At 44.3% G+C, this 71,828-nt stretch overlaps 1 protein-coding gene across 1 annotated transcript; it reads right to left on the bottom strand.

Moving 5' to 3' along the window:
* Nucleotides 1-15,796: 15,796 nt before the first annotated feature.
* On the bottom strand, nt 15,797-51,517 carry AKR1D1 (aldo-keto reductase family 1 member D1). Its single transcript, XM_074825336.1, has 9 exons — nt 51,285-51,517; nt 34,743-34,910; nt 30,220-30,336; nt 25,757-25,834; nt 23,388-23,510; nt 21,533-21,642; nt 20,891-21,056; nt 20,032-20,114; nt 15,797-15,963 (listed from the first exon to the last, which is right to left on the bottom strand). Exons 1-9 carry the CDS (start codon nt 51,375-51,377, stop codon nt 15,921-15,923), a joined length of 981 nt encoding a protein of 326 aa, XP_074681437.1. The 5' UTR covers nt 51,378-51,517; the 3' UTR covers nt 15,797-15,920.
* Nucleotides 51,518-71,828: the final 20,311 nt, after the last annotated feature.

Here is a 71,828-nt window from a genome sequence, read left to right as displayed (position 1 = left end):
CTACAGGTCTTTTAAATACCTCCAGGGATGGTGACTCAACCACTCCCCTGGGCAGCCTGTTCCAGTGCTTGACAACCCTTTTGGTGAAGAAATTTTTCCTAATATCCAACCTAAACCTTCCCTGGCGCAACTTGAGGACATTTCCTCTTGTCCTATCACTTGTTACTTGGGAGAAGAGACTGACACCCACCTTGCTACAATCTGTCAGGTAGTTGTAGAGAGCGATAAGGTCTCCCCTGAATCTCCTCCAGTGGAAAAACTATCAGTATTACCAGTCAGCTATGGTAGCACCTCCACAATCCCCTGGGAAGGTGAGGTCTAAGAAGTGTGTGCAGGAGTATCCCTATATAAATCTACAGCAGAATCGTGTCACTGCTGCAGTGCAGCATGTTGGATGGTATTTGGCCAAATCATCCAGTTTCTCTGCATTCCCACTTTTGTGCATGGTATGAATGTGAAGTTGGGCTTTGGGACTTCCTTTGCCAATGTGTGTGAGCTGAGGCACCGGGGACCGCGCTGGAGGGCGGGAAGGATGAGGAGCATTGGCCCAGTGTCAGCACTCTCTGGGGTTTGGACACTGTGGAAGAACCCCAAGCCTCAAAGTCTAAGGAGGTGAGTCTCCACAGGCTGCAAAGGTGGCAGGTGAATGAGGCAGAAGGTGTAACATGGCAGGCATAGTGTTTTCCAGCAGTATTTTCTGTGAACTTGATAATGGACAGAGTCAAGGCTCAGTTTGCACTAATGCTCACTGCAGATGTGTGCTCACCTTGGAGAAGTCGAGTATGTGGACACAAACAGAAGCCACAGGAGTTACACTGACTTGGTGGATGACTGCTGTGCGAAGAGGACTCCTTCTTGTCAACATGTCTAGGCTTGCAGGGTCTGATGGGTGCCTGTGATCTCAGACAGGTAGCTGTCCCTGAAAATGAACATTAATTTCATGGCCAACTAAAAGGTCAATTTCCAGCCAACAATTAAAAATAAAAAGGCAAATACTTCTATAGAAAACAACTGGTAATATATTTCTATGGTTCATAGAAGTGCTGACAAATTTTACCACAGACAATGAGTTTATTGATTTTGGCAACACTCCTTGACCATCAAGAATGTAGTTATTACAGAAATTTTTGGTGTTGATTTATTAAGGAGTGGTTATTTAATATTTTGACATTCAGTAGTTAAAATAATGAGAAAATCATGGGACTGCACTTCCTGTAAGTGAAGGAATTGTATGGGATTGCAGTGTATTTCTCATACCTGCCTACAGGGTTGTTAATGCATGCATCTTAGCATACAGCTCCAGCAGTTTCTTGCAACTGCACCAGAATGTGCAAATGATAATCATTACAATAATTACAATTATACAATACAGTTATTATACAATGATTATAAGCAATAATTACAAATTTCATATAATTCTAGGTAAGATCACAAAAAATAATTTGGAACATACAGAGCTGTGGACTTTATGTTTTCTTATATATGCATATGCATGTATATATATATGTATGTATCATTGAAAGCTACTAAATGAGGTCACACTTCATTAGGCTAAATTCTGTAAGAACACGGAGGAATATATGTCTTCATATTTTGTAAAGATGTATTTGTGAGACTGCTACATGGCAACTTTTAAAATGGCTTTTATTCTGAAACTGCCGAAATCCATTAATTTTAAATGAGACTTTTCAAAACAAGATTCAACCTTTTCAATCCAATTGCAACATATTTTATTTGAATACACACACTAAAACATAAAATTATGACAATAATTATTCCTGGAAGGTATTAAAAAGTTGATCCGTATGCATAAATTGAATTATGGCTCTGGCAAAGGTGCATTAGAAGCAAATAGACACAGTATAAACGCTCCATACTCCTCTAGCATCTACTGCCAAGGTCCTCTAATAATTTTAAATCAGTTCAGACTGTTGCTGTGAGATAGCCTGCCTGTACTTGATTACATATGCACCGAAATCAGAAGATTAAAGAAATTGTCGAGAGAGTACAAAAGTGATTTCTTGAAAAAGTTAGCAAGGGAAGGCCAGAAGTGAAGGTAATGAAGACTGCACAAGCTGCAGTCCCAAGGACTGGCTGTTCAAATGCCTGAGCAACAGGGAGAAACCATAGGGGAACTCAGCTTCCAAGAAGTCTAAAGGCATTTCAACAGCATATTTGTGAAGCGTAATTTTGCAAAGACTTATAAACTGACCAAATTGGGCAGGTTTTCCTGGGATTAGCAAAAGACGTGACCTTGCCATGAAAACTGCTGCTCTGCCAGACTTGATGTTCTGCTACAAAGCATAGTTTTCCTCATGGAATAAATGTTAGAATGTTCCTTGGATATTAATGTTGTTAAATAACAACAATAACCACATGGAAGCATCTCTCCAACATGGAAAATTTCAATATTTACACAGAGCAAAGCTAGCTGCAGTGAAAATCAAGGTGTTAGAATAGGAGGGATGAGGCAACCCAGCAGTAGTCAGTGTTATGTCCTCCACCCACCACGTGGACATACAAGTGTGTATGTTTTGTTGCTATGCCAGCTACAAGTAATCACTGAAAACTCTCTGCCTATCTGCAACTATGTGCTTCAAGTAAATAGTGACAATTTAAAAAAACTAACGGAAAGGTGTATCCGAGCAGGAGTTTCTTGGTTAATACTTCACTGAAAAAGCAGTCAGAGATTGTCACTGAAAAAAAAGAAGTCTTTCTTTTTTCTTATCCTTCCCATCGTCTCTTCCTCTGTAACAAGCAATGAGCATTGCTGCTTGGGTCCCACACTGATCTCAGGCTGCTGAACTACGTGAGCAGGACCTCCGCATGATATGGAGCTCATGTGAATGTTTAGCTGTGGTCATGACAGTGGGAGCTGGGGAAGCCTGGCAGAAATGTGGGGATCCACGTGTTTGCCCAGGTTGCTCCAGTCTTTATTCTCCCTGGGGTTTAGTTCCCAGCCCATAAAGTGGGGTCACTGCTTTGACCCAGATCAATGCTGTGGGGGTAAATGCATTCAAGACTGGGAGATACATCCATCTTGCAGTAATGAGGAACCACCAAAACCAGTGAGAGTCACCTGGATGTTAAAGCCTCCTTGCCTCTGTAAAAGTGACTGTGGTATGTAGATGAATGCTGACCTTGTTGCAGGACTAAAGGACTTGATCAGAAAAGAGGGATACCCACACACACATTGAATTTAAATAATATGATGGTCAGTTCAGGAAGAACAAGTTAAATGACCGAATACAACTTTTTACCTTCTGTCTGTATGAGATTTACCTAAGGTGCATGCAGCTGCTGGCAGCAAGTGTAGGATGAATTGTGAAGCTCTTGAGCTGGGGAAAAGGCTCTATCTACATTTTGGCCAATGTCTTTGGAGTCTTTCTCTCTAGGACATCCTCCACAAACCATGTTCAGAGTGCCAACCACATGAAGAAGAAGCAAGATGCTTGGAAACCATATGCGGATAGACTGAACTGAGGGGGAAAACGGGGAGAGGAAGGATGGACAAGACAGCCTAGGTAGGTGATGGAGCATGTGCTCTATAAATCCAGACTGCTTTAAGCTCAAGCAAACAAAGCAAGCTGGGGAAAATTACAATGGTTTAGATTTTTCTAAATACAACATTTTTTGTTTTATTTTGAAACAGTTTTCCTTTAAGGAATGTCCTTTCATTTTAATTTGCAGAAGGCTGACAACTCATCCTATTAAAATTTTTTCCTCTTGCTGGAAATAATTTTTTTTTTTTTTGGCTAATCCAAACCAATATTTTTCCCTCTCATATTCATCAACCACCTTTCAGTATAACTCCCTCACCATTTCAAGTCATGACCCAACTCAGTATCTGATGGGTGTTTAGAATAAAATTTCTTCAATGGAGAGATTTTCCCATAGTTATTCTCTTATTTTTGGTAGATGAACCTATCTGATCTGATGTGGCAGTTTGTGTGCTTTGAGAACATATCTTTCGCAAGTGCTCGGACAACTGAAATGGAAATTGTGTCTAACTTGAGTCGCTCAGTGCCAAAACACGATGCTGGAAGGAGATGGGCAAGTCATTGAGACCCATCCCCCTTTGCTAGCAAGCTGTAGATGTTTAGTTCAAAAGTCTTGGTAGAACATGTACTCCCAGCAGCTCAAAAAGCTTCTCAAAGCCCTTAAGACAACCTGGAGGCCTGTGGTAAAAGACCCAGCCCTGCAACTGTCATGTGTTATTTGATGGGAACAGGAGAGGACATCCCCACCAGGAGGTCTGAGTCCCTGCTGGGCAGAGCAAAAGGCAGACACTGTGAAAGGCAGTGAGGGAAGATTTGGTATAGACTTAGGTAAAATGCTTTGTACCAATAAGGAAAATTCAGCCCTGCTACAGATTGCTGGGGAAAGTGAGGATCCCATTCAGGAAAATCTTTAAGAATATCTGTCACAATGGTAGGGTTTCTTCATCCTGGGGTTGGATGGCCTTCTCTGGTCCTGTCCAGATGATTTCCCATATTTTTTCTATAGATCACAGAACATTTGTTAGCTGTTTCTTCCTCTCCTACCATGATTTATCTACAGAAATCACTTCTGAAACAATTTTCAAACATTTCCTCTGAAACAGCATTCCCTGACTGTTGTACAAAGCACTCTCAGCCTCCAGCTGGAGGAAAAAAATAGCAGCTGGAACATCACCTATCTAAGATCTCATCCACAGGCACAAAAAACCCCACAGAAATTACAGGGACCCAGGGCATCTCCTGAAACTATGGCTTTCAGAGAGTTTGGCTGGATCATGACTTCACACCTCAGCTTTCTAACCATCCCAGACTACTCTGGGGGCCACCTTACCCATTTCTGGGAACACATCTGTCCCACTCATGCTCAAACCTATCCCACTATCCACACACAGATTCTTCAAAAGCTTGCATTGATTAGCAGTTCTCATAAAGGTGGAAAATCTCTGTCATGTTTGATCCAGGAGTCTCTGCTCGATAACAGGCATAAGGTCAATGCACGGAGACCCATGAGTGCCAACAACACAGAAGCATCTTCAGGAGGACGCAGGCATCCATGCATCGGTGGAGGTTGGTGCTAGCAGGGCACTGGCATCGGCTGCAGACCTAAGAGCCTTGCAGGAGCGTTACAGTGTTTTGCTCTTCTGACACTGGTAAAATGAATCACTCTGGTAAAGACAGAGATGCATTTTCATGTATAGCTGGAAACAGGAAGAGGAGCTAGTAAATAAGGCTGGATGTGTTATGGCTAGCTGTCTTTCGTTCCATTTGATCACTTGAACAGATGAATGACTATTTACTTTAGGCTATTAGACTTGTTTGTTATATGTAAGGATTCATGGACTTTCAGTTATGCTTTTTTTTTTTAACTTGCTAGAATTATACTGAGTATTAATTAAAATTCCAGAACACTGCTTGATGGGGAATGAAGATAGTACCAAGTATCAAGGCACCAGGTAAATGAACTGCTCTCTAGACCATGCTAATATAAAGCTTCCTTATATTAAAAGACAACACAAACTCACAGAAATGTAGGTAAAGTGATAAACAGAATGTAAATTTAAGTATAAGCACATACATAAATAAATAAAATTTTATAACTTTATTAAGCATGTATTACCAAAGCTGAAATATTTCCAGAGGAGCATTTTTCCGTTGGAGGAAAAAATTCTACTGTGGAACTGTAACAACATAACAACCACCTCTACACCTTGTTTGGAAGAGGAAAGTTTTATTAAAATAGTGAAGGCCAAGTCATTTTATTCCATGAAATTACTAGAAATGCAGAAAACAACTAACTGTGGGCAAGTCCTGAGAACTGACTTGTCTCAGAGCTTGTTCAGAGAACTAATTTATTCACAGAAGGTTCACACTAAACATCACACTCAGTACCTAGAAAAACACAATTTTTAATGATGATCACTTAAGGTATAGAAAAAGAAAAATAAATCAGTGAAAGTAAAGAAAAAAAAATCAGGTCATTTTGCACATAAACCTCTTTTGCATAGCACTCCATCAAAAGCTTTCCACAAGGGACAGCTTGGAGCAGGGACCGATCTCAGCAGGAATGCACTCTGGGAAATTAGACCAAAGTATAGTGTTCTCCAGATGGGTGGAAAGTCCCAGCTTAATGCATCGTTGTACAAATAGGCAAGAGAAATTGCTTGTAGGATCCTGGGAGTGCTCTTTGGGTTTCATGCTATAAACAGTAGGCAGTTAAAGACAAGCAAACTTTAACCCTCCCAATGAGCTGAAGTGCTGAACTTGATTGCTCAGAGTTCACTGGCAGAGATTGTTGTGATTTGTCTAAACTCACCACATAACCTGAAAGAGCTGTGGAAACACAGGTTCAGCAGATCTCTTGAAACCTTGCGCTAGGACATTTCCCTCAAAAAAAGTCAAGGGGAGAAAATATTTCAGGGTCAAAAAGGGATGAAAACCAAGGTCTTCTATGGCCTTGTTTAATGCTCTGCTTGTTGACTGGGAAAACAAGTTGATTCGAGGGTGGTGGAAATTCCTTTTGTTCTTCCCATTGGGTTTCTGAAAAGCCAAATACTTATCCTCTGGATTTTCAAAAGGGAAATGTTTTTCTCCAGGAGAGAGGTAAATTGGAAATGAAAGCCTTCCTACAACCAAAATATTAGTGTTTAATTCACCCTGGAAGTAGACTGAGACTTACATATCCTCTCCGAGCTTTCTCCTGACACCTGTGCCCCTTGCAGTCTCTCTGAGGTCCTGCTGCCCACCAGAGCCCCAGATGCAACCTTAGAGTCACAAACGTTGTGGGACCAAAAGTTGGTGCTGTAGTGGTTGGCATTGCACCATCCAAGGTCCTCACTCTGCAAATCAAGGCAGATTGTAACAGATCTCCTTCCACCTACTGCTCTCCCACATTGGGTAGGACAACTCCCAAAATCATATCTGAACAGCACTGTACAGAGCACAGATTCAAGCCTCCTGGACCCACACGTAGGAGGTATTTGGAGTGTTATATGTTTTTTGTCTCAAGCTTCTCATTTTGTCTTTTCTTACCTGCCTGCTTTAATTTTCAAGAGCTAAGGAAATCACAAAGACATTCCAGCCCCAGAAGCAAGGGATATGCGTGAGGTGTGCCTGTACTATGCTACCCTTAGGGGCATGGATTTGCTTGCTGTCTCCTGCTGCAGTGGGAGCATGTCCAGTCCCCCGGCCAGGCAGTGGGGCTGATGCAGCCCACGAGCACAAGCTGCCCCCATATGCAGGCAGCAGCAGAGCTGTGTACAGGTTGCTTTCCTGCAAAGCTGCCCAGTGAGACAGTCGGCGACCAAAGCACCTCACTGAAGCTGCTGTGGGCTTTGGCTTCCTTGACTTGGGAAATACAGGAAAGTCAAGGGGGAGGGAGTTATTTCACAGCGATGCCTGCAAAGAGTGTGATTCATTTATTTATTCTTCTGTGAACACCCTAGCTGGATGACTAAGGCAGATCTGCAGACTAATGACCCAGAAACAGTAGAGATAAATTTCATATGTGGGGGAAAGAAAAAATAAGTTAAAAGTCATACACAGACTGTTATTTTCCTAAGTTCAGTGGTTTACCTCACAGCCTGAGCCCTAGCCAACACCAAGAATATAGCACAGAGACTTGCTCGGGAGCTTTTTTTCTATCTTTTCCCCCTCTCAGGCTGGGGTAACTGAGATTAGCTGCACCAGTGACTTCTTCAATTAGTGTCACATGAGCTCACCATAGCTTCTGGATCTCTCAGATGTGAGGATCAAAGTGGCCTGTTTCTTTTCCTGGTTCTGGTTTAAGCTGCTGAGGTGTGGGCTGCTGGTTTTACTGCACTTTTTCTTCCTTCCCTCAGGTAAGACACTTGCACTTGCAGGGGCAGGGGGTTGGAAAGAAAAAGGAAGAAAGTGTCAGGTGAAGTAAATCTGCTCCAGTAGCTTGGGCTGCTGAGCTCCTACTGGGGAGGCAAGAACCTGCCTCCTCCCTGATCAGAGGATGGGTCTGCAAGGTGGGATGCTGCAGCGATTTCTGAGGAACTGAAAAAAGTCTGGGTGAGTGTAGGGGGAAAAATACTTCTTGGTTTTGCTTCAGGTCTGTTTATTTTTTTTACCTTTCTGTAAACAGAAAGTGTTAAGCTACAAAGCAAAGTGGATGTGCAACAATCTACTGCAGGCTAACCAGTTAAACTGTGGCTAATATCAACCTGGTGCTAAGCTAATGCAAAGGATTTAAGTATTTTGTTTTATTTGTTAGACCCCAGTGATACTCACTGGGAGTCTGTATCTGCGGTGCAAGTGTTGGGTTTAGGCTGTTGTGCTGCTCTCGGCCTGTGACTCCTTAGTGCCAGTGAAGTGCTGCGTGTATAGCTATAGCAGATGAGGTGCTCTGGGTGCCTGTGGCAGCTGATGTGCCTCATCCCAGCACCTCCCCGTGGAAATGTGTGGCAGGACCTTGCATAGGGCAGGATTCCCAGCCTGGGTGTGTCCATGCCCGTGCGAGCCTGCAATCATAAATACACTTAGCCTCCCGGCTAAAAAGTTCCAAATATCTCTGTTTTTTGGCCTTCCTCTTGGAGCACTGGAGTTACTTCTTAAAGAAAGGTGCTTTTATTGAATGCAACTTGAAAGTATTAAGCCCCGAGCAGTGTGTGGCTCTGGCACCAGACAAATCCCTTTTGAGTCCTTGGTCATATAATCCCGTGTGCAGCATGCAGGGAGAGGTGGGAAAGTTCTCCTCTTCCCGTCACGTTCCTGTCCAGCTAGCTAGGCAGTATCTGACACAGAGGTATTATGCACTGGCCATTATACAAGCCATTAGGTTCAAACCCAACACCCTTGTTTGGCCCTTAAATAGCTGTAGCCATGAATTCCAGAGAGTGGCCCTGCATAGTTAAAAACTCATATCTTAACCGATCTTATGGTCTGATTTCTTCAAGTATTTCCTCATTCCTGTACCATGATATAGGCTGTAAATGTAGAGGTTAATGCATCTCCCTTATTATATGGTTCGCAATAGGAGAATAATGTCTCTTTTCTCAGTAGATGGAAAGAAACCAGAAGAATGGGGATAAGTGTCCAAGCAATCTTTGCAGGGAGTGACAGCATGTGAAGGGGGACCCTCACTCAGCAGTTGTGTTTGGTTGAATTAGTTGTTCAGGTATGTGGCAAAACAAAACTTGGGAGAGAGCAGAGAACCTGGATAGATGTGTTTAGCTGCAAAGAGGGTCAAAGGAATAAAGTCTGGAGTCAAAGATAGTCACACAAGGTCAATCACTAATGTCTGTGGAGTGCTGGAGCGACTGGGTGAGTGGAAGGTGTAAGTCAACATCCTAAATCAGTTGGATCTGTAGTATCTCTCTGCAGCCTGATGGGGTAAGTGTTTGGTTAAGTGATAATACAGGGCTTGCTCTCACTGTAGTAATAAATCCTAGAAATGCAATAAAATCCACATTTACATGTGGAAGGGGTATTTACATCATCCTTTCCAACACAGAGAATCCTCTTTGATAATATAACTAGTGGTGTGTCCAAAAGAAACATCAGAGAGAGCAACTCACATAGCATAGGAATGAGCCATAGTACAAGCAGGGAAAGTTTTGATCCTTGTTTTGTGGGAGTGTTTTCCAGCCAGCAGTGACCTGAGTGAGGGCTGGACTGCAAGTGCCCTCCTTCCCAAGAAAGTACATTATGTTTCTCAGCTACCAAGTCCTTCCCCCTTTCACTCTGATTAATTTCTTATGCAAAGTTGAAAAGTTCGGTGGGGTAGATGAAGCCAGATCCCTTCCAGAAGGCTGTACAGCTTGGTAACTGGATAGGGTGAGACGTAGGTTTAAACCATCATAAAGATTTGAACCTGACTTGCTGCATCACTTCTCTGTGCTCTAACTGCTGAGGGAAGGGAGCTGTAACGCCCCCCTCCCTCCAACCATGTTCTCTGACAGCACTTTTAGTGCCTCAAGCTCTTGCACACCCAATAGACCAATTCTGTGAACACAGGGGCATGAGCCAAATAACTTATTGGTCTCAGGCCTGGAGAGGTGTAGATTGCTAAGGGAATCCATGACTGCCGGTGTGCTCTAAATGCCATGCCTAGAAAAAAATTTAGTAGAAATGTTAAATCATGTGGGTATTTCTAATATGTTACCTCTTCCTTTCCTGCTTTGTTGGTTCTTCTGCTCTATGCTGGGAGGACTGTACCTCACAGGGGATCAGAGATGTAGCATTGGCTTGTTGAATGATGGTGTGAATTTCTGATCCAAGACATACAAGAACCTTTCTGAATGTTGGAGATTGCTCTTTGAAGTTCCTCAAGTACAGATCAATGTAGTAAATGAAATGTAAAGGCAAACTCCTCCTCATCCTATAGAAAAGTAATGCAGGACTGCAGTCCAACCACTGTGAAAAAGCTTGGAGGAACTGTGAAAAGTATGCTGCCAAACAGCTATTTTGGGCTATTCTGGACTGTCTGGGAACACATTAAGATGGTGGGGTCACCTTGCAGAGAAACCTCGAGATTTCACAGGAGGCTCTCAGGGTGTTGCCCTGTGTGTGGAAGCTGAGACATGGTGGCATAAGAAGCAAAGCAGTTTTCCTAAGAGATCATGAAGACAAAATACTCTTTGCAAGTTTTTCCCAGGGTCTGCCCTGACCTGGGAGAACAATGTTGGTCAGGCTAATTGGGGGAACAGAAAATTTAGGATGAGGTTCCTTGTACTGATGGTGTGGGACCTCTGTTTTGTGCATCTATACTGTGGTAAACCTTGAGTCAGCAGAGTCACTCCTGATTTGTATGTGCTAAAATGTTAGCAGGATCCTATCCTGTGTCTTCAGCACCCTGCACTTGCATGGCCTTTTTCTTGTTATGCATGAGGTTGATCTGAGACATGTTCTAGGTCATCGTGAGCTCTCATTTAACTCGTAATGGAGCGCACATTTGTCCCGGTGCAGGATTTTGCCTTCACTATGTTCAATGACCATGGACTGATCCAAGGCCTCCATCCAGGTAGATTTGCAGTTTACAGAGCAAAAACTGAGAAGCTTCATCAAGTGGTGCCCCTCTGTGTGCATGTGTGTGTGCTTACACACACATGTGTCATCTTTCTTTCCAGCTTCTTCTCTCCCTCCTCTTTTTCCATTTGGTTCTGCTTTGCATTTTATTTCCAATGTGTTGTCCTGTTGTGAGTATTGCTCATGCATGTTGAGTTAAGGTTCCCCGAGGAGTCTGTCTGGCATTGAAAAATTAAAATTAACTTTTTTGTTTTTCGCACTCTCAAAGTCCTTTATTATAAGCTCGGGTTTTCGCTCCAGGGTAGTAGGATGTTGGGAAGAGCTGAAATATGGCACTGCTGAGAATCAATTAGTATCAAAACTGCACTACTACCCAACTGCATGATGATTACCCCACCCTGCAAATGTGTTTACAGTTTAGGTCACAAGTGAAATAAGCATGTTGTATCTTATTCTAACATGTCACTCTTTTACAGACTTTCTTTTCCACCTTAGTGCTTTTCTCTCTAGATGTGTGAATTCTGTTCTGTTGAAAGCTGGGCAAAATATGTCTGGAAAGCAGACGTATCCTCTCCCCTAGAAAATAAAGGAATTATCTTGCAAATACAAACCCATTTATTTCAAAGTGTTTCAGTTTGGTGGATGGCAACAAGGGGGCTTTAGTGCTACTCACAGTGAGGAAGGTGGTATCTCATCTTGAATCTACAAATCAGATATACTGAACATGGGGGATCTGAGTTTGTCCTCTGTGCTCACTGCAGAGGTCTGAGAGATGTCTTGCATATCCCAGGCACAGGATTTCTTTTCCTCTAAGAGTCCCTACAACACTGGATTTTCTTCCACACTTAAATGATTCACACACTCAACTGAAGAATCAACTCTGATTCTGGTTATGAGGTGATCTTAATTAGTTAAGGAAAATAACAGCCTCTCTGCTGTTGAATTGCTTTGCATGTCCCAAGGATATGGTAATGGTTAAATACCCTGCCAGTCTGAAGGTGAGCAGCTTTCAGGGTTTGTTGGATTCAAGAAAGGAATGAAGTGAGGAAGCCTCATCAGGTGAAGACCCTGCTGTATGTAACAATAGCTTTATCTTTGGCCTCTGATCCTCTCCTACTGTTTGCAAGACTCACTTTCTGTCCTTGGTTATCATTACACTTTGGCCAGGAGAAGAGAGATCTCATTTTTATTGTAGAGCACCCAGTTCTGTAGCACCTAGGCCTTAATGGTGGGCAAAGGATTAAAACTATGGGAGGTACTGCCTTCCCTTCCTCTGTGTCCAGTTCTGTCTACCCAAAACTGTGTCCTAATTCTGGCTGATGGCTGGGTATGGCCACTCGCCCTTTCCTCCACAGAATGCATTATACACCCCTGTAAAACTTCTTGATAGCTTTGTGGTACAAAAACGTGCGATATAAATCCAAAGGGCATTCTTTAATGTAAGGCTGTAAAATTTATGTAGGGCCCATCCCACTTTGCCTCTTACTATTTTCCCTATTCTTCTTGCAGGGACCTGCACAGCATCAGGGAAAATTGGATGCATGTCCCTTCTGAAACAGAGTCCTATTCCAGATATTTGGTCTTGGGGAAGATGAAGCTCTGCCTTGCCATGGGGAAACAAATTCAGCTAACCGTGTAGCGCAGGGTGGGGGTAACATCAGCATGTTGCATGATAACTGCTTGACAGTGCTTCCTTGTTGCTTCACCTATTAAATGTGAGCATGCACGTGCCCAAGGGGAAGGGCCTGGCTGCTGCAGCGCCAGAGCCTTGTGCTCTGCCCTGAGCTTGTGTAACCACAGGGAATGCCTCTTCCTCTGACAGCCAGCCCCTGCTCTAATGTACAGCCGTGTCAACTGCTTTGCTGCTGTGGATATGAGCATATTGCCTGGTTTTCTGCTGGCCAGACCAGAGCAGCTCTTGGGCTGCAAAAAGAATCTAAAGCACTGCATCACTTGTTCTCTTTGCCATAAAGTCACTTGTGCGTAGTTGAAGCAAACTTCTTTGGTCTGGATTTCATTTCACTTTGCAGCTACAGGAAGAGCCACAAACTACTCAGGTTACTTACGGTAAAAGTGAGTAAGTTTTCCCAGTACACATTTGGGTCTATTCTTGTCATGTGTAATTGTTATCAGAGCAGGAGGTGTGGAGCTCCCCACCTCTGTCCGTGCCTGACCCTTCCAGTTGGAGCAGGGCTGTGTGTGGCACTTCCAAGCAATGTGTTTTGCACCAGGCAGTGAGTTCAATAAGCCTCTGAAATTTGCTAGTTGTGAGCAGATTGTATGTGGGGTTTGGGTTCTTTCTGTCTTTTTGTGCAGTTACTGGTGGAATACACTTCCCAAGCCCCCATCTGCAGGCCTGCTTATTTTCTCTCCTCTAAACCTTTCTTTGTAGGGCAAGATGAGCAAAGCAGGGGGAAAAACTAGGCTAGACATCAGTAGGAGTTTCATAACTGATGGAAACACGTATGGGAGCGTTTGCCCCTGGGAACAGGCTGAATCTTTTTTCATCATATTCAAATGAGGCAATGCAAAGGAGGAGGATGATTCTATTAAATGAGGGGGGAGAGGGGTAAAGGGGATTTTCTGGCATGACTTGGGCTGGAGAACCCTCATAGTCTGTCCTGCCTGTTAACTCAGTACAGATTGAAGGCTTGATTAATAGGGTATTTCCTGTTAGAGAGACTTCAGTATATTGTCTTTTGTACTCACACATACAAGGTCACCTAATTTATTAGAACCTCAGGCACTGCCTAACCTCTGGGAGACATGTCTAGAAAGAGCAGATAGCTGTGAAGGGTCTGGTGTGAACATTTAAGCTGAGCATTAGTTGACATTTGCAGTGTAGAAAACAAGAGCTTTGCCAAACCTGTCTTGAATGTTGGCAAAGGCTGGAGACCTGCACCTGGTCAAGTTACAGTGCAAAAATTTGTACGGTGCTACTGTTAAGCAGTTGAGCCCTGATAGCTCTATTTAAGGCTGGTACTTATGAAGCAACTGGAATAACACGTTGAGTATGGTGGTAACTGGTCTCCTCTGGCACTTGAATTTAGATCTGGATTTTGTTCAGGTTTTTGGCCAGGACATCAGCTGTTTGCAAAGGGGCAAAGCAGGGCTGTGATAGTGGTTCTGACCAACCCTGGGAGCAGAGTTCCACCTGACCTTGGGATTGTCCTTAGATCTACACCAGCGGTTTTCTAATGTGTCATCTTCCTCCTCAGCTATATCTCCCTCACCTTTTTATTTCCTACTCTAGTCTAAGTGGGCAATGGAATAAAATGGCAATTGCCCTTGGGTAGCCTCCAGCAAGAAGAATGCTCCTTTGTTGACATACATTTATAAATGGATTTATAAATTCTATGTGAAGGCCACCCCTGGCGAAGGGGCCTGACTTCTCTCATGGTGCCCACTGAGCTCATCCAGGGATGCGTTGGCACTAGACCCATTTGGGAGCCTTGCCTGTTCCTCCTGTGAAATGGTTACCGCTGTACCTCTTTGCCTCAGCTCTGAGGAGCACACCCTGACCCAACAGAAGTCTCTCCATGAACCGTAGACTCTGGCATTTTCCTGTTCCAGTCACTCTAGGGGTAATAAATAGCAATGGTAATAAATAAAAGCAAATGCTATGAACTGAAGATTATGTATGAACCATTTTTCAATGGCAGTATGCACAGTTTAGTACATGAAGTACTCCCTGTGTATGGTTTAGTTTCTTCTCCAGTACCTCTCTAGTGTACCCTCTCTGTGGCGGGAGTGCTTGGGCACAGGAGGGAGGGAAAGTAGCCTTCTGCAGATGTGGGTATAGGCTGATGCACCTATAGGCTGCAAAACTTGTTGAGCAAACAGGTGGTCTGAATAAGAAATTCACACTGAAGGAGGTAGTCTTCCTTACTCTTGTGTCTGTGCTTCTGCCTCCATGTTTCAGAGACCTGAGGACAGGTTGAAGAAAATGCCCAGCTCCTTCTGCCTGATTCCTACTCTTTCTTGAACCTGCCAGTGTTCTCTAGTCTCAAAGTACAGTAGAAAGTGTTATTTAACAAAATATAACTTTCTCTTCCTTTAAAACTTAGCTTCCTAATTCAGTATTGTCTTGGTCAGGAGTTTATACAAAAGACTGTAAGAATTTTGAAATGAACAGAAATCTTCTTGGGTCAGTATCAGTTTGTGGAGCAGGAAAGAAGTTTAAAGGATTTTTAATCTAAGGGATTTTTTAACTCTTAAGTTCTCACTAGTGCTACCTCCAGGATGGCTCCAGACTGCATAAGCAATGCTATGCAATACCATCCTTGTATAGCAGCTAAAATACAGATGCAATCCTGAGCTGGGGGTTGGGCAGGGAGGGATATGAACATGCTTATAATGCTTTAGGGCTTGAACTAGTTGCATGTGAAGCTAGCTGGGGTGTACCTACGGAATGCAGCTAATGTATGCAGCTGAAGAATACTCTGGTCAGAGTGAAACAGGCTTCACTGCATGAAGCAGTGAATCTATATATCAATATACATATGTGCATATATATATATCTCCAATCCAATTAGCTCCCCACTCCTAACTTTCTCTCACTTGAGCTGTGAAACAAGATACCGCTTCACATCTAACAAGCAGAACTTCTTGTTTCAAATTCAGTGAAGAATGTGCCATTGAGTGACAATGATTTGGCTTGAACTAGTGAGCCTGTTTTCAAGAGAAATCTGTCAGTTGTGAAGCTTCATTTCTCAGAGTTAAAGCCTCCTAAGCCAAAACCAGAGATTCATTAGGTTAAATAGATTTGCTCTTCAGTAGCAATAAGAGATTGACAAGACCAGAGGAAGTAAATGTAATGTTTTTAATGCTGATTTGAACAGTCTCCCGTGAAGTCAAAGCACCAAACGTTGGGTCTCTTTCAGCAAAGCCTAACAGCACCAAGTTAGGAACCTGCCCGGACACACCTTGTTTTCAGTATTCATCGTTGAAGGGATACTCTGGATGGTCACGCCACCTGTGGATAGGTCAGATTGAACAAGTGAGCTTCTTGGGTCAAGCAGGATATCACATCACTGATGCAGTTGTCCCGTGCCTAGCAAACCTCTTCCTTGTAATATACAGGTGGCCTTCATGGAAGGGTCTTCTGCTTATTCAGAAGCTGTCTGCTCGGAATAATCTTCCCTGCAGAGTTGGAAACAAGCCTGTACATTTAAGGAGAGGACAGTGAAGGACAATTTTTCAGGCCTACAGACCTTAAGGACAGATGGGAAACAAAAACCAACAAGAGTTTGGATGTCAGATATTCTCGCTATTTAAGTCAGTGGATTTAACTCAGGTTAGTAGAAGTGTTGTAGGGAAGGGGGATGGCTCCACTATATGTGTGTTGTGGAAGGGGAAGACTTCTTTGTTCAGGTGTCTAGAAAGACCCTCAAAAATAAGGGATATATCTGAAGAAGAGGTGGAGACACCAGACTACTACTTTGGCTTATGCATTTAGAGCTGGCATGAACAGGTCTGGGTCTGGTATGGTGCTTTGTCCAAGTGGCTGCCCTATCTAGACTGGGTCTGTCTGTCCTCTAGCTCAGCCTAGACATAGATGCTCTGCCAGGTTAATAGCACAAGTGGCAGAGAATTTACAAAGAAGCTTTGGGGCAACCCAGTTCAGTGGAGAAAGGGATGTTCATGACTGCATACTACCAAAGGTAGAGGTGCCTCAGGCTTCATTTTAAAAAACTGCATGCTCAGGGAAGATGCACAATCCAGGATTCTTACAAAAGGCAAGAAGAAAATTCCCAGGGTCAACTGCAGGTGGAAAAATAACACTGTGTTTGCTCATCATTGGCAGGTTTGAGAGAGAGGTAGTTGAGTTTTGTTGTGGGTTTTCTTGTTTATTTGTTTGAGAAGATGATGCTAAACCACAAGCCCTGGCTTGACAAACACTTTCCATTAGCAAAGACAAAAATTTCTGATGAGCATTCTCAGGTGCACCATGGCAGCTGGATATATTGCCTTACAGCAGAGCACAACAAATACTGGCATTTATCCCAGCTGTGAATCGTTCCAGTTTGGGAAGGATATATTTCACAATATTGAAGTTAACTAACTGGAAGGCATCAAACATTTTGAATTGGTTGTGTCAAAACATTTCACTCCAATATTCAGCCAAGCTGAAGTGTTTAAACATTAACAGATTGAGTTGGTTCAAAAAAAAAAACAAGCCACAACACTTTGGCTTGTTTGGTTTCAGTATAATTTGACTATGTCTGAGTTGCCAGTGTCATAATCTCTACTTTCCATCTATGAAGTTTGCTAATCAGATCTCACATGTTCAAAGGTCTGAGTCTTTTGAGTGAAAATGATTCACTCAGAGGAGTCAATGCAGGTTGGAATAACTGGTAAGGAAGAATATCCATAGCAGAGACTGAGAGCACAAGGTAAATCAAGCAGAAAGATTAATGTAAACTTGCCCAACACAATACTTAGAGATTTCTCCAAGGTGAGAAGAAACCATTTCAGACTGACATTTCCTGAAGTACTTGTATTTTTACAAAACGTCCATTTTCTGCTCAGATGCTTAACTTGCTAACTCATTCCACTAATTGTAATATCCTGTTCCTATGGGCTTACTCACACCATTAAAACAACAGACTTGCACACAGTACTCGTGGTAGCTGATAACTGGAAGAGCCAGAGGAAACCTGGCTTTTTCCATTCCTGCTGGCATTTGCATCACAGCAGTTGAAGGTTTTGCACAAAGTTGACTAACCAAAGTCTTTCTGTATGATGGTTTGACTTTTTCAGATACATATTGCTGGATGAATTAAGAAATCTCTATGCTGGTAGCTTATCTTTGCAGTGTCAATTCCAGACACTTCAGTGTAAGAACACATAGTAGGAAGATACATGTTTAGCTGCTCCTTACATGGCAACATCACTTTTCTGAGAAGGCATTTTTCACAGCTGAGGTCAGACTGTATTTAAGCATTTTCCCCAAACGTGGCACTCCTGTGAAAAACAGACCTGGCAATGTCCATCCTATGCATCATGTTTTCCTTGTTCTCAGTGGCCTCCTGTAACCAAATTTAGTATAATAAAGCAAAGCATTTAGTTTATTAGGTTTTGGATTGGTGGCTTAAAAGTTCTCCTGTGGGCATTTGCATCCTTTAACTTTGCTTCTGGAAAAGGCTCTTGCATTTGCACCAAGGTTACGTTTTGTGTATACGCTCACTAAAAGTTTAAATGATATTATTGCTGAACTTAGCTATGAAAACCCAATTTCAAATACCAAAACACACATAAGAATCTGCTAGGCCACTTGTGAGAAGCCTTCTGAAACTAAGTGCTACTGACTGATGGAAGCCTATTTTAAGTTTTAAGAAACTGAAGCTTCAGAGCACCTGGCTGAGCTTAAATGTGAAAGATGAACTTCATTATGATGCTTTTAACTTAGTTCATATTTCCTAGCATATTTATGCAGCACAGTAAGTGGTTTATTTGTTCCTTTGCAACATTCCTCCCACCTTTTGAGCAATGGTCAAAGTTTTGGAGTGCTATTAATGCTGCTATCCAGCTTCTCATTATTTTTAGTGCTTGAGCACACTACAGTTTGGCAAGACACATATAATCCAAGCTAACAAGAGAAATGCATGGAAATTAACCTCTAGCATTTGGCTACACATTGAGTGCCCTGAAATGGGGAAAGCTAAAGTTTGGCCATAAGCTGTAGATGCTCTTGAGCTGAAAGAAAAACAAATGGCCTCATTCTCTGGAAGAGGAGATACTGGGTCAGTCTGAGCCTTCTGGGGTAGTGCAGCCTTCAGGTGAAGCAAAGCTACATTGGGTGGAAAGCTTTAGATCACAAGCAGCAAGAGACCAAGCCTTGTTAGTTCTCAGAAGAGATAATTATGAAGTGGTCTAGCAGTCAAACAAGCTGCATGGTTTTCTGCTTTCCATATAAGAAGGTACAACTCAAGATGGAAGCAGAAGAGGGAAACTGATGAAGACAGCGTAGGAGGAAAGGCCAAAACAAGGTTTCTGACCACTTGTGGTCACTAAGAGGTGTCATCTTTTATGAGAAAGTTGGGTAGGCAAATTTTGATGTTCTGACCAAAGTATTAAGCAAGAAGGAGCAGAGCTCTCCCTAAATTAGCCCTGTGGTTTCATGTAGCAGTGTTCTTAATTCTTAGGCTTCCAAATGGCAATTTAGGACAAGTTGCCTCTGGAAACACTAGGTTTACAATCCATAAGCCATTGTACTTGAGCAGCAACATGGCTTGCTGAGCACTGGAAGTGAGGGTGAGAAGGAGGGGAAAGACAAGAAAGTGCTACTATTTGAGTTTCACCTCTGATATCCACACTGCTAGGCAGGAGCAATGCTACACCTTGTCAGTGGCTGAGACTGTCACAGAATCACAGAATCATCTAGGTTGGAAAGGACCTTGAAGATCATCTAGTCCAACCATTAACCTAGCACTGACAGTTCACAACTACACCATATCCTTCAGTGCTATGTTGACCCTACTCTTAAACACCTCCAGGGATGGGGACTCCACCACCTCCCTGGGCAGCCCATTCCAACACCTAACAATCTGTTCTGTAAAGAAATGCTTCCTAATATCTAGTCTAAACCTTCCCTGGCGCAACTTGAGGCCATTCCCTCTTGTTCTACCCCTTATTACTTGGTTAAAGAGACTCATCCCCAGCTTTCTGCAACCTCCTTTCAGGTAGCTGTAGAGGGCGATGAGGTCTCCCCTCAGCCTCCTCTTCCCCAGACTAAACAACCCCATTACAACATACAGCAGAAAGCATTTAAGGAGATGGAGCAGAGATGGAATAGCCAGATACAGTCACTTTCTACTAGGTGGGCTTTTGACATCTGAGCTGCAAACAAGTATTGCACACTTATATTTGCAATGGGTCTAGAAGCATATTCAGGCATTAAAGACCTCCCATATTTAAGCCTTACCTTAAAATAAGGTTGTTTTTAAAAAAAAATGATATTAAAAGGAAGTGATTTTTTTTTTTAAATCCTCTGAAAAGACAGGAATGTTTTGTGAGGATCTAGGATTCCTCCTGGACTTACATTAACAGTTCCACATAACGAACGTTTTTGTTCAGGGCTTCAATCTCTTTCATCTCTTTCTCAGTGAGGGAGAAGTCAAAGATCTAATGGAAGGAGATGTTAGGCGTAAGTTAGCATTTCTTGTCATAATCAACATTCGTATGTTCCAGATTCCAGAAGTAAAATCCCCCCTCCTCCCCACTGTCTCCCCCACAAATTCATACTTGCTTACATTTATAGGAAAGTCTTGAGGACATGAATAAGTATGGTCACATTTGTTTACACTCTTTTGAGAGAAGAGAAAGGTAGTCTGGCAAGTACTGGGCCACCAGCTTTGAAAGCAATACATTGGCAGGGAAAGCAGGGAGCAGTGTGGTTACTGAGTGCTGCAAGGGACACAGGAACAAATTCTTCATCTTATTTGGGTGTTGTGGTCAAGCCAGATGCTTTCTGGTGGTGTGGTTATAAGCCTTTCTGGCACACCTGTATGCAGAAACCCTTCCTTAACAAAGCTGCCCTATACCTGAAGAGGCAGTTGTTCCTGAATAACCTACATCCAGCAACCTTGGGCTACTGCCCTACTGAATTACTTCATCTTGCTTGTACTGCTCACTGTAGCAACTGCTGCTCTGGGATACACCACCATCTGGAACTTTAGCTACTCCACAGGGTTAAGCGAGACCAAAATTTCCTTTCTACTTTGCTCTATTATTGTCATATCATGGTACCGTTAAGTGATGGAGACAAAAAGCATTAAATGTGGCAAAGTTGACACTGGTCAAGCCTTATGTCTACAGAAAGAAATGGGAGAATTGCCTTCTATAAAGGGCTAAGCCCATGTAAGTGAATTCATCCATGCACCACTGGAGTACGAATTTACCTGGAAATTCTCTCTGATGCGTTGTGGATTGAAGCTTTTTGGGATGACCACCACCCCTCGCTGGATGCTGAAACGCAAAGCAACCTGTGCAGCTGTCTTGTTGTACTTTTTGCCAATGGCATTCAGCACAGGATCCTTCAGTAAAGGAGGGGAGGACACATTTACCCTGGAAGAAAATTGGCAAAAAAAGAAACAAAAAAATTCCTCCTTATCTTTAATGTCAAAACATAGGGGCATCTACTTGTCTGTGGACAGAATACTGCACCTTTTAAACAATTACTGTGAAAGATGGGGGAAAATCTTTGCCATTTATGTTGGCAGGCTGTCAAAGGCAACTTGCTATGCCATGTCCTAACATTGACTTAGTTTCCACTTCCTCACCTAAGCTTCAACATTCCCAGTTACAGACACTCACTTTCTGTTAGAGGAGACCTAATGTGACCTCCTATACGGACACCTGGCATTTTTGGATGACAGCATGCAGCATGAGTGTTGCAAGTTTACATTCACAACAGTAATATTTAGACACTGAAGTTCAAAACTACTTTGAAAAATGTATTTTGCACAGAGACCCAGCAGTGGAGAACTATTATTCTTTTCCTAGATATTGTCCTTCTATTAGAAAGTAACACAGGGACTTACCAGGTTTCGTCCCTTGAAGTTCCCAGTGGGCTGTACCCAACAATAACAATGTCGTGTTGTCTGCAAAATTCTAAGAGTTTAGGTTGGGTGAAATAGGGATGGCATTCGACCTACAAAAATAATGTAGAAAGAATGATTAATCAACAGGACCAGATACAGAAGCAGATGGTGTCCCAATATTTGTGACGGCTACAGACCAGGTGATGTTTTCAGGAAAGGATACATGTAAGTTAAGGAATAGGGAAATTCAATCTGTGGTTACTGTTCTAATTGTTGGGTGATGATATTTTTTTTTTTGGTGGATAGCAGACCAACATCTGTGATTATAATTTGGTAGCAGGGAATGTTTATTGGCCCCCAGTGGAGAGATGGCAATAAGTGGCAGGAATGAAGGTGAGGGAAGCTCACTAGAGAAGTTGGCTGAGAAGGTAACCCATCTTACGTGGGTCAGACCTTTGTTTCTCTGCCTCTTGCATTCAGGATGACTAATGTGATATTATTTTTAGGGGAAGTGTTGGTATAAGCTGTCCCAGATAGAAAGGTGAGGGGGGGATATGTAAAAGGTGAGACATCTCCATAATGGGAATGACCTTGTTACAAGCTCTGCCCTCCCACATTGCAAATACTGTTCCCTTACAGGCAGGGATTTTCTGGCTGGGTTCTCAGTCTCTGGGAAAGGGATGTCTACAAGGTGACAGAACAACCACTGTTTGCAGGTAGTCTGAAGCTAGCTGGCACATCTATGCTTGCTGGCTAGCTACCCTAAGCTGGGTTTAATCTTTTGTCTGGTTTTCCTCAACCCCAGGAAGCAGCAGCAATGCTCAGTGCAGTCTTAGGGGCATGCCAGAAATGGCAATTGCATTTTGCACCCACTGGGCATGTTAATAGAGTGAAGGGTGCTGGAATTTCCTCCTCTCGCAGGCTGCCTTTCCCTGCAGGCCGAAGACAGAAATGAAGGCTATGGCCAGCCTCCCTGCTCTGCCCCAGGTCAATCCCAGCTCTCCAGGCCATGTGCTGAGGGTGGGAAGTTGGTCCCAGTTGGTCTCTGGCCTCTTCTCTGATACTGCTAATGTGGATATTAGTTTGTGCCAGATGAGTCAGAAGAGCTTCCCAGTGATTTCTAGGAAATGCAGTGATCTGCCAAATGCCAGAGTCAAAGGTATTGGGCATTCAGATGGGTCATTGCCACTTACAAACTTCTCTGAGCCTCAGTACTGTAATTTAACTCAGACATGCCTGTCATCATCATTGGCTTGTTCAGCTCAAGGAGGTCACTTAATGGAGTCTCCTCTTTAATTTAGATTTTTCTCTAACTCTTACTGACATCTTATAGGAAAGGCACAAAAGAGCAAGTACAGGCAATTTAGGAGTTCCTTCTAATGGCTTTCAGTCTTGGGAAGCTTAGAGTGATTCAGGATCCCCAATATGTAGGGTTGTTTTGGTTTGGTGTCAGCTGAGGTAGAAATGACTTAATTGAGGACTAGTTAGGTCTGAATGATTTCTCTTCAGAATTTTTTGGACTTGAAGTAAGGTACATGGCAGAGATTTAAGATCTGCATTGACTCAGCATTCAACCTTGTTACAGAGCTTTGGCACAGAGGCACCAGTTTTATAGTCCTGGAGCAGGAACTAAGAAGAGTGATCGTTCTAGCACCTTCAAATATTTATCTTTAGCCTAGATAGGATGAGTAATATTTTCAAGCTAGATATGGAAGTGTGACAGTATGGAGGGCAGCATCTATGGCAAAGCGTACGTCACCTTCCTGCACGCGGTGGCTTAGGCCACATGTTGCCTCTGCGTTCCCTACAGGGTAGGGACACCATGGCAGGCACTGCCCTCAGCTTGCAGTCATACCTGGTTACTGACGGGTTTGTACTTAAGTCCTGGCTTGTTCAGAATCATCTCCAGCTGCCTGCGGTTGAAATTGGATACTCCAATAGACTTTGCCAAGCCTGCATCTTTACATGCTTCCATAGCCTGCAAAGAAAACAAAGACCAGTGGAGTCCCATGTGTTGGCTTGATTCCTTGGAGCATATGTTTCAGAGATAGGTGGAAGACAGTCCATTATTGAGACTGCAGAAAAACCTTTGCTGCAGCAGAACTAACAGCTGTATTAGCATGAGAGCTGGTGCCATCCCGCTAGTCTAAACTACGTTCCTGTGTAGACCCGCTTTCCAGACCAAACCCTAATGTTTTATACCTCCTGTGAGGGTAAAATTTGTCTGGAGAGCAGAAAGATTAATCTGAGATATAGATACTTAAGTGCCAGACATCTGCTTTCAAAGAGTTTTGCTTACTTTATGCTGCTTTAGCACCGCCTCAAAGCTGGAGAAGGGAGAGGGAACAAAACAGATTGCTTTCCAGATAAGTCAATTAATTCCTTTTGATTGTACAAGTCTCTATCCAGTGAAATCCCCTAAATATCTGGCAAGGCATATCAGCACAGTATGGTACATCACAAAACTTCAGTACGGTATAAAGCAGATAAAAAGGGGGGAGACAGTAATTGTAGATATTCTGCACTTCAGACAAATCCTAATAGCTGAGAAAGCCTTATGAATACTGGATATGAATACATGCCCTGGTCTTCATTAGCTTCATCTGCTGAGTTGTTAAGGGGAAAGAGAGGCCTTTCCTATGGTCTTCCCCTTTGCTCCCAGAAACTCCGCACACAAATGATTCAGTGACTGTCTGAGGCAAAGCAGACCCCACAGTGGAGCTGGATACCCCTCCTGATGGTTTTGTTATTCCCTTCTGTCTCACAGGAGCTGAAAGCAGGGAGGTAAGAGGCACCATGTATTTGATGACCCTCTAGTTGGCCTCATATGCTTTGTATCACTGTGACAAGTCAGCAAATATAGTCATCTGGAGCCATTTTTGCCTGCTAACACCATACTGAGAGAGTGAAATTATCTGGATTGAGTTTAACCAGTTTTATTTAGATTGATGCTATTATTTGCAGGCACTCACCACCACCTATTTTTCTCTTGGCTTATTAGCTGAAGAGAGTGACCTGCTACAATATATCCTTTACAATTAAGCACCAGCTTGATGATAAAAACATAACAGTGTTCGGACAGCTGTTGCTTTCAACATTTGAGCAACTAGCCTGTGAAAGAGAGGAATGAACTGCATCAGCCAAAGACAAGGGTAACATAAACAGCTAATGTGGAAGTCTGTGTTCCCCCTGAAACCCAGCCTGGATGGCTCAGCTGCCAGGGGAAAGCCCAAGCCTGCCCTGGGCTGTCTTCCACTCTGAACTTTCACTCAGAATTTCACCCATTCTCCACGTTTATCTGCTGCATCTTGAGTAAAGCTAAACTGGGACATGACTATCCAGATCTGGATGATGAAAGCTGAAGTGGAGCGTGTAGCAGCCCATGTTCTCTCTCGGTGTGAACTGGGCTGAATTAGTGATGCTTGTGCAGCAGACCTGATGCAGAAGGAGAACTGACCAGCTTTGGCCATGAATTAGAGGGTCCAAGGCTTCAAAAGGCAGGAACGTGAGGAGATTGCTAATCTTACTTTCTGCCTCACCTGACACATCCTGAAGTCAGATGGCTGTAGGCTTAAGGAGACATCTGGCTATAGGACTAGAGAGCATCACAAACAAAATTAGGATGCAATCTTTCAGGCAAATACTGCTTCCCTTCAAGTTTTCTTATCAGATGCATTCTCATCTGATAATTAAATGTAAAAGTGAGTGGACTTGTTCTGATGGCAAGGGTTTTGTTTTGGGTTTTTTTTGTTGTTGCTTTTTTGTGTTTGTGGTTTTTTTGTGGTTTGGGTTTTTTTTTTTTTTTTTTATGGTGAGCTTTAGGGCAAATTCTGTTTTTTCTTGAAGGCGAAAAGCCTCCTTTTTTTGAGGAGGATCCAGTCACTTCTTGGCGCTCCAACTTTCTCCTGCTGTAAAGATCTGATAAAGAGGAGAGATTAGTAAAAACCTACAGATACCTCAACTAGCAAATGTTGAGTGCACTCTCTGAAAGAAGGAACGTAGATGTCAGATATTTCAACAATGTTTTATTTTGTTCTAAAAATAATTAAGGGATGGCAAGATGCTACATCCTTAGGGACAAGTAGAATTTATCCATGGAGCTAGTAGAATTCGATCCATTTGCCCTGTCAATATGCCTCAGCTTTGTTTATGAAGGCCACAAGTAAAACAGAATGAAGATCTGTGTTTTTAAAGCATATATGAATGGATGTTGTGTTTGCTTACCTCCCAAGTGGCACATAAGTCTGTCTCATGGTAGATAATTTTTCCATTTTCATCTTTTGGGTAGATTGCTTCTCCAGGCTGAAAAGTAAAACCACGCTTCTGTGCTTTAAAGAAAAATTTTCACTCCTCAGAGCAAAGATTTCTACAGACTCTGTTTCTACTAGCAAACAAAAATTCAAAAGCTTTCTGAAACACCCTAAGTTCAACAGGTCATTCATTCTGGGCTTACCACACCCTCCACTGCTAGATCATCCTTGGACACACTTCTGAACTGCACGAGTGGACACTCAGGAGTTGACTTTTACGTTATGGCATCCAAAGGACTGGTGTCCTTCCAAAGGGCTGGGTTAGGGTACCAACCTGTATTCTCTTCTATTTCTTCCCTCCTTTCTTCCCAGCCCTTCCCCTGATCCTGCATGTGTCCTAGGCACCTGGGAAGAGTACCAGCTCAGTCCAGGTCCCAGCTTTTGGAGGAACCATTTCCAAGAGATACTTACTAGTAGTAAAGGGCTACGTGCATAGCTATAGTACAGGCCATGAACCTCTTAAGTGCCTTATCCACCTTTCTCTGGGCACTAGGAACTCTTTCTTCCTGCCTCTATACCCCATAAACAAGACTTCAGAGATAAGTTATGAGCTGATATCTCATAAGCACAGCTTTCTCTTATTTGTTGGTCATTTCACTGCTGTTGCAGGCAATGCATTGACACCTGCCTCCCTTTTGTCTGATTGTAATTTCAGTTTTTTTCATAAAAACCCTTCGGTGATGTTTGACATTTGATCTGACTGCAAACTGCTACATTTCAAAGGCCTGGGTACAAGATGTTGACATGGTAACTCCTTGGGAACAAGCAGCTGTGACTAATATGATCAGTAACTGGCGCCTCCCAACTCACTCAAGAAGTTCAAATTCAAGGCATTTCATGGGAAAAGTAAAAACACAGTCTCAGATTTCAGAGGCCAAGGTCTAAGTTAGAGGCATAAGCCTGTCTCCTCCAAATGTGCTGGTTTTCTTCAATGAATTCCACAAAGATGACTTGTTGCCTTTGTTGTTGTGTCTTGCTAAAAAAAATAATCTTGACTAGAAGGAGGTAGATGGCTGTTGGGTACATTTTTCTATTAGAAGGCAAAGTGTTTGCCATCATAATTTGAGGTGGAGAAGCCTTATTTACAAAATCACCCCATGGTATTTTGGAACAAACCATTCATACCCATGATATCCCAGAAAGCTCTCCAAGGACTGCAAGCTCAATGCATAGCAGCTGGAATTCTTTGAATTCAGGGGATGAGTCTGAATTCAAGACCTTTTTACTCTGTTCCATTTCTAATTCATTAACTTCTGTTCAACATTGCTTTTTTTTATAGTAGTCAATAGTCAGCAATTACATTAGCTAATTTATCATCGCCCCCCCATTTTCCTCCATTTCTATCACTTGTGTTCTGAAAAGCAAAGTCAAGATGAATGGCGTTTGAAGATAAACTTATCTTGACTGAGATAAATGGTGTCAGGTATTGTGGATTTTCACAAGGATCAATCCTTGTGCCCCCTGCCTCCAGGGAACTGCACAAGGTGTTAAAGTACAGTTGTCTCTGCTCAATAGTCTTTAGGCAATACTTTCTCTGTCAAGCTACCTTTTTATGCAAGGGAGTTCCTGCATGGGAGAACTGTCTGCAGATGGATAAAGAGGGATAAAGTGCTGGGGGAAAGGCAGGGGTTTGATGGTGACAGGATGGTGGTTACTGGGTCTTTGTAAAGGTCTTTCAGAAGTTGGTCACACTTCTCGGCTTTGGGTTCTCATGGACTGCACTGCACCAGTCATTCCCACAAATGCTGTTGTCTTCTCTTGGAGTTCTCTTGGAGATAGCCATGCACCTTAGACAGAATATAAGGTGGCTTTCTACCATGCTGCCGTATGAGCACTGAAATAAGTGAGACAACACTGTGCAGTCACTGCCATCATGCAGGGATCACATTGTATCACGTCATGTTCAAAGTCTGGAAGCTCCAAAAGCATATTTAAAACACAGCAGTTGGTAACCACTGAGAGGAAAAGCCCTGCTCCCATTATAATAATTTCCTCACCAACACAGATGCAGGAAGACAGGTCTGCACATCCCATTGCTTTCACAAAATGGTCTTTGACAAGTGGGCTTTCTCAAGGGAGCAATTTTAACAACTTGTGAATGCCCATTGTATAAACAGAAGGCAGTAAGAAGTCAAATAGTGAGAGTATTGGTCTGTTTTGATTTATTCTCTTAAAATGACAAGAAGATACTTGGATAAGACTTTTCCAGTGTAAGGCTAAAATACCTACTTTCCTGCTAGATCACAGAATAATTTAGTTGGGAGGAATTTAGAGATCGTTTAGTGCACAGGTAGCTGCTTACTGATGGATCAGCCATCCTAGAAAACCTGCCAGTGGGTATGAGCTACCCAGGCAGAGGGCATGTGGTGGAGGAGACCTGTTCCTGCTGGTCATCAGCCTTGCTAGGGCAAAGGGGCTGAGCACTGCCGCTGGGCTAAAGGGAGGAGGGACATAAGGCCTGAATGGGGAATCTGTGTGAGGCAAAAATACAGGGAGGTGGGGGCTAATGTTGGTAGGTCAGTGAATGATGTCACCTCACATGTCAGTCGTTCTTGATACACCCAGAAGTGCTGGTGTGGTGGGGGTTTCCTCCTCTGAGTGGTGCTCTCCACAACCAGATTCCTCTTACTCTACCTAAAAGCCCCTATGAGAGCTTGCATCGCTGGCATCTGCAGGGGCACGTTTCCTACTGGTTTCGGAGTGGGACCATAAGCTTTGTCTCAAGTTCTTCACTGATTTCCAAGCAGATGCTAGTTTTGCTAGAGGGCTTTTGGGGAGACAGGAAAACACCAATGTTTGTGGACTAGGGCAGAGTAGGAATTTGTTAGCATTACACCTGCATACTCCTCACCAAAGGCAAGCATCGCATGCAGGATGGGTTTATTTGTGAGAGAGGGAGCAAAGAAAGGAAACATGTTACTATTGTAAAAGGGTGGGGTTTTTTTCTTTTTGTATTTGGCACAGAAAAATGTATATTTTTCAGGCAGAAAGTGACTTCTTTTTTTCTTTCCTCTCAAGGGGGACATGAATGAATCTCCAGCACTGCTACTCCTTTAACAACTCAGATTGTTGATACAGGCCTCAGGGAGTCAGATGTACATTACTTTAAAGCCAGCTGTCTATATCTTTATATTGTGAGACAATGACCTTCACTATGTGGGAGAATGAACTACTAGAGAATACAAACACAAGCAAAGGGAAACAGGAAATTGCAAGTGGTGGGAAATTTTTAAAAATGTACCCAAAAGGATTCCATACGTGGGACCGTATAAATAAAGTTTTAATATCTGAGTCCAGTTACTCCTATACAGGTCTTAATGGGATATGGCTTCCTTGGGGAAAAAGGAACTGCAGGTCTAAGGTGATTGCTTCATTGGTAAATTGCTTCCTATCTGATGCTTCTGACAGTTTGGAGTCCATAGTAAAATATAATTTTAATAATCAGAGAACTACCTTCCTTGCAGAAAGAGGCCATTTTAGAGCTTAAACATCCCGCAGAAACAATTAACTGGCCAATTGCCTGACCCTATTCTCTAAGAAAAAGGATTTAATTGGTTCAGAACCACTTAAATACATTTTGAATCTCATTCTTCTAGTCTATTATTTAATTTACCTTTACATCATGTACTTGCAGAGGAAAATTGTAAAGCAAGGTACAATTGGCTGTGAAAACAGAAAATCTAGGGACTTGAAAGAGCTTGTTGCAAGGGAGGCATGCAACTCCAACGTGAGCATCTTGTATTCAAAGGTTTTGGCTACAAGTTGCGCAGAGCCAGCAGTATGAAGGAATATCAGGCTTTAAGGTTTTTAGACATTTGAGAGTGAGGGATGGACAACCCACTGTGATCTACTGAGGCTGTCTGAGAGGAGCACTGAAGTTAAGGAGATTAAGATCATACCCAACTATTTGCCCAGTGGCTTTAATACTACTGAGGCTATTTGGTTTTGGGGACAGAGTAAGGAAATCAGCTTGGTGGCTTTTCTTCCTTTCCCTCTCCCCCTCCAAACTTTGCCCCTAGCTCTTTGCTGCTTTGTATAACCACTTTCCTCCAGTGACTCCCTCGTCATGGCTCAGAGAGGAATAAGACATGTGCTGCTCCAGCTACAGTAATTCTTCAGCTTAGGAAGTGTTCAACCCCAGTTAGGAGACCTGTCCTTCCAGAGACACACCATGTTACAGCTGTCAGTAACTGTTCTCACACCACCTATAAGCCTCTCTTTGTGTGGGTAATGCACAGAAATGTATGCATGCAGTATATATCAAACATCTGGTCAAAGTGTTATTTTCAACATGGACTGGAAGCTGCAAGGAAGATGCTGATAAAGACCTTGGTTCAAGACAGTCACGCACTTTTTTTGGGCAATTTTTCTTTTTACCTTGAAAGCCATTGGCAACTCAATAATGTAGAGGTCAACGTAGTCCAGCTGCAGGATCTTCAGGGTTTTCTCCAGCGTAGGACGCACAAGTTCTGGGGGGTGGCAGGTATTCCACAGCTGAGGAGGCAAAATAAGCTCTTTTTTGGGTGTCAGGAGGAACAGTGATCATCCACCAGCTGACACCACCCCACCACACACACACACTCTTGTCCTTCTGACGGAGCTTGTTATGCACAGTGCAAAGACATTGTGGTCTACATCACTGCAAGACAAAGGTGACGGGCCTTATCCTGTCCCAGTGCTGACCCAGTAAAGCCATTACATATTTGTTTATCACAAGGTTCTTCTGAGTTGAGTATATTGCAGACTCTTGCTCAATGAACTTAGGCAGATTCCTTTTGTTTTCCGAGCTTTCCAAGCATATGCTTTCACTGGAAAACTTTGTTCCCACAAGAAATCTGTGGTCAGTTTTATGCTTGAAGGCAGAAGCTCAGATCATGTGAGTTAGCTATTGAACAGCCAAGCACCCGTCACAAAGAGAATCTTTTGGTTTTCTCCTGTGGTCGCAGAGCCTGAGTGACTGCCTGACCTAGGGAAGTTTTAATTTACGCCCCAGTCCTTACTGAAGATGTATTATTTTTCAGTTACTGTAATTCAGGTGTGACTAGTTAAAGCACAGCCTTTCAACCTCTTTAATCACAACTGCTTCCTTGTGGGATTATGCCCTGAGGTTGCTATGGAGTGTGCTTAGTTGATTAGCTTTCAGTACTATCTCTAACTGAACCCTGATGATGCAAATCTCTAGAAGAATGAAACCATAGCATGGTAATTAGTAACCAAGAGCTCTTTGTAAACTGATTGCTGCAGTTAAAATTGACAAAACCCAGAATTAACACACAACAGAAGGTTTAAAGTGCCATTTGTTTTCACACAGTGAGCTGGGCTATTTTATCATCTTTTTTCAATGCACAAAACTGACATGTGGTGTCATGTTGAGTTTTTTGGCACCTTTATTGGCTGAAAAAACCTTCAGTTTGTTGGTATGGTCATTGTCTAGCCAGTTCTGCCACCAAAGCTGGCAGTCACTGCATGCCAAGGTATAGAATGAATTCATTCTTGAGACACAAAATACTTGAGTTGCCATTTCAGGAGAAAATAATGATTATAGGTGTCAAAGGACATAGCCTGGGTAACTTTTAAATATTTTAGATGTTTGGGTTTTTTAAACCAGATTATTGTTTTCCCAGGGAATAACTCTCCGCTCAGTTCTGCCAGCAGAGGCAAGGACACGTTGTCTTGAAGTTCAGTTCTATTGAGGACAGCACATCTGACACTGCCCTAAACTGACAAACCAAAACAGGGTTTGGCACCTGGAAATTCATACTAGGCTGTATGTTGCAAGGTGAAAGAGTTTATGATCACTAGATGGTGGTTACACAGGCTGAGGTGTACTATAGTAAAGGGACCAAGGGCCTGCTCTCAGAGTTTTAAGCTGTTCCATGGGATTTCCTGAAAGCCTTTGGTCTGGATGGTTTTTAAGCATTTTACATGTAAAATGAGATGTTGTTTTGGACTTAAATATAGGTAAGGAAATGAGTCTGTATACCCTTCATGTGTAGTTTGTTTCGTTACTGTGTTTTAGAAATTTAGTAACCTGAAGTCTGTTGATAGTTTACAAGCAGTTTTTCTGTGCACCCTTTCTAGCTCCATGCTATTGAGTTCAGTACTTGCCAATGAATATATTTCCCTTTAAAAAACTGCAGAGGTTCTAAACAAACAGCCTTTAGAAATAGCAAACGTTTGTACTATGTTAATACATAGATGCCATGGAAACTTAGGAGTTTCATAACTGTTTTCATGATTTGTTCAAGTTATTGTGTTATCTACCTAAGTAGAACCCATGTAGACATTTGAGCAGCCAAAGCTGCCAGCTGGCTTTGGCATTTCAGGACACCACATTTCCTGGAAATGTTACTTCTAGTTTAATGAAAGAAATATCCTGGGATGAAAGAGGAGACCAAAAAGGTCTTGCTATATAAGCCAAGTGAGATGTTGGCAGTTGATATAAAACCTCTAAAATTTCTGGATGCTGAGCTGCTCTGCCTGATCAGCCAGCCAGCAGCATGAGCCAAGTGCAAGTGCTGATGATTTCAACTGGCAGATGCAGCTCGATTGCACCAAGTAACTATTCCAGTAATGCTGCCACTCAGTGGGGCTGTTCTTGTTAGTACCTGCTGACAGACCAGCCTTCAATCCACACCATCTTTGTTTAAGGAAAGATTTGCATGAGGGCTTGAGTCTGAAGGGTTTTAGGAATTTCCAGTACTTCTGATGTCAGTAAGGCTGAAAACAAAACCAAATTTTGTTGTGTAGACTGCTTCCAAGAATGGTGTACTCTATCCACCATGTCCCCCAGAAGATGCAACAGTTCATATCGGTCAGTTACCAATTAATGGCGGTAGCTTGATATTTGCCTGTAGTTCATAAGATACATAAGTTTGTGAGGTACATAAAGCCAAAGATACATAAGCTCATAAGGCAAGAGACATCCAGTCCCACCCCTCCTGGGAAGTTCAGAGTTGCTGTGAAAATGTTCAGTGAAACCTGTGAAAATCCTGGATTGTGATGGATTGAATTGGTTGCAGAATATTTTCAATTTCTGCCTCTGAATTCTTTAAAGACTACAGAGATGTCTTAATGAACTATTACCCTGAGCACCTGAAGTTTTGTCAAGCACAAACAGGACACGACAGAAAGATAAATCCACGTGTGTCCCATCTCACGGTCACAAGGCAGGCTGGAACTACAGGCACTGGCTCTTGTGGTACTATGAGTTGCAGCCCTGTGGCTTGCAGGATCTGCAGTTTAAGGAACAAATGAACTTACAATCAAGAAGTCAAATGTAGTTTCACAGATGGCTCAATGTTTAAGTAGTGATTATCAACTAGGAAAATCATCTAGTGATTAGATCAGACAACCTAATATAGAAAGGCTTAATAAATAAAGTAAGTTTGGAAATTTTAACAAAACGTGCTTTCACAGAACCTAAAGGTTTATATGGGAAAATAAACTGCAGGGGAAGCAGTTGAGAAAGTTAAAAGACTCAAAATTGTTAGGACATCTGGTTCTAACCTTTTGGCACAACTTTGTGGTTTTGATTTGAAATATTACTGGTAATTTGCAGTAATGAAACTGTAAAACAGTTGAAACAAAATATTTTGACTGATCCAAATCAACATATTTGGCATATGAGAGACTGAGAGACTACCCCGATAAAGGTGGAAAAGCTGAGGATGTGAAGCTTTTCTCAGGATGGCAAGGTTGTTACCAGTAGAATCAAGCAGGGAACTTGGAAAAGGGTTGCATACTTTACAAATTGGAAATTGCTGTACTCGGAAATTGGTCTATAGCTGCTGAAATCCACTTGGTCTGCAAACTACCCAATACGAAGCTTACTTTCCCAGATCATAGAGCTTAACTATATTGCTTGCAGTAAAATGGGCCTTTTATCCCATGGGATCTTTCACTCTAGGAACCATGGTATTTATTTCCAAGGCTGTTGAGTAACTTTTGTGGATTACGTCTTATTTGGGAAAGGAGAAAGGGAAAATATTAAGCTGATATGTTCAAAGAAGCACTGCAGGAAGGGGAATTTGAGGCCATAATCTCCATTAGAAACTGGACAGGCACCATGAATTTTCTGGGGCCATCTGATCTTTATTCTGTAATGTGCAATGAGCTCTTTCTCTTATACCTGGGATGTAGTCATCGTAGTTATAACAGCTTTTGTCAGACACTTTATCGGACAAGGGATTTCATTATTCTAGGAGAGAATCAACTCTTATAGCTAAGACTTTAAACCATTAACTAGCTCATGCATTATTCTGGCCTCGTTGCTCTAGAGCAGAACTGTGATGACATCTTCTCTCCAAGTGAGTTGATTCATCATACTAGAACCTTTTAATGACAGGTGATACAGTAACTAAGGGTGTAGCTTGATGAGTAATTTTCTGGCAGTAGTACCACTGTAAGCACTTGCTGTTCTCCTGTACACAGACACTTGCATACACGTGCTTGCTCCCACCCCTTTCATTGTGCAATCTAACAGCAAACCTGTACAGGGAATTGCTCTAACAGAAAATAACCCATTTGCAGGATCGTTGTCCAGATCAGGCTCAGTGAGTATACAAATGTGTGTGCCAGCGTAACACGTGGGACAGTAACAGCTTAGGCAGCACCGCTGAGTGTAGCAATGGTTTAAACTTGCTGGTGCCTACAATACTAGGCAGAATGGATGTTGCATGGTTCCCACTGCTAACAAAGCTTTAAACTGAGAACAACAGTGATTCCTGCACTTAGCAGCAAATCTAGTGCTCATTAAGCTCTGCAGCATTATGGTAATGCTAGGAAAAAAAATAAAGGATGTTGGATCTGGAAGCATGCCCGATGTTGACTACAGGCATTCTTAAGCCAATTCACAGAAATCCTGGATTTAGTGTAAATATCTGAATGCAGCTTCTCACCTTGCCACAGTAAAAAATGTCTTCTCGCTTGATCCTTCCTTCAGCAATCTTCTCCCGGATGGCTTGTCCCACTTCATGCTCATTGTAGTAGACAAAGGCACCGTCAATATGGCGGTAACCAGTATCAATGGCAATCTTCACCGACTCCAAACAGGAACCTTTGGGAGTCTAATGGGAGAAGAAAAAGAAAAAACATGGTTTCAGGCTTCTGCTCACCTCTCCTGAAATGCTATGGAGTCCCTGATATATGCATAAGGTTCATGCTGGAGTTCATTCCGTCTAACCATCCGTTACCTCCCCAGACACCTCTCTTTCAACTTCTGAATAAAAATGTGATGTGCACTTTTCTTCAAAACTGTCGTGAATGTGGAATTAGACTGGAAAAAGGAGCAAAGCAAAAAATTCTCTATGTGTCTGGGAAAGAGAGAGTACTAGAGTCCTCAGAAAGTAGAACTGAATGTATTTCATATGAAAATTATTTCAGAATTTCTTACCTAGAGAGCAAGAGCTTTCCTACAACAGCCGTTTGATAAAGTCCTTTACTCAAGAGGACTTTTTGGTTGAGCAGAGCTGGTCAACCACCTGCCTGATCAGAGGTTGTTTGAATATCTTATGGCCTAGTAGAGCTTTCAGCAGAGCAGGAACTCACATTTGACTTCTTTCTCCTCAAATCAACTTACCATTGGTGGTACCACAATCCAAAGGGTGATAGCTCAGGAATGTCTACTGGTGTTCCCAGTTCTGGACAGCTGCTTTATCATGTGGCTAAGAACCAGTAGATGCTTTAGTGTACATTTATATACACTTTACTGCTTCAGTTTAAGATGAGCCCAAGAAACCTCTCAATAAGTCCAAGTGGCATTTTTGTACTGGGTGCTGCACTTATGTTTACCCATCTTTGCTGAACTTCATAGTAAGTTTGTTTTTTCAGAACAGTCATATTTTCCATTAGCCAATGTGGCAAGCAAAATACACGTAGGCCAAACCAAGCAAAAAACATAAGACTGAAATAATTTGATCACTGAAATGACACTGAAAACATCTTATTGTTGCCACAATTTGCATAATGAGAGGGCAGCTCTAAATGGTGGTGGTCAAGGGCTCTCAGTGACACATGGCAATGCTATTCTCTCACCCTTTTCATAGGCATTGCTCTGCTGTGACAGGGACATCTGGTTCTCTTAAAGGAAAACTGAAATAAGGTGAATCAACCTGCTCTCCTGTGCTGCTCTCTGCCAGCAGCAAATGCCAAGAGGTGAATTTTGTGACCTCCAAGTGAAGGGCCAAGACCACGCTGCTTCTCCTATGAAGAAAACAGATGACAGAGACATCTGGAAATGAGACAGGAAATGAAGAGAGGATGTCAAATTTGTTGGTTTTGCTGATGCCAAGGAAAGACAAGAATCAGGATTGGCAATAGGTGCTGTTGGGAAGGACCACTTTTCACCACAGCAATCGGTCTCCCTCCAAGCTGCCCTTTTACAGCAGCCACTGGCTTGGCTGTCCAAAAGTTTGCAATAAAATAAGCAGCTGCTCTTGCACCACCTGCTGAACTGGAAGGTGTGAAACTCATAGCTGCCACAGGATGCTGCAGCGACTAAGGACACTGGTCTGCCCTTCCACATTCATGGAAGACAGATCTATGACGGACTGCTGAAGACACATAGGGGTCAACCTCTGCCTTTCAGTCCCAGAGCTGTAGACTGGTGGCAGATTATTCTGGGGTAATGGGACTGTATCCTGGCCTGCTTGGTCTGCTCTTCAGTGTCCTGTCCAGCCTAGCTGCTATCAGACATGACTGAACCAACTTCTCTTCAGGCTCAGGGGGGGCTCTCTGCTCCAGCATGCAGTGCCTAAAGGTTACTTAAAATGCAAAGCCGCTTACACTTGCCCTTATTTATTATAGACGTGAGTGAGGGCTGAGAGGGAAAATGGCACATTTTGGCACGCTACAGTATTTAGAGCAGTGACAATGCAATATTGTCTGCTTAACTGAGAGAGACAATGAAACAGTTGTTTGAATGCTTTGCTGCTTTCATTGTGGGAGCCTCCCAAAGGCATGCTCAGCCCCTGCCAGGGCCCTTTCCTAGTTGTTAGTAAGATGTAATGAAGACCACAGCAGCTAAAAGCCTTTCAGGCGCAGTCAATGGCTAGTTTTCACTCGGGGCACGTCAGGCAGCGTTACAGAAGCATGATGCATGGAGCAGTGACCGTCTCCAACATGCTCACGACTTTGTCCCTGCCTGAACCTGCAAGGAAGGATTTGAGAAAGGCAGTAGGCAAAAAGCTGACACAAGTACTACAAGCCTGCAGATACTGACGACAGTAACCTCATACCTCTGTCTTGGCAATGAGCTCCACGAGGCTGTATCCACAGTTGCAAAGCTCAGGGTGACTAGCACAGAGCAACAAGGCTCAGCTTAAAGGTCTTGTAAGCTCAAGTCCAAGTGATGATTAGTTATCCGAAATATATTTTAAAGAGTGCAATCAGTGTTTTCTCTATGAAACCTGATTAACAGTGTGACTTTTAGATCACTTCAGCCTGTTTGACTTCTACCATTCAAATGCACGAAAGCAGACCAGTGACACACCACCTTAATGCAGATTTTTAAAAATAGTGTGGGGTTGTTTTTTTAAACTTTTTCCCTTTTGTTGAAGAACCTGAAAATGGGGTGTGGGCCTGATCCTAGGATTTCCTCTCTCTTCTCTTTTCACTCTTGAGAGATTGCATGAACACAGCTCCCACTTTTTTTCCTGCAACTGTAAACTAAACCCCACAAAGCAAAGAAATGTTGATTATTGACTTGCATCTTTTCTGAAACACCAGGGCCATTTTGGTCATTAACAAAAGCAGAAGGAATAGGTGAAGAATGGTAGAGAGTCTCACATATAGGGCAATGGCATAACTGCAGACTTGGGAGGAGGGTAGAACAGAGGGAAATGAGAAAGCTTGCAGTTACTGCAATTGCCTTTGGCTGAATTAGTTAACTTATGTTAGAGCTGAACTTCTATGTATTTTTTAATCTTTTGCATGGGACTTACACACATCTGTACAAATAGTCTTGTGAAAGGCTCCTCCATCTCAAGGATTAATCTTATCCTTTAGGGGCTTCAGAAGGCTTTTTTTGGATCAGGCCTTGATTACCAATGGCCAGAGATGGGTTTATGTTAAATATAAATGTTTTTATTGCACTAGTTCATTTCATCTGATGTGGTATATTAGTTCTGACAGATTCTAGTCTAAGGTGCTTCATATAAAAATGCAAGACAACCTAGGGAACAGTTTTTGGAAAAATCCTGCCTCTTTTGAGCTGTCCCAGCTGAAGGCCTGTGACATCTGCAAGTCTGGAAACTTCATACAATATGTTTATTTTCATTCTAACGGAGAAACTATTATATCTAGCATTTCACGTATCTAATCCTTCCAAATCCTGCAGTAATGGGCTGTGGTAAACTGTGTTGATGAGTTGCACAGGCTAGTCATGTTGTGGTTTTACCACTTCTTAGAAGTGTTACCTTCAGTGTCATATCTTATTCCATTGTTTCCTGACAGACTGTATTAAAGCTGGATTACTTGAATCACCACTCCTCATCCATCTTTCTGTCATAGAAGACACAGACCTGGATCTTGCCCTTCTACCCCGCTGCTCAGCCTGAGGCATTTTAATCTCTTCTGTCTTTCATGGAAAGAAAGTCTTTAACTAGTAGTGACCAGATCAGAGATTACTAGTTGAAACCCAACTTTTACTTAAGTGCAGATAGAAGTTTGTGATATGACTGCTTTTATGTCTCGTGGTGTTGTATAAGGGTCAGCACTCAATCAGAGCAGTTGATGGAGCAGTGCCTCCCAGGCTGCCTGGCTGCAGAGCAGCCACCTTCACCAGGAAAGCCAGACCTCCTCCTCCTCCTTACACCAGGTTATACTCACTAGTGTACACTATCTACAATGTGGTTGCCTATGCCAGCTACTCACTTCAGGTAGGCCTTTATTCTTGCACCGTTCCCAGATAAGCAGGGCTCCTCATGTTTAGAGCAGCAGAAATGCCATATGAGGTACTGAAATGTCTCTGTGCTTTAAACCTTTGTGCTTTGTCAGTAGTAATTCAGGACACTTTGGCCTTAAGACAAATCTTTGCTTCTTTATTACTTTTTATTTAAGTGTAGATAAGAGGTATGCTTGATCCTTAGCTGTAATTAATGTTTCAGCTTCTAATCAGTGTGCCCTGCAACTATGCTGCTTTGATCAAGGACTGTTGTTTTAGAACTGGAATTTTATAACCACTTGTACACTGTAAGTCAGATTTCTATCTTCAGTGCTCTTACTTACAGTCACTAATTTGTGCCAAAAAAAGGTATTAAATTTATTACATGTTTTATGATAAAAGAAAAACTTCTTGGTTGACTAGAACCACTCGCTCAATCACTAATAACTCCTTCAATAACATCTAGGTTATTTTTAAGATCATAGAGTTTAAGGAAACAACACACAATTATTCCCTCTATCAATCAATAGCTCGTAAACCTGCTGATTTACCACCATGCATGACAGAGTAAACCAGTACCTCTTTCCTTCAGGCTCTATGGTAAATAAATCCGGCAGAAGGGCAGGGGGAGCAGACTCAGATTTTCACCTTCACTGAAAGGAAGGCAGCAGCAATTTGGCCCCTTCTCCATAGATGAAGTAGCCAACTGGCCAGTTACCACATTTTATGACTCTGAAAAAGCAATGTGCTTCATCAGTTCTGCCTCTCTGAAAGGGTCTGCTCTCTTTTTCATCTGAGACCATGAACTCTTTTAGTTCTTAATGTTTATTCCAGACACCTTCCATGTCAAAAACTATTCTCCCTACCATAGAAAATGTACAGCTTCAGTTCTACTCCTGACTGCATGTGACCAAGCCACAGGGGAATATTTTTTGTGCAGGCATACCCATGAATTTTACTGTTCCCTCTCAAGTAGAACAGGATTTGCTTAGCAGTGTTAGGGGTTGCCTTACTCATTACTGTTATTTAGTGTCACATTTCAGCTGCCCTCCAATTCTTTTGCTTTCTCTATAGCATCCTTTTCTGGTCAGCAATTTCCATCAGCTTTCCAGCTGATAAAAAGGGATTCTGGTTACCTCCAAATACAAAGCAAAGGGACACAGTAGTGGCAGACTGTAATCCTGCAAGAACATGTGAACAGCTACCATAGGCACCGTTTTTATAAATGTCTTAACATCACTACTGTCATTTATTCTGTATTAGTGCATACAGTAAAGGAAAACAGTCTGACTCAGGCTCCCAGGTTCTGCTCTGCCTCGTTTCACATACACAGCTTCACAGAGTTGCACCAGTCTCAGCAGTATGGAGAGCTGAGGAAGCAGCACTTTGGGAAATGAGCTGTTTGCCTTAGTCCTAAGTACCTCACCTGGTTAGTGCAATGATATCCAGTCCCTCAGCTGGGAATTATGATCCTGGAAGGAAGAGCTTGAGGTGTTGAGAGAGACAGGGCCATCTCCTGGAAAAATCTGACTTTAGCTGCAGCTGAATTATACAAGAGATCCAAACTGTGGGCTAAACGCTCCAGTCCTAACCTATAATTTAAGATGTGGAGCCGCTGTTTAGGAATCTTAGTCAGCTAAATACAGGAAGGGGAAAGTAGGTACATTCCTGGGCTCAGCGCCTCCTTCACCAAAGCTCGGCACTCACACACAGATTCTTATGCAAGTTTCTAGAAGCCCAATTGCTTATTTCCATTTGTCTGTTTTCTGGACAAACTGGCAAAGAGGACTGGCTTAAGATGTTAGGAACAGAGCATAGAAAACATGTGTACTGAAGGCATTACAGGAAAGCACAGGTTGAGTTTAAAAAGCTAGAGGATATGAGCCACATGAGGGTACATTCTTAGAATTGTTTAATCTTGTAAAGGAGAAGTTGTACTGTACACCTCTTTCTTGGAAAAAGCAACCGCCAGCACATCCCTCTCTCTTGTACACCGGAAAATCTGTCTTTTGTCCCCCGGAAGCATTGGCAACCACCATCCAGGAAGCAAAACCTAGCAAAGGGATCTCTGCAAAAGCAGGTAGAGCTGAGGAGAGCACCACTGAGAGCCACGAGCTGCTATGCTGGCTCAGAGCTCTGCTTTATGTCATGCAGTGCATTGCCTTAGAAAGTGCGGGGCAGCAAATGCACCCAGAGAAGACAGGGGCAATGGTGACACTTGCTGCCTCGTGTCACACTGTGAATGAACGTGGACAAGGGGTGCCTTTTTCCTCTAGCCTGATGTCCTGTCAGTGGCTTGAAGTGTGATGTTTGATTGCCTGTACAACAGAAATTAGATTGCATAACTGCAGATTTACCATGTCTAGAATTCCTCTGACATTTTTATTCTAGGATTTAGCCAAAGCTGTCTTCAGGAAAGCCGTATTACTGTAGCTGGCAGAGGCTGCTGGAGTTATTTTTACCACTTGATTGCAGAATCCTCAAGTTTTAGGATCGCCACAACTTTTCACTTGATGCAAATTCACTTAATGCAAGACTAAGTTAAAGGGCTGGCATGCCTCTCTGTCAGCAGATGGAGGATTAAGGCAAACCAAGCAAATGACATGCACACCCAGGTACCATGCTTGCAGTGCCAGCAGGGTGACTGGGACAGTTTCCTGAAGAGCTGGAGGACACAGCCAGCCAGCCCTGGAAAGCATGGATCTAACTGGAAAGGTGGATGCTATCAAAACACCCTTCAGACAAGAAATGTGATCCCAGGGGTGCATGAGGTACAAGGCAAAGATAAAGCACCAGTTTGTGCAATAACAGAGGAGAAAGAAAAGGTTGCCAGTAGTTCCTCTACTTTGTTCCCTAGAGTTAAAGGGGAGAGGTTTCTGGCGCTAGTTCGAAGAAGTGTTTGCAAAAGCAGATGTAAAACTTGGGGAATTCCACCACCTAGTTAGCTGAACCAACAAAAGTTGGCTTTGATGAAGCCTAGAGAGGCATTTTCTGCACAGCGTTTTCAAGTTTTGACAAATGTGGCCTCCTAGGTCAACCGAAGACACAACCCAGATGTTAGCTTCCTGCATGAGCTGTAAGAACATGCTCACGCTGTTCTTTGGAGAACTTTAGGGAATCAGAGACATGTGGGAGTGCACAACCATATTTAATGTATGGAGTTAGTCAGGGTTGTTTCAGAAAATGGAGGTTTATCTGGAAAATTGGGCTCTAAATGTTCTTGCCAAAAAGTGTATCTTTCAGTTGTGTTAATTGACATTACTTACTTGTAGGGGTTCAGTTTTTCCCCCTCTTCAAGAATGCCAGTGATTCCCTGTCTCATCTTCTGTAAAACAATCTTCATAACTTATTTACATACGAGGGCTTTCCCTGTGGCTCTTGAGCAGGGTTAAAAATCCAGCATGCTTAGAAAGCCAGAGGAAAAGAGAAAAAGAAGTGGTCTTTTTCTTTGTATTATTTTGCCTTGATATTATTGCATTGGTAACAGCTAGCTTTGTAGTTTTTGAAAGACGGGTATACTGAAACAGCTAGTGCTTGTCAGTGCAGGACGCCGCTATGGAACGGAAACGTCTGCTTTCTGTTTGGTTACTTTTCAAACAAGAATCCCTACAACTGGTTGTGGGTAGTGCTACTGTCCTAAAAGCTTCTCTGAATTAACCTTCTACTAGTTTTGTATCTGGGCTGATTAAACACAATCCTACCCTATGTTGTAGCCAGACGTGTAGCTCGGTGGGAAATGTTGGCATCTGATATCCACCATCCGAAAGCCGTACCGACCCCCAGACAAAGTTGTCATCTCCTAAATGTCACCTTGCTCTGGGAACGTTTTCCTCTGGAGTGCTCTTGCAGTGTCCAAGTCTGCATGTGTTGGTACCACATTCGGGAGCCAAGTGACGCGGTGCCAGGTTGGCTGTAAGAGCCAGCCCCTCTGCCTGGATTAGGCAGGCATCGCTGCACGGGGCCAGGCGATTATCTGGCTGTCAGCGGTTTCATTAGTAGAAGTCGTCCGCTCTGCGGGGGGATACGTCTCTTGGTCCTGGAGTAGTCTGAAAACGTTTTCACATAGCAGCTCAGATGTCAGCTTAGGTTAGAGGTACTATCTTTTTAAGAAGAGCTTTTTTGAAGGCTTATAGTTTAAGGCATGCTCAGGTTTTGGGGGCAGTCATTCTGAGCACAATCAACTCCTCAGAGCAAACTAAAAAAATCCACCATTTTCCAGGACTAGCAATTCTGTGGCCATTTTGCTCAGAAGTCCTCCTTAGGTTGATGAACTTTGTAGCGAGAAAGTTAGTCTTTCATTCACCCTCATCTACAAGGCTGGGCCCATCCTCGTCAGGAATTTTACATCTTGACCATTTCAGTAAATGCAGCTTTTGATCTGCCACACATGATTAGACACTAATTGTGTTCATAGCTGGAAACACCGCAGAAGCCGTTGGCACGAAGTAGAGATTAGTCATACTATCAATTTGTTTTCTATTAAGCTTCAGGATTCATAGAAATGAAGAACCACAGAGATTTCAGCAGAGAAGATACACAGAGGTAAACGAGCATTTCTGCAAATTCAACAGTGTCTTAGAGCCGTGGGTTTTGTGCAAATCAAAGTCGTAATAACTTTCTTGTGTCCTCAAGAAAGTTGCATGCAAGAATCTTTTCTCCAGCTTGACAGAGTGTGATAAGACATTTTGTCAAATCCAACTTTAAAATCTGACATTAATGGTTAAAGTACAGTTCTTACACAAAAGCTAGGAGTTTTTGAGCCTGCCACATTTCAGAAAAAACAGCTACCTTTTCTAATTAGATGACTTAATTTTCCTTTCTTAATGAGATAAAGATGCAATCTTGCATTTATGCAAGCCAAAAATGTTCCATTGTATAACAGGAGAGATTACAGGGAGCTAGCAGGAATTGAGGCGTCAAGAGGTGGTTGCAGGCAGGGGAGGAGAGTTCATGGCTGAACACCAAGAAGACAAAGCGTTGAAGGCACAGAAATGTAGAAAGACTGTTCCAGCGGCAGAAGAGAAAAGTTGTATGGCAGAGGGGAAAAGACGAATGTAAGATAAACAAATTCTGCTTTTTGTAGGTGGTAAATATGCCATTAAAGTGTATATGAAAGGGAACTTTAAAATGTATCATGCAAAAGTCATTGATGAAAGCAGAATTTGTCCAAGACACTTCTGATTTAGTGCATTCTTCTACTCTGTACCCTCACCTATTTGCTATAAGAAGTCCGATCTGTGAAAGCAGTATCTTAAGTGTTCATCTGTTCATCCCTCATCCTCTGGCATATTTGCCATCTCTGTAGCAAACAGCAGGGATGGATTAAAACAATCATACAGCTCAGAGCCGCTGCAGTTTCTTGAATCCCCATGCAGACAACTTCTCCTGTATCTTCTTACCCACGGTGCTTTTGATCGTGTTTCCAGAGAGCAGCCGTGCTCCTGCCCGAGAGCCATGCTGTTCTGCTACCTGCTAAAAGCTATTGTGCCTCCCCAAGGCATTTGGGGACCAAGTACCAAGAAATCCTGCCTTTTTCTGCTCTTGGCAACTAGGTCTTGCCAGTACTGTGATTTAGTCGAGGAATGAGGAGTAAAATTGGAGAGATTAAGCAATGAGGACATTATTCAACCAGGATACCAGACAGTGAAGGAAAGGCTTGCCATCTGCGGTCTGTGCAAGCAGAATCATCTGAGTATGGTTTAGTCCGCCAAGCGTGAAACTAACTGAGTCACGACTTTGTAAGTGAGTGATCTGGCTACAGATATATGGTTTGGGGATGAGTTCAGCGTGAAGGCTAGGCACAGTTCTCTTCCTGGGCTGAAGTAACGTATCTCCATCCCTTCTGCCCTTGCTCAAGTGTACAGATCTCAGTTTGGGAATATGGTTTTAGGATATCCTCAGAGACCAAAGGAACATAGGGCCACCCTCTGAAACATCTCAGAAATCCCAACCCTGAAAGACCACGTGTTGCTATGTGTTGGCCAGTTGTCGCTCTGCTGCTCCAAAGCACTCCCTGAAGACAAGAAGAATTGGTACCACATGAGGTAATACTACTGCTTAAAAAGCAAATGGCTTGAGAAAGCCAGTGGTGGTTACCAAAAGGGACCGTAAAGGGGCACAATGGCCCTTGGAAATGCTGGTCAGGGAATATGGTCCAACAACATTAAAAAAACAGTTTCATTTTGGGAACTTTCTTCACTTCTTAAGTTCAGGGCATAAATATGAGCATCCGTAGCCAAATATCCCAGCTGACTCCCCCCCAGCTCAGGTCAAATCAGGTTCCCAATAACCTTTTTAGTGAAGAAAAAGGCAAAATATCTCCCTGGCCTGGTCATTTCAGGTAGGTTTATAAAGATCACTTCATTACAAAGCTAACTTCAGACTCAGTACTTGCTGAGTTCAAACACATATTCATGTGTAATTGTTCATGTTAAAAGGACTGTGGTATTTTCTTTATATATTTATTTTTATAGCATGTCATGGGAGGTAAGCTAAGGCTGTAAGGACACTTAGGGCAGTTCCTGCTCTTGCCACCGCCTCTCTTATCTTTTTCAAGAAAAAATCTAGAGGTTGAGTGGGAGGTTTACCCCAGGAGGAAGGAGGAAGACAGTTGTCTGAATCAGAGAAGGAAATTTGTAAGAAAGAGATCAAGAAGTAGGAGCCTTTAAGCTTTCACCCTGTCTCCGGAGATCTCAGGTGTCACTCCTTCCTGGGACTTTCAATACACGATCCATTTCGTAGCTTTGGGTCAGGCCAGGTGAGTTTCTCTACAAGAAATCATTGCTGTCTCCAGCTGATCATATTTCAGAAGCCGGTGATGGCCAGGAGGAAAACAGAGGGAATTAAATTGTGTGTAAATCCCCCCTTAGTGCACATCAGAGACCCAGATTGCATCATGGGGACAAGTCACTTCTTATTACTTCTTTTGACTTAAAGGTGGCCTACGGCAGCTCCAAAGGCAGGCAGCCTGCAGCAGAGATGCAGCCTGCACCGCTAAGAGCGATTGAAATAGTTTGTGTGCACGCAGCCTTGTGCAAGGAACTCTTTGGCATAAAAGGCCCTACAAGAGCACTAGGGGCTGTTAGGCTCGTACAACGAAAAGTCATTCTGTTCAGCTTCTAGCTTGGGTGTAAAAAGTAATTCAGGGTGCCAAAACAGTGTTTTTACTTATCCAAAACAGATTTTTTTTTTTTTACTTGGTCACTCAGCTTGGATATGGGAGCCCTGGATGAACTTTTCCTCTCCCTGATTCAAACCAGCAATTTCTTCTTAAACAAACCCCAGACTGTCTGGGCACTCACAAGGGTTACTTTGTGGTAGTTAAGGATTTGGGGAAGCGGGTCTCTCTCCCTCCTGGCTGGATGCCATACCAAGTTCTTCAGCATCCAAAGCTGTGGGGCTGGTGGGCAGTGTGCTTCCCTGCAGGGAGGGTGCTTCTCCTGCTCCAGCCTGTACATGTTTCTTCTTGCCTCTCTCTAGCTAGCACATACCCCCACAATCACTTTTATTTCCCTGGGCTGTGTGATATGAGTTTAATCCCCAGAGGCAGAGAAGAGGACTGAATCTGGTTTCCCACCACCCGTGTGGATTCCCTCACCAGCGGGCTATTCAGGGAAAGGCAACTGCTACCTCCAACTGCTTTAATAATCCTTTGATTCCTCAGCTTGTACTGCCAGTGCCCAAAATGAAATGCTTTGCCATTTGTTTTGCCTGAAACTATTCCACAAAACTGCTTCCAATTTATGAATGGATTTGGCTACCTCAGAACCTCATTTTTAGCAAAGTTGCAACTTGCCAAAAACCCTCACCCAGTGCTATTCTTGAGTGCTTTGCCCAATCTTATGTTTCAGAAGCAGCGCCTGTGTACAGTGCGGTTGCTACAACCTTCCCTCCAAGTCCTGTCCTCCTTCAGTCAAAACAGGAAGGCAGGAGAGGAGCTGCGGCCAAGGCCCCTTGACCTTCCAGGGAGACAGCGAGTATTTATGTGGAGGCACTGGGCTGATGATCTTAGCTGTGTTGACAGGGATGAGTTATAAAGTGAAGCGGGCATAAGTGCAGTTTTAACGAGGCATAGGATTTCCAGGATTTAGGAGTGTTTTTAGCACCTTTCCCCTCCGAGCCTGCTCATCCCCACACTCCATCCACTTCCAGATGGGTACCAGTACCACTCGCTGGGCTCTGCTGGGAACTGATCATTGATGCTGGGAGATGGTGGGATCCCAGGGGGCTGACCTGGCTCTGCCGCAGCATGGGGCCACACCACAGGCTCATCAAGGGGGCTGTCCTCCTCCATCTTCCCCTGTGGGGCTGCCCTCTCCCTCCTCCCCCTCCCCATCTATTTAATACCCTGGAGAATTGGGTCAACGGCTAGGGGGCCCTCAGGGAGGGAAAGCTGGACACAGCACATCTGCTGGAGCCTTGGCAGAGCTACTCCTGCAAGCACGGGGCTTTGCCAGAAGGATCCACAGAGCTAGACAGAGGCAGAATTGGCCTCAAATTTTAAAGCCATCTGGAGGGCCTTGATAGTCCAGATTCACTGCTCCCGCTGTAGTTCCCTTGCAGACCCATGAGGAGAGGGGATATTTAGGGAAGGGAAGAGAGAATAGGGGAAGGGAAGAGAGAATAGGGGAAGGGAAGAGAGAATAGGGGAAGGAGTCAGTGACTGAGATTCTCAGTGTTTTACTTGAGTCCATCCTTGCTAGAACAAACAGTCTAATTTACATAGGTAAGACTCTAATACAACTTACATGTTTCCTTCTCTGTGTGAAGGAGCACGCAAAACCAAGTTCGATGCACTGAAATCTGCACCAAAAAAACAAACTAAGCTTTTTGGTTATACAATTATTACCTTCCCTTAAAAATAAGGATAGGAAACACCAATTAAAGCAGCAAAAATATTCCTAAGTGCTTTTTTTTATAAACAACACAAGTTTATCACTAATGCTGTGACCTGGTGAAGACTCCCTTCTTTCTGCTAACAGACGAGTGGATAGCAAATGGATTCATTGCACTTTCTTGCTGTGCTAGGAGAGTAAAGCAAAAAGAACCCCCCCAACATCGCACTACCAGTGTTTTCAGACTCAAAGAATTGGCTGAATTCTTGTCATCCTGACCTGTATCCAGCAGAAGAAAAGCTCTCTTACACCTAGGAGGAAGGAACGTTCAATTAAAATGAATCTGATTAACAAATAGACCTTTTCCACAGTGGTCCATCTGTGCTCCAGTTGAGTGATGTACTTTGTTGAGTCAGTAAACTTGTACATGGGACCAAATTTCAGTCTTTCAGATTTATTTTTTGTTCAGTGTTTCACAACTGGAGAAGCATGACTTATCTCCCAAAGTCGTCTTTGGGAGAACAATTAAGTTATTTAAGACGAGTAAGGCAAGCTGCTGACACATTTCAGTTCTGAAGGCACTGCTGTGCAGTTTATCCAGACAAAGCCCAAATCATGAAAGCTGGCCTCCTGCCTCTGTTTTCTTGTAACTAACTGTCAGAGAAGCAGATTTCCCTGCTCCATGGCTAACTAGATCTGCCTGGTTTGCTTAACCAGCGAGTGCATTCCTGCACTTCAGGAAGAACACTCCAGGCTCATTACGAGCTACTGGGCTATAGCACGAGATTGAGAAAACAGATTTGTTTTGGGCAAGCTGCTCTGACATGGAGGTGCCAGGGTGAATAACCTTTGGAAAAAAAAAAACCTCTGCCTCCAAGAGCAAGATGAATAATCTGACAAATGAATGGCTCTGTACTTTATATCAAAGCACAAAATGTCTAGAAGTCGCGGAGATCTGACTCATGAGCAGAAATAGCATGCTGGGGACAGCTGGCACCGTTGCTACCACCAGCTGCCTGCCCCCACCGCTGGAGAATGGGTGGCTCAGATGCTGCTTCTTAAGCAATTCAGCCACAAAAGGCTACAGCTAAGCATTTTAAGGGAAACATGTTAGCGCTAGTTTATAGCCTCACTCATTAAGATAAACCTTGAAACAATCTCAAGTTGCCACAAAGCCTTTCAGCTCTCTAGGCTGGAGTAACAAGACAGAAACCTCGGCAGGCATCCCGGTAGAAGTTGCACCGGGCACAAGTCAGCGCTGGGCAGAGCAGCTTGTCCCAGCTAAGTGGCACTTCGTTGCCACGGCAAGGGGTTGACAGAAGCCTCCGTCCTCTTATCAGCAAAGCAGCCTTTTTGAGATGGGCAAGCTTTAAGCCATGACCTATTTAAACGTCCTGCCCCATCATCAACCAGTAGCTGCAAACAGTTCTGCAACAAATCCCGCAGCACCCCGCTACCGCGTTTCCCCAGCTGCCCTCTGTGACAAGTTCCCTGACTCAAATACGCAGTCCTAATCCTAGCATAAAGCTTCGGCTCAGCTCCTCCAGATAAACATATTGTGTTTCACCTGCACTTGTGTGAAGATGAGACTTTTGCAAGTGCCTTATCAGTGCTGCTTCCTCTACCTCTTCTCAGCTCCTCCTCCCACCAACAACTTTCTAACATGTTTATCATGTAGAAAGAGAAAGACAGCTCAGAAAAATCAAACTCCTACAAACGTGGGGGAAGGGAGAATGGGTGGTTGGGTATATGCACCCATCCCCACTGAGGGTGTAGTTACACAGCAGCTTCAATTGCTCTAAATTGAAGTTGCTATAGCAATCCCCTGCCTGCATCATCCTGTTGTGTCCCCCCTCTTCTGCCACCAGAAAACAAAGGAGATACATGCAAAAGCCACTATCTGGGACTGATTCGGCTGAAAACCAACCCTACCTAAAAATGATTCATTTTTGCTGGATGAGCTCCATGCAAAGGCTCGCCATCCACCTTGACCTGCAGGAGGGCAAAGGAGACAGCAGAATTTTGCAGGGCTGGGGGAGAAGGAGCAGGACTGTTGCTGTGCTGATTTGGGGACATTTGAATTTTTGCAGAATGAACTCAGCAGGCATTGCCAAGAAGCTGCCTCCAAAAGGGGAATCCCATCTGCCTCTCAGCTCTGGCAGGTTACGTGCCACTCTGGGCTCCCTGCCTGAGCCTGGCTAATGCCACAGCGGTCGAGCCATGGCTCATCTGGGCTACAGGCAAGAAGTGCAGTGAGGCAGGAGCACCCCTTCTGCTGGCAGCCTCATTTTTCTCAACTTAAAACTACTGTAAAATTTCAACTCAAGGGTTGGGTGCATGATATGAAGGTCTGGAAAGAGACGTTTCAACACTGAATTATGCAACGTTCTGCTTTGCTACATTAAAACTCCTGTTAGCTTGATATTGTTTCACTAACTGTAATTCAAAGAATACACTGCCTGAAAATATCTCCAGAAACTCTAGTGATGTGGGAGATGGTGCCCAGCTCCTGAAGTTGCAGATTCCCACCGATTCCCCCGAAGTAAACCAGCACTGTTAACCAGGGAGATCTGCGGCCCTGGGGATTTCTTACACCCTTTCTGCATCACTCATGCGCTGCCTGCATCAGTGTTTATTGAAGATCTCCCTCGACGCTGTTATTAATATGCTATAGTACAATTAGGGTGTTAAATGGCTTTAATCAAGAGTTTTCTTTAAAACGGTATTTTAAAATACCTTGTGGTGTGTGGAGTCACACACACAATATTGCATCTTATCTCTGATACTATCACACAAGAAGGGTTCTAGCCAAAATTTCTGTTTTCCTACTCTTCAAACAAACAGAAAAAGAACTGCTGACAGATCAGGCAGTTTCAGAGAGCGAAAGGCAGCAGCCGGCGAGTTGCCTTTGCGCTCCCGGGTGCGCAGAGGGAAGAAGCATCAGGTGTGCTCCCCCAGCCTGGATGCAGCCGTGCCGGCGGCAGTTAGATGGGGGTGCCTGCGCGGGACACGCAAAACCGAAGGATGCAGAATATTTGAGAGTGGTTTGGCCGCTGGCAGTCAGCTGTGGGAGCCGCAGGAATCACGATGCAGGAATTTGGGTCTTTGTTTCAGGAACATTCCTTGGAAAGTGTCTGGGCCAGCTGCAAGACGGTCCGAAATTCCTCCTCTTATCTGCGCCCGGCTCAGGGGGGCAGCGGGGCCGGCCCGGGGGACCCGGCGGCACCGGCCCCCCCGGCTCCGGGCTTCCCGGGACCGAGGGCTCCCGGCCGCCCTGCCGGGGAACCGGCGCCCGCTGGGTCTCACGTCCCTTCCCGGGGGCTGCGGCGGCCCCAGGGCTTGCACCGCCCCGACCCCCAACCCCGGGGGCAGCGGCAGAGCCGCTCCCCGGCCCCCCGCGCCCCTTCCCGGGCGCCCACCAGCGCGGAGACGGGCGGAGGTGAGGGGCGGCGAGCAGCACACCGCAAGCGGGGCGGAATTTTTTTTTAATTTTTTTTTTTCTCCACCTTTTCCTCCTCTGCGCGCCGCGCACTGCCCGTGCTGCTCACCGGAGAGCACGGGCTTTAACTTTGCACGGGGAAAGGAGCAAAAAGAGAAGTGGCCGGGAGGGCAGGAGGGGAGCGGGGAATAGGCGGGTAGCCCCGGCCCGGGGGGGGTCTGCAGCGAGGGCGGCCGCCACCTGTCCCCGCCAGCGGAGCGGGGCGTCCCGGCACCCCCGGACTTACTTTCTGGGGGTCGGCGTAGGTGCCCAGCCCCAACAGCGGGATGCTGTTCCCGTCGCTCAGCGGGACGCGGTGGCTCTCGGCTGTCAGGTTCATAGTGCCGCCAGGTACGGCCGCCCCAAGCCCGGGGCTGCCTCCGCAGGGGCGGGAGCCGCCGCTCCGCTGCCAACCGCGGCCCCTGCGCACCGGCACCCACTGACCGACCGACCGACCGGACCGACGGCGCCTCCGCAGGGGCCGAGGTACGAACTGCCCGCTCCCGCCGGCGGGGAGTGCCTTTTTGGGGGGCTGAGCCACGTGTGCCCCTGGCGGCTCCGCACCGCGCCCCGCCGCGCCCCGCCCCGCGCCCCGCCCCGGCTCCGCGGACCCCCGCGCACCGCCCCGCCTCGGCCCCCGCGGACCCCCACGCCGGGCCCCGCGGACTCCCACCCCCCCCGGCCCCTCGGACTCCCACGTACCGCCCCGACCCGGTCTCCGCGGACTCCCCACCCCACCCCCGGCCCCGCGGACCCCCCCGCCCCGCCCCGCTCTCGTCCCCGCCGCCGGCCCCGCGGGGTGACCCCGGCGGAAGCTGCGCGCAGGGCAGCGACTGGTTCACGGGAACCTGCCGGCGGGCCGGTGGGCGCCCGGCACCCCGGGGGGCTGGGGGGGGCCTGGCTGCTGCCAGGGAACCCCCTGGGGGCCGCCCTGCCCGGAGCTGCCGGCGAGGGGTCCAGCTCTTGCCCGCCGGGGTGTCCACCCCGACACCCTCCCACCCCCACCCCCCCCCCCCCCGGCAGCAGGGCACGGGCTTCCCACACTTTGGGGTGGCAGGTCTTGGGACTTCTCCCACAGGGCTCTAAAACCCTTTCTTAAAACCCCAAATTCAGGGTTACCAAGGACACTTTGTGTCCTCCGGGGACAGCTTCCACCTCTCCTTACCAAAGGCTACCGGCCACAGGTTGAAAACCACTGCTGAAGGGGTAAGGAAGGAATGAAGAAAATCCCAGACAGGAGACTGGTGAATAGTTCCTCTGCCTCAGCATGAGGCCCAAATTACAGTGAATGGGCTCAAGTTCCTCACAGTCTGGTTCTGCTCCGCTGTGGAAAAAATGTGTGTATTTCCTATCAGGGACAATGCCCATTATGAAATTCAACCCACTGCTCTTACTGTCCTTTCTGACCCTCATAAAACACTCAGGGCTGTGCCTTTACACCACTCTGCAGAGGTGTACCCTGTCCTGAGCCAGCTAGCTGCTTCGTGTCCTGCAACCCTGTCTATGCTGAGTTCTCCCCATTTGATTTTTAAGTGTATGGCCTTATATGTCTTCCTAGATCAACCTGAAATTAAGCCCTCAGAGAACATTATTCCTCAGCCGTAACAATGTCCTTTGCCTGGCAGATTTTGTCTCCTCTAATACCCTACTTAGCTTTCTGTGCATGGTAAAGGTTCAGCAGGTTATGCAATTCAAAGAGGGGTTAATGGATCCATCATGATAAGTTATCTTTGCAGGGTTCTTGAAATCAGTAGGTATGCACTAGTTTGCATTTGGGGAAAGGGTTAGTGGCTGTTAAGGCTGGGGACCTACCTGGACAGCACTCTACCAAGAGACCCTTTTAGTGTTACAGGTTAGATACCTGCAAGTGTCTCCAGTGAAGACGGAAAAATTGCCACTTTTACTGGTAGGAATATGCCAAGCAGCTCATGACTAAGTCCGAGCCTACTTGATCCCTGCCCCAAAATTACTCAATAGCTAGGACGTCCTGCAGGACAAAGGTAGCATGCCATGGTGTAAAATGTTCCTTGGCAGGTGGGCTGAGTGCTGTTGAGGCTTTCCCAACAGCCTGTGCTTTACCTGGACAACACAATGCAAAGAACTAGCTGTAAGGGTTCTCATCTCAGGGAGGGAAGCTGGGGCAAAATACAGCCTGGCTGTAGTTGCTGTGGGCAGCCCTGTCCTGTTAGACCCTGTCTGCATGTTACTGCAAGCTGTGGGTACCCGCAGATGCAGGTGTTTACATGTGACGTGGAGGAAGGGAACCCAGTGACCTCCTCCATGCCTCCCTGCTGTTCCCATGTAACTGGCTACCATTTTCTTGTTACAGGAGAAGCTCTTATCTCCTCTCTCCATGCCAACCATGCCTAAGGACACTCCTGTGTGTTTGTAGGAGGACAAGTCGATGTCAGCGTATGGAATAGACTGCCGCATCTCAGCTATAGCCCTCGTTCTGCAGCATTTCCAACAGAGGAGCAAAAGTATGGAGAGAGATGGAAATGGGGTGAGCAGAGAAGAGTCTGATGTGGCAGAGGGCATTCAGAGAGCTCCTCATTTCCAGCCCCATACTAGTGTCCCATGAAGAGGCCCTGCTGCCCAGTGGCTGATTCCTACCCCTGAGCTCCTATGCTCCAAGTCCACCCCAGAACCCACTTTTCCATAATTCCTCCCAGTCCAGCAGCTTGTGGGGGGTTTATGGCACAGCTCACTCATTTGCTTCAGGCTCGGAGCACATCCAGCTTGCTCATGTGCTTTGGCATCAGAGCAATGCGTGCCCTGAGCTGCGCGTGATCCCGAGCTAAGCAGAGCACGACTTGTGTCTGCAGCGCCTGTCCTGGGCAAGTGAGCAAGTGTAAGGAGCCCCTCTGGCAGGAGTACACTAGCCTGATACATGATAGCCCACAACGACAACTGGGAAAGAAAGATTGATGGACTTGCCATAATTCACAGAAAGGGGAACTTGGGCAGGAGAACAACTCCTGCTTCTAGGAACAGTCGGGCAAAGCGGTCCGTCACCCGGCGAGGTAAGTCAGGCAGCCCCAGGCACCCCTGCCTGCTACAGGCAGGAGCCCCCAGCACTCGGCGGAGCTGGGGTCACAGACAGCTGTGGGGTAACAAGCAAAAGTCGCCTCTCTTCTAGATTCACTGCTAGACTGGTCCTTACAAAATTCAGCCAATGTGCTTGTCAGAGAAATTGGAGAGAGGCAGAGGGTTTTACAAGTCTTTCCCCTCACCCCTGTGCCTTAACCAACAGCAAATAATGTGAACACTTTTTACACATGCGACTTTTTAATTCCCACAGCAGCTCTGGCTCCCTATCCTACTGTTTTAATGCCTTTGCAGATTTTAATTAAACCCCCCAAAACAGATAGGGAAGTGTATTTTTTTTCCATTTACATCTGAGTTACTAACTTGAAATAGCTTTATTTCATAGAAGTTAGAAATACTAGCGGGTTTTGAGCTGACGATGAGTATCCTTTAAAGAACAAAGGAAGCCGAATAATGCAGCCTGGAGCCTGTTGCATATAATTGTTGTTTGTAACAATTTCTGCTAGCTGTTCAGGGTAGTACAGTTCTCGGTTTCAGAGCTTAAATGACTTAACCAGACTTTTTACGAGGACACAGTATCTAGCAACTCCAACTGCAAAACAATGCAAGTTTCTAGAGGCAAAGCTTTGGCTGCTGGTTGTTGTTGATCAGCAACTATTCAGGAGCTTTTATAAAATGCAGATGTGATCTCAGTTCTTTCTCTAGGAAACAAAAACAATGAGGTTTCAGCCTGGCCTTACTAGCAAGTAATGAGAATTGCCATCCTATCAACATAAGTTCGCCGCCTCTAGCAAAGCTTGTAAAGCACAGAAGAACATCTTCAAAAGAAACTAAGGTAGGTTTGCGATTTCTGGGTCAATGGCGCAGTTTTATAGCTACATTAGTCATCTCAGACAAGTAAAGAGCAGGGATTTGAAAAGCAGTATCTTGTACTTAAATGTGTGTTTCCCCCTGCTGTATCCACACACAAACAAAATAGATTAAAAAATATGAAGAAAAATTAGATACAGGTTTTTACAGAAAAAGTAGATCAGACATCTGAGGTTTCTTGCTGTTAAAAACTTGCAGAAATCTCAGGTAAAGAAAGTACTTAACGGCCTCCTTACCTGAACAAAACTTTCCAGCAATCTTTTAAAGTAAAGAGGTCACCCTTTTACTCATTTTATCTCAAATTGCTGAGTATCCTGGGAACAGGAGAAAATGTGTGATGCCTTTAAATATAGCCTCCCCAGTTCTTGGAGGATAAAAGATGGGAATGAGAAGGAGTCATCAACTGAGGACTGTCCTTGTCACCTTCTAGGTTTCATGTTTTCTCTGAGATTTGTAGGTTGCCCTTTTTTTTTTTTTTTTTAGCAAGCTGTTGTTTTGGACAAGGGAAGATGTTAAAAATAGTATTCTCCTGGATCTTCTAAATCTGGGTGTGTTTACACATTGTAGATTAGATTAGTGAGATTCTAGAGGTGGGTGACCTGTAGTGCCTAAAAATTAGCTTTTTTAAAAAGGAAAATAGGAAGTACTTTTATAATATACTTATATCTCTATTAGATAAAAAGTGCACATTGCTACATTGTTTCTATTTTCTGCATGAGCCCTGCTCTACTCTATGTGTAATTATCTGCTAGAACGCATACTCTGCATGTGTTTTTAGTTAAAATTTCTTAAAACACGGTCTTAAAGTCTGCATATTTTCAGCCTAATCTTTTCATAACTCACATAAACTAGCATGCGTCCGTTGTGCATGTGGAATATCTATTTATAATATATATTTTCAACTATTTAGCTTAGAGATTTTGGTAGCATGTGTCATGACTAATATTTATTTTCCTTTTTTACCATTAAATATGATAAACTAATAGATATCAAGAAAAACTTCTAGTTTCACTTTTTAACTCTAAGAAATAAGGTCTGTGTAGTGTTTTGTAAGGGGACTATAAATCAATTTTTTTTCTTCTTGTTACTTTTTTCAGTGTGGGAACAAATGGTATAAACTGAACTAGAGAACAATTCCCTGGAAAAAAATGTTGTAGCATCTTCTTACTCTTTATTCACACATCCCAGTTATCGTCACGCATGTCATGGTGTAGTTCTCAGGGATGCCCAGTGAGATGAGTGGTTCCTTATACCACCTGCATGATTCCCTCCCTTAGGGGCCAAGAGGTTTCTCGTATGGAAGCGTTTGTGGTCTTTTTGCTTTGATTGTGTTTGTTGCACAGTGAGGCTGATCACAGCCGGGATAACAGCCTGGGCTTTGTTGGGAAGTGTGACATAATATGCATTCTTAGCAGTTTCTATGTAAACACTTTTTTCCCTAGCTCCCACTGGTGCATGTAAACTACTTGGCAAACAATTAAACACTTAAGTGACATACTCTTGTTCATTTAAATAATTTTTATGTTGTCTAAGGACTTATTCTTGATAAGTCCTTCTTTGAAGGCCCAAAGTTTGCTTTCAAATTGTATCTGACTTACAGCTTGGTAGTAATAGGAGTGTAATATATGTGCACTTTTAGTGAAACTCTTCACTGCAAGACCCACAAATCAGTACCTGACCTCCAAAGACCACATCTGGCTCCGATTTTCCAGCACGGGTACAACACTTCTGCTGGATCCTTAAGGAGAGCATGAGGACAGGGACAAAATGTGCCTACCACTTGTGCCTGCGGAGAGAATTAGGAAAATACTTGATGGCTGGGTCACTTATCCCTTCTGCTTCATATAAATGCTCTGTGGCTACAGCTGCAATAAAAGGGAAATTCCTAGGTATCCTTGACGCTGTTCCATTGCTCCTAGTAACACTGGAAAAGTCAGGCCACTGCTGGGCTTTGATCGCTCCTGGGGTACAGGAGGAATGCCAGCAGCTGCTCCAAATTATCCTCCCAACGCTTCCAGTGGCCGCGGAGCTGCACTTGTGCCGTGGCGAGGCACGGGGGCTTCCCCCATGGGCCGGCCAGGCGATGGCCATCCCAGTCTGTCCCTGTCCCCGTGCCACCTGGGAGCAGACGCAGAGCCCAGGGCCGTGGCGTCACCTTGAATGGACGCTGCCGCAGCCCTTGCGCCAGGTGCTGTGGGTGCCATAGGGTGCTCTGCCAGGGAGGGTGGTTGTGCAAACAACCAGTGCCTGCTCAGCAGTTTAACTCCCCTCTTGTTTGGATTGTAGTAGCCAAATGCATCTGTAGTGGATGCTGTACCAGAGGCAGTGGCCACATGGGAGAGCTTGCCCTCTCCACAGCCGAGGGAGAGGAGAGGAAGCAAAATCTCACAAACACGAGAGGCACAATAGCCCGACTGTTCACACACCGCCACTGTGTTTCCTATGGCACAATGGGAGGTTGGCCGCCACTAGCAATACAGCCCCTAAAATGTGCCCTTTTTCCCTCTGGGGTCCACTTCAGGTGCTGAATTGCTCTGTTAGGCTCCAGGGAGTGCTACTGACAGTCTGAAAAGGTCAGTGGAGGACCAAGAGGTGTTGAGAGAGGGAAAGAGATGCTCTGAAAAAGTAATTCTTCTAATCCTTTGGAAAAATAATCCTCTAGTCCTTTACCAGCGTCATTTACACACACACTGTCTCATGAGCCTGCTGTCTTCTGGGCACTGTCCTCCTGCTCGAATTTGGTGTTGCAGATCTTGAAACAAATCAGTCCAGAAGCCAGCGTATTTTTTTCCCGGGGTCTGTTTACTGATGTTATCATTTTCTTCTAGCAACAGTATCTCAGTTTCTGCTCCAGTCTCTACTATGGCACACACACGACCCTGGAGCTGGTGAGCACTGCCTCTTAGATCCCTGGGCAAAGGTCAGTAGCTGCATGGTGGCCTCTGGATTCCTCAGATACTGACCCTTGTCATGTGGGGAGGCATTAACCTTTGGCCCTGAGTAAGTGTCCTCATATCTCACCTCAGTTAGTCTGGCCTGCTGTTTGATCCTGTCCAATATAAAGCCCTTTCCTTTGGCATCCTGCAAATCTAAGCCCTGTCTTGATAATTTCCAATATGCCATCCACCTGAGGCTGGTGGAAAATACCCCGTGCATTGCACCCAGCTCTGTGGCAGTGGCAGAAGGGGCAGCCCAAGAAGAAGTGGTCCTGCGTTCCCAGCCCCTCTCGCTTACAGAGGCAACGGGGCCGGAGGAGCGGTGGTGGCTCTCTCTGTGTCACCTCTCTTCCTCACACAAAAGAGGGATAAGTACCGTGGGAAGATATTGATACTGCCAGTGTCATGATACTAAGGTGTTTAGGGAGTTTGGAGTTTGGGGGGTTTTTTTTAACTCTTGATTCAGTGGAAGTGACACACTGAGAGGGCCATGCCTCCATGCGAGTCCCTTACTTCAAATTAGGCTCTTGGGACAGAGTAGGACGCATCACCAGATCTCAGTATGTTCCAAAAATGGGAGATTTCTCATCTTTTAATACAGAGCTTGGTCAGGAGCTTACCTGAGTACACCACCACTCTTCGAGCCATCTCCCGTGTTTACCTGACATGTAAGCTCACATGGCTCCCTTGGGTCCACCTCAGGGCTGTACAGGAGGTCGTCTTAGCTCAGCTCTCATGAATGATCATTTTACTTCCTTGTGTTGGATAAACAGCTGTTTTCTGTGTTACCTGCTTTAAGAGTCTCACTGACATGTTGTTTCTTTCCTCGCCTCCAGCAACAAGCAGACATATCTGACTAATTGCAGCAGAGCCGCCCTGGCACCTTCTTGCAGTCAGGACAGCATGCAAAACGCACAACATTTTTCCACAGCACCCCACCTGGCAAATGTTTTTGAAACAAAATAGCAGGGAACTTGCAGTTTCTTTACCTTATTCAAAAGGGTGAAAGCAACACAGGCTTGGAGATGAGGGTCCCGAAGTGGCCAGTCCCTGTTAATCACAGCACTTCCAGCTTCAAGTCCCTGCCAGGGAGGCTCTTCCTTTGAAGTACATCTCACTTGGGCCAGAGCCAGCTTCAGGAGGAGGAAACTATTAGCTTGCAAAGAGAGCCCTGCAGGTAAAGCCTAACAGCCTACTGGTTTCTTTGCTTGCAGGTATTTCCTGTGGATGCTTTAAAAACAGAAGGTATTGTGGGTTTTGCTGGTGCCGCCTGCTAGTGGGCAATGCTCTCTGTACACAGGAACAGGGAATTTAGAAGAGTAGGCTTTAAAGCATTCCATTGATGCATTTTACCTGCCTGCATGCTTTTTAAAGTGTGCCAGAGAGCTTTAAGAGGCCAGATAAGCTCATCTTTGCATGGGTTAGTCCTTCTCCCGGAGCTGTTATGCTGGAAGGGGACCATCTCAGCAGCCGAGGAGGGCAGAGCTGGGGGGAGCTGAGGGGCGCTGCCAAAGGACGTGAAACTTTATGAACAGAGGTTTTATCAGGGGTGGCGGGACTTACAGCTGCCTTCGACTCTTCATTCCATGTTTAGTACCAAGGTGCTGCACGCTGACCACAAGGTGTTTTTTCCTCTCAGTACCCTCTCAATTTGTAATGGCCATTCTTTTTGTCTGCTTTGCAGCAGAAAGAAAAAACTTTATTTTTTTTTTCATCATCCACTTTTCTTTTCCCACACCGCCACTGAATTTTTGGTGTTCACGTGTACATTGGCAGATTGGGAAATCTGATGTATTGTGAAACATGCTTATCATATTCTGTCAAGCTCTACCAGCCTATTGCATACCACCTTGCCCATTTGAACTTCATTGGCAGGTTTATTCAAGCTTATGCCCAAATGGCTGCCTTTTATGAAAGGTCCATTCTTCTACCCTACCATTTTTCTGTGCCTTGTGTCATCTTGTGCAATGAGGCAGCATGATGCTAAACCTCCTCTCTCCAAGGTGTTGTGTAGCATCTCTGCAAATCAAATGGTAGTGATCCAATTTGGGATTAGGAAATGGAGGCAGATGAACAATTCCTTGTTTGCGTAAGACTGGAAAAACAGTTGGGGTAGAGCTGGGGCTAGAACCCAGAATAAGTCATGGGGCTGCCTGTCATAACAAGAAAGGGGATCTTGCAGTGACTTCTTTTTCTGAGATGATTTATTAAATCTTCTGTAATTAGTTTAGTTAACAGTAATGGGTGGGAAACAAAATGTTCTCTTCCCATTTCCATAGGTTACTTGATACCTCTCATAGACATAAGGGATTAATGGTGGCCCTAGGTTAGGATTTTACCATTAAACATTTATTAAATGTTTTAAAACCAATTAAAGATTCATTGCCAACTTGAGCTTTCTAAAATTTTGCAAAGTAAATTTTTTGCATTGTTGTCAAAGCACCTTTGAAGTGCTAGATCCTGAAATTTTTAATCATTTAAAAATGTATATATACTCTGCTGATGCTGACCCTATACTGTGACAGCAGTTCAACTAGTTATGCACAGTACTGTTGTGTGTAGACAACAAATAAAATGCTCCAAAGTGGAAAAGAATTTTCCCTAGCTTCCTTGATCTACAGAAGTATTTTAAATCTTACTTGTAGCCTCAGTAAGTGACATTTTAGACAGAAGGGTTTGGGTTCTCCTACTAATTTGATGATGTCTCTTTCAGACAGGCCTTCCTGAAAACTATCAAGTCTCCAAACTAAGAAATGAGAAAATCCTTTTGTGAGCCTAATAATAATTATTAGATAGTACATACATCTGAATTTCATGAAAATTGGCTTTCATGAAAAACCAAGCTGCCATTTCAGGTATGTTGTTCTGCTTATCATAGACATGGGTGTAAAATGTCCTTTTCTTTTTCTATGGAGAGCATTCAGGCTGGATTTTCAAGGAACAAGCAGCCCTGTGAAAGGAAAAGGTTCTGCAGGGCTCAGTGTTTAGGGTAGAAAGGAGACAAGTGGGTGTAGATGCAGTCGCAGTTGACTTTCATAGGTGATGATGTACTTGCAGCAATATGAGAAATATGCAGAGGAACTACAGGGAATCATTGATGCTGGGTATAGGATTTGCCTTGAGTTTCTTGCATCATGGGCCAAGAGACAGAGTGGGAACAAAAGGTTGGAGGCTGCCAGAGCCCTGTGCTCTCCTCATCTTTATAAGGTGCAAACCTATCCCTTAGGATATAAACTTGGAAATAAAATAAGTACCCCTGAGGTTACAGTGTCCATTCAATGTGGAATAGATAATGTAAGGAACAGGGTTTTAGACTAGGTAACTGTTGTGACATTTTCCTTCACATTTTGACAGAAATTACTTTTGATGGGATCAGTCAAAATTAGAAGTGTGCATCTAACTGTTGCCTCTCTCTGAGAAGTAATTGAGTTAATCCACTCTTTATTCCCTTCTTATGCTTGTTCCTTGCCAGCTCCACACATCTCTCTTTACTTCTAAATTTATTTTCAGTTGTTACTGTGATTGAAACTCCAGGATCCTTGCTCTTTAGAAAGGAGCCTGTCAGGGCACCTCTCGGGCTGCTATAGCATCCTCTGAAGGGCAAAAAAATCTCCTTGGTACTAGAGTCCCTTGGACGTGGTCTACCTCTGTCTGTGAAAGGACAACAAAGGCTGGGGCAGCAGCACCTTGCTCATCCTGCCCAGTCCATTTACAGGACACTCTCGGTGCATGTCCTCAGCTCTGCACGTTGCAGAAGGTGGACACATCTCTGCAACGTGCCTGGTGATCTCTTGCATGATTGCAGGGCTGATGCGTGCCTCGGGGAGCCCAGCAGGGCTGGGGGTGAGTGAGCCTTGGCACACCCTCACCGCCTGGTCTCACAGCTCGTTGTTCGCCTGCAGCTGGGACCCGACAGACCTTTTTTTCGGTTCTGTTTTGTATAAATCCTCATCGCTGTAGCACTTCATCTGATGTGACTAACACGCATGGTTTTTCTCTGCTCTTTCCCCTGAGGAAGGCGGGGGGAAACTGGTGTGGGCAGTGCAGTATTTCTGCTTCAGTCTGGTTATTTGAGAAACAAACTTAAAAACATATGTTCATTTCAGTTCGTTTATGTGACAGAGACAAGGTCGAAGAGATATGCCTGGAAAGTGGAGCTGAAACCTCCCTCAGTGCTGGGCTGTGTTCAGGGATCCTGTTACACGGAGTTTATTGCAGGCTAGTATTTAAATTCACTATAGCCTGCCCCATCATTGTATTTTTAAAGGTCTTTTTCTTTTAGAAATCTCTTAATTTTGTCTCCTTCTCCTTTGTTCACTTTCTTCCTTTGTTGTTCCCTCCAGGACAATTTCATTTTTGGAAACACCCTCTGCTCTGCAGAAATCATCATATATACTGTAGAAACACGTTTGTACAAATATTGATAGTCCCAATTTTCTCCTTATCTAGATCCTTGTTGTGTTGCATGTTGTGCTCTTGCTCCACAATTCCTATCTAAATTTCTGCTACTGTTGAGGCAGTCTGTACCCTTAAAATACATTCGAGTTAATAAGGCAACAGTTGGGGCTGGCAGGAAATGGTGATGGAAGATTTCCTTATGAAAAAGTCAGGATTGGCACGTCTGGTTTTCATTCTTCATCAAAGCAAAAGGAGACTTTTATAAATGAGGGTGGGAAGAAACCTGAGGAGGGGAGATTTCAGAAGATAAAGCCCTGTCTGGTGGGGAGGGAGGTGAAGGGGCAACTGGCTTCAAGGCACAGCGCAGGTGGACCTGGATGTAGACCTGAAGCCCCTGCCTCTCTGAGCTTGCTGACTGGGGCTGGTCCCCTATTGACCAACGTTTAAAGATTTAGAAAGTGAGGAAAAAAAAAAAAGGTAAAATAAACAGCGATTAACTTAATCATGAGAGGAGAGCTCCTGGGTGCAATATAGAAGACAGAAGTTCAAGCCTTTGCTGAAATCTGTCGCAACAAGGAATTAAACTTTCTCCTTCATGTTCTCCTCCAGAGCTGTAATCCCCGTGGCTGCAGGGGCTCATACTGCTTCTCACCAGCCAGACCTTCCCTGGGGCTGGGAACTTGCAGCAACTCAAGTGTTTCTCCTGGGAAAAAGTTGCCGTACAGTGCTTCCCATCACTTCTAGGAATGCAGATGGGATTTGATGAAGACAGCTGTTATCTGGTTATACCTCTCTGCAACATCTTATGGTCTTTTGCGCAAATATAATTCAAAACTTGAATTTAAAAAAAAAAAAGACAAATTGGGATTTTCTGAGGGGTTTTGGTAAACTCTTGCACTTTGTTACTCTGGTGATGCTATGGAAATGTGATTAGTGGGGCCAGGGAAAGTCTAAGCTGGCCACGTTTGTAAAAAAAAAGCTGAGATTTTTTGATAGGAGAACATGGTTTTGAGCACTCCTTTTTGTTCTTCTTCCTAGTGATATTGGTGGGGATTTAGTTCTTAATTTTAATGGGAACAGGATCCAGTGTATAAACCATGATCAGCCCTCCACTAACTGAAAACTGGAAAACATCTACTCAACCACTTCTGAAATGTCTAGATGTAAGTAAAAGAGGCCTGTTTGTTGCTCGGAGAATGTATTCGTCACAGTGGACTAATAAACTTTCCCAGATTTTATTCCTTAAAAAACTTAATTAAATAAGAGGTCAGTCCCGTTTGTAAACAAAGCTGTCTGAATTTAATGTTAACGGAAAGCATCAGGGGATTTTACAGGTTTTTTTTTCTCTGTGGCTGAGTGCTGGTACAGTTGCTTTTTAGAAAACTTAGTGCATATGATTCTTTTTTATTAGAAAATAAACAGAAAACACATGCCAAGCAGCAGCTTCAAAAGGTCCTTGCTGCAATACCAGTGCTAGAGCTGTGCAAGAGCCTCCTAATGAAATGGGAAAGCAGACAAGTTGTTTTCAGGCACTTTGGTAGAAAGCCGAAGCTCTGGCCAGCTTAGTGAAAGGTTTATGAATCTTCTGGGGAGGCTCTGCTACGTTTAACAAACATACACATATTTTTTTGCTGCTTCTTTGAAACCAGGTGAAAATCAATAGTCTGAGGATTCAAACCAAACAGAAAAGAGGAGAAAGGGACACTCCTAGGATGGGAAATCTCATACAGACACCCACAAAAAATAAAGCAGCTGGGTTTTTTTTGTTGCACTGGCAGGAACGCTGTGCAGAGGGCAGGGGAAGTGGTTGCCTCCCAGACTTTTGGGTAATGACATCCTACTCACTCTGTGAGTAGCCTCACTACCCTATGGCTGATGTCAGCAGCACTGCATAGTGCTGTTCACATTATCTATCAGGTGTGCGAGCCCCCCACAACACAGCGGGAGGGACCAGGGCTGCGAAGAGACCCGGGCTGCATGAGCTCGGCAGCTGCTGTGGTGGGGTTACCTCTGTCAGCTGTCCCCAGTTGTTTCACCATGGAAGTGCTGAGCTTAGGGTAGGCTAACATCCCACTTTATGGGCAGGACCTGTAGCTGGGGTATCATAATTTAAGGCTAGTATGGATACCTCTGTGTCTGGAGCACTTCGTATCCCGCGCCCTGTGCCTCCTTTGCTTTTTATATAGTGTGGTTTGTACATGGTATCATTTTACTAGAACAACACTTCCTAGATGCTGCTGTAAACAGAGGTACCCTGACCTTACTGTCACGTGCTGGCTATTTCTCGTGCCAAAATAAAAAGGTAAGAAAATAGAAACTAAAAGGATAGAGCAATCACTGGGTATGCATTTGCATTTCTTTCTCCTGAGCCTGTAAATAATCTAGTTCAGGACAATGTTTCTGTTTGGTGTTTCTGCTGGGTAACTGCCTTTGAAGAGGCTTAGAGTTTTTATTTGCTTTTTCAAAGGAGAGAGAAGAAAGATAACAGGAGGTTGATTGAGGCTGTCATGAGGCCAGTGAAGCTGCAGCACACAGAAGACGGGCTGGGAGCGTGGCTCGCTCTTCACGTGTGCTTAGGGAGGCAGCCAGGTTCCCCGACAGGACGGACAGCTAGCAGGGAAGAAAAGGAAAGCACCGAATATACTCTGCAGTCACATGGCCAGGTTTTCCTTGGGCTGGCCTTCAACCCCTTGTCCCCCTCACCTTTCCTAGGCAAGGCAGTCTCTCCAGGCTTATGTGAAAAAGAGCTGCACCCTTTTAATTAAAACTGTGTGTTCAAGCAGGTTTCCAGCAAACTAGTGCAAGTGCCTGGACTCTTATTTCAGCATGAGGGTGGATTTTTTTTTTTTTTAATAATTGACTTTTGAGTTATTTTAGCTTGGGTAAATCATTTAAGAGCAGACTGCATTTAATGCACCATTTTCACACCTCCTCAAAGAAGTGTGTGATATGGTGTTTAAACTTGTAGAAAATTGTGCTGGACAAAGCTTGATAAACTTTGGTTCCTTTCCAGAAAGGTGAAGAGGAACAGGTTTCTCTTGTACCAGGTCTTCCAGACCTCATTTTGCTGAGTGATCCCCAGGCTGTCTCTGCTGTGTCTCACTGTACCCAGGCTCCTTCCTATTCTATCACTGTGTGGTCCCTTATAGCAGCTCCAAGATTTTAGCTTGTGACCTCTTAAAGAACAAATGCATGCTTCTCTGCAGAGAAATGCAAGGATGGGAGCATGAAAATTTCTGACATTTGAAATTTCATTTCAGTGTTCAAATTTTAGAAATGTACTTCTATTAAGCAGCTAAGAGACTGCTGAGGCTGACTGAAAATCACTGGGATGTTAGCTTGTATGGGAGGGTCACTTCTTGTGTGTTCTATCAGATGAGAAAGCCTCATGATAGCCCAAAAGCTCTTCTGGAATCCCCTGCTAAAGGGACAAAACTTTTGTAGCGGCCACCTCTTGGCTGTAAGAGAGCTTATTTGTCTGAGAAATAAGAGAAATAAGAGAAATGAGAAGCAGAGCCCTTCTCTTGCCCACTCTTTGAACCAAAAAAAGCATGAAACCTGAATGATGCTGTGTGTCTTCCCAAGTTTTGCGATATGCGTGGATGATTTTGCCAGCGTTGTTCACGCAAAGCAGTCGGATAAGTGGAGGGACTTTGCATGCAGCGTGTCCCCTCTGAATTGTCCCACAGTGGCTTGTTCCATTGGACCACCTCGATGGGTGAATGAACAGCAGCCGTTCATTAACGTGGAACAGAGATCCGGCACTGGCCCTAGGAAGTAAAAGCCCTAAAGCACACTGCAGTATCCTTGTTCTCCCTTTACAAAGCTGCTCTCTGTTAAACTACGGTATCGACCCGCACTGGCGTACAAACGTCCTTCGTTAGGGTTTGCACACTGTGTTATATGAGGCTGCAGTTAAAAAGCAAACAAACAAAACCTGCTTGTGGTAATTTACTGTTTAATGGTATTGGAAGTGAGTTTATTCAGGAAAAAAAATGATTGGGGTGATTATGCCTAACTGTAGTGCTGAAAGGAGTGGGATACTATGGTGCTGAGGTGGTGGCTTTGCTGGTGACTCCAGAGGAGATGGATTATTTGCAGAAATCTGAGGCTGATGTGGCTCTCCCAGAACACAGCCTGCTCCTAAGACGCAAATCCTTACATGTTTAATAAGGTGTTAAAGGAGAGCTTGAAATGTTCATTCACATTCCCCTGTCCTGGATCATTTAATTGACCATCTGGTGCCTTTTTTTTTTTTTTTTTTTTTAAAGGCACTTTTGCGTCCTGCACATGACTTTCTGCTTACTCTTTGGGCCCCAGTTTGGCAGAGTGCCTGGGACTGTGCTTGGTATCCTGTCCCCTCCTAACTCAGCAAAACCCTGAAGACAGTGCGTAACAATAAGCCATCGTGTTTCCGCTCCCACTTCACCAGGAGAGCCTCATCCTACCAGCTGCTAAAGCAGCCTTTGATTGGAAGGTGGGAGAAGGATGTGAGAGTTTGTACAAACAGCACTTTTATTCCCAGGGAGGTTTTTAATACTTGTTTTGGTGGCTCGCTCAGATTTGCATTCTTGAGTAGTGATAGCAGCCTGGCATCAAAGTGGTAGGAGAGAGAACTGTTAAAAGAAAAATTAATTCCTTTCATGGGTCCAAGCAGAGTTACTCTCTGACACCAAGAGCTGAAAGACCAGCTGACTGTCCGTTTCCCTTGTGTGTTAGTGCTACAATTACAAATATGGCTGGGTTTGGCGGTGTGAAAATTCAGTTCATTTGCTTAGCTGGAGGAAAAGCAAAAACTCTACCCTTTCTGAACTGACTGGAGTGAAAGTCCATATTTTAACCTGAAGAAGATCTAGCAGCCGTGGAGAATGTCTGCTGGAAAGTGGAACCCAAGAAATTGTACTGAACAAACACTGAATTGCATATATGTTTAGTATGTCTGTGTGTGCATGGATATGATTGAGAGAGGGAGAGGAAGGACAGATCTGATAACAACTGTATTCAGTTTAGGAGTGAATGCAGAGGAGGCTGTAGTTACAGACTGATTTAGGAGTGAGTTTAAGTCCACTGAAGGAACCCAGTATAAATGGCTGTGGGTGCACACTTTTGACATGTGGCAGCAGCCCCACCATCACCCCTGCCGTGCTGGGGACCCATTCAGCCAGTGAAGCTGTGCCACCTCCACATGGCACAGGCTAAGGCAGCAGAGCCTGTTTCCACCAGCACCGCTGCATCTCCCATCCGACTTTTGCCAGGAGAGATATTTTAGTGAGGGGGATGTAGCTGGGTTGGTTCCCATGTTCTGAGAGGGCCTTGCTGTGCTGGCACAACACTGATTACTATAATTAACTATAATAATTAACTATAAGCTAAACCAGCGAAACTGTTTTAAGTTTAGTTTGTTTAAGTGGCCTTTTACGGTGGCGTGAGTACATTGCTTTTAAAGTGAATCTTTTAATTGTACTTCTCTGGATATCTTTTGCTTTGTCATGTTGATGAAGTTCTTATTTGATTTATTTAGCCAGCGTATTTTGGCTAACACTAAGTTGTCCTCTGCTCCAGGAGGCCTCTTTGGTTCAGGTGCTACCACGGCTTTTCTAGGAAGCAAGCCAGGATTTTTCTGGTCATCAGAGTGCATTTGCATTTGTTCACTGGTGTTCTTCTTCCCTTATCTCTGTTTGTATTACATTACCCTCCAGGGCATTTCTGCACTTTTCCCATGTTTGTATGGTGCCCAAAAGATGACACCTCTGTGAGCTCGTAGTCTGTGTGTGGGACAGAAAGCCCCAGAGAGAGTGGCTAGAGATTGCTGTAAAGATCTCAGTGTGATATTTTGTTCTCCTAAATGAAATTCCTGCTGTAGGTCTTCCTACATGCTGAAGTAAGGAATCCATGTGAAAGTGTCTTCACTCCATGTGTGTTTATTATCAAAGTCCTTCAGGTTTTGTTTGACTATTTTGATGTGTCCAGTTTCTTATCTGATGCCTTCTGGTTACCTAATTCAGGGACAAAGTCCAAAGAAAGACTGGCATCTACTTATGGAGGGTGGAGTTGGCACAGAAATGGGTTAGTTCTGCCCCCTTTTTGATCAGAAAGTTGTCCTTGTAAAATAACCCCAGCTGAGGTCTGAAAGGGGAAGCTTCCTGCATCTTCTGCAACTGCTATTATCACAATCCCCAGAAGGAATATATCACATTTTAAATTAGAGGGGCAAGACTGCTCCCACTGTGAAGCTGTGGTACCACAGGTGATGGGGCTGGGGGGGCATGTTCAGAAGGAGAACCAACTGCAGGTAAATGTCTGTTGGGGTTGCTTTCATGACCTGTCCTCAAGGACGTCCAGGGTTCGAGGTCCCACACCACCCCCAGGTGCTCCACTCACTGCTTCATCATCCCTACTGCTGTAAAACAGGCCCTCACATTTCACCTGAATCTCTCTTTCTGTGATTTAAAGACTATTACTTCTTGTCATAACTCCCCAAAGGCTCCATTGTGTATACTTTTTATATGCTTTGCCTGCTTTAAGGTAGAACATTTGTATTTCTGAGAGAACACAGAAGACCAGAAAGTCAACTCACACCTTGGAAGGTGATTTATAGGCCTTTCTGGCTGAGCAGGGACTTGACTGGAAGACAGAAAACTCCACTCTTACCATACCAGTATAGTTTTAAAGCACCTAAGGGTGTCCTGGCAGATAGTATTTAATGAGTAGCAATGCTTGGATACTGTGAAAGAAATATGAGAAGGTTTATTACAAAGAGCTTGTGCTTTCTTAGTATGTGCTTGTGATCTGCCATCTGGCAGGAGTAGGAACAGCAGTAATTCTGCAACCTCCTTCAGGTTAGTGTGAGCAACCACGGGTGCGTACCAGAGTCAGCAGTGAAATACCTGAACACAGCAAGACAGCGGGCGATCTTCTGGTGATTATTAATGGGATATTTGTAATTGTGTCCAGGTAATTAACATGATGAGTTATTCACAATACTCTCTGTCGGTAGAGAGAATATTGCACTTATGTTAAAGAGGGGGGAAAATTAATAGAGAGGAAGTTAATGGTGGTTGCTTTAACTGGAGACCAGAAAGAAAATCCTCCCTGGGGTCATTTTACACTATTCTCTACTTGAGCAGAATTTACCTTGGCTCTCAACTGCTCCTTCTATTCCAGCTTGAAATGCCTGAAGTGATGGTGATGATGTCATTCTTGTGAGCTATGACATAAGGTGTGAGTGTCAGTCTCAGAAGATGAACACAGGTCTCAAACAGGCAAGTTTCCTTGAGAACCAGGTTAACACCTTTTCAAGTACCTAAACAACCCGCTTCAAGTGGCCTCACAACAGCCGATTTTTCCGTGTTTCACCAAAGCTGCAGGAAAAGCAAGGCTTTCAAACAGTGGTCCACAGCCATTGCTTTGATTTTGGAAAATTCATTTTAAAAAATTAAAATCATTCTAGTGAGCTGAATAAAGCTGAATTGGCAAATCACAGATACCCAGAAGGAACAGTGTCCTGTTTATAAGGAAAGAGTGCGGTTACTGTGGTCAGACAGCCGGGCCACAGGCCAGGTCATGCCTCCTAAACATATTTTATCTAACCTCATGTCACAGGCAGGATGTGGGGAATGTAAGATTTTCTCTCCTGAAAGGTAAGGGCCATTCACAGAGAGCATAGACTGGCATCACTCCCTTGACAGCTGCTTTGCCTTACACCAGCTGAACCTCAGCTTCTTAATTAGGGTATCAGAGGAAATTTCCAGACCTGCTGGGATCAGGATTGGTGCAGATCCATCTTGGTGGCTTTTCCTGGGCAGCCAAGAAGGCAAAGGCAGGCTGTGACCAGGCCTGAATAGACCCATTCTTCTCAGCCAACTGCTAACGCTTAAGGTATGTCTCTGCTTGGCAAACACGGGGTGTGACTGTAGCACATAAATCATATGTGCAGCTAACATGGTCTAGAAACTGTGAGGCTGTAGGTAGAGTCCCTGGAGAGTCCTTGCTCCTGCTGCCTGCACACATATGCCTGTGCTGCTCTGCCCTGCCTGCTGGTGTTGCATAGGGTGACTGGAAGAAGCTGTGATGGCTACAGAAGCACCTCTGCTTGGCTGGCTGGAGCTAAGGGGATATCTAGTGGTGGTATTTTAAGATCCAGATTTCCATGTAACTAGAGGCATTTAGTTTTTCTACTGTGCTGCAGCTTCCTTGAAAGTGATGGGCAAAGGCAGCAGGGAGATTAAAGGTGTCTTGTGTCATGTTTCCCTTGTGAAAGAAACTCCCAACTTTAATTACTGGGTACAGACAAAGTTCAGCTCTTAGTCTCTGTGTGGCAATCCCTGTGACTGTAGTGTGGCTTCCAAATGCAAGATGGGCATAACTGGTGCAAAACCGATGCTGTCTCCCTGACTTGGCTGATGGGTGTTATATGGCCACTGTCTCTGCACATGAAGACCTCAGACCGTAATCAAAAGTTGTTTAAACTTTGTAATGTGAATTTTGCATGTGAATACACAGAATATGTAAGGCATTCATGACTTAGGCAGTTCAGTGAGACCCTGCTGTAGGACACGGATGCAGAAACTTGTTGCTGATTTCTCGATCTTGTGCATTGATTTTCTTGGTTGTATATCACCTCCCCTTGGACAATAGTTGGGGCCTTAGCATAGGGTAAAACTAAAAGAGACAACACTGTACCCCCCTTATCCACATGATTATATACTGCTGTGACTAAAGTGAATGTATGCAACTACAGGTAGCAATGCAAGACAACACAGTGAATAAATATTGAAGGGAGATTAAAAGAGGATCACTAATGTCATTCTATTTTCTTTTAGGATTTACAAAGATATTCCTTCCTAAATATGCAGTTGGTAGTAGGTTTGCTCTGAGGGAATGTTCTCGTAGAAAGATAACTCTTTGGCAAAATGATCTTTGATGCCAGTAAGCGGTAGAGGAACTCAGATGTAGCTTCCAAAGAGATGGCACTCCCTGATGAGGATCATTGCAACCGGCAGACATGGTAATGTATTGCTAAACTGCCTCTTCTTTCTCCCCAGTCTAAGAAATGTATCGTTTTCTCAATGTAAAGGAACTAATTACTTATTTTTCAGGCTATTAAACCAAATGCAATGTATACATGCCCCCCTGATGTGCTCTGGAATTGCTGCTGCTGCAATCACAGCAGGGTAGGATTTTGCTGCTGCTGTTGCCATGTTTTTCTTGTGGCACATTATTAGACAAAGCTGTTCCTGTTCTTGGGGTTTTTTAATGCACAGGGAAACTTCTGCTCTAACTCCTTGTCCAGTTTTCTTTTCTGAACCCCAGAATTCATTTCTTTGCTATTTCTCAGTAATTCTTTTTCCTTTTCTTTCTCCTAGCATGAGGTCTTTTTACCCTCCTCAAACCAGTGACCAGCAGAAAGACCTTGAGCAAGAATCTCTCACCCTTAACCATCTAATTTATTTAGCCCAGACTTTTCTCTGCTTTTCTGGCTTGTGTGTGTTCAAGGCCAGTCATTACCTTGATTACAGAACAGCCCTGAGTGATGAAAT

This window comes from Strix aluco, chromosome 5 (assembly GCF_031877795.1).
Source record: "Strix aluco isolate bStrAlu1 chromosome 5, bStrAlu1.hap1, whole genome shotgun sequence".
NCBI lineage: Eukaryota > Metazoa > Chordata > Aves > Strigiformes > Strigidae > Strix > Strix aluco.
Note: the sequence above shows the minus strand (reverse complement) of the source record. Positions and strands in the feature narration are given on the sequence as shown.

Coding starts and splice junctions, on each gene's coding strand:
- AKR1D1 (XM_074825336.1), bottom strand. CDS start 51,377: ATGAACCTGACAGCCGAGAGCCACCGCGTCCCGCTGAGCGACGGGAAC. Junction 30,337..34,742: donor ACATTTTTTACTGTGGCAAG/GTGAGAAGCTGC, acceptor TTGCCTCCTCAG/CTGTGGAATACCTGCCACCC. Junction 21,643..23,387: donor ACAAACCCGTCAGTAACCAG/GTATGACTGCAA, acceptor TTATTTTTGTAG/GTCGAATGCCATCCCTATTT.